Below are 63,728 nucleotides of genomic sequence, written 5' to 3' on the forward strand. Positions count from 1 at the left end.
TACTTATCTTTAATCAGAACGTCTGGTCGACGACATATGACGTTATCTGGTTGGCATCGATGAAATTGTGCAGCCCTCGAGCTTTCTGGCCTGTCGTCATGGCAGCGGTCACGATCATCGTTGCGTCATTGTTCGCAGTGATCATCAATGCGACACGGCAGAAATTTCTTCAAAGCTTGGAAGGCTTCTTCACAAGCCGGGCTCCAAACAAACTTAGCATCTTTCTGGAGCAGCTTGGTCATCGACTAAGCTATTTTGGAGAAGTCAGGAATGAAGCGCCGATAGTATCCAGCAAGACCAAGGAACTGACAAATCTGATGCACTAACTTGGGAGGTTTTCAATTTAGCACATCTTGCATCTTGCTTGGGTCTACAGAGATACCGTTAGGTGTCAGAACATGTCCCAAAAACTATACTCGATCTAACCAAAACTCACACTTGCTGAATTTGGCATACAGCTTGTGTTCCCCTAATTGAGTCAGTACTACTATAGGGTCCAGATGGCGACTAGAGGGGGGTGAATAGTTGTTTCTAAAACTTAATCGCATCGGCTAACCGAAACAAGTGCGGAATTAAAACTATCAGTCTAGCCAAGACTACACCCATCTGTCTATATTCTCTAGCACCTTGCAAAGATCCTAATTAAGCAACAAAGGTGCTGGGCTAACTAGAGCTCACCTAACCAATTCTAGGAGCAAGGTCACACAAACCAAATTAGCCACGCAAATGAGCTACTTCTATGCTACACAAGCAAGAAGGTAACTAGTGAGCTACACAAGCCAACTAATTATAAGAGCAACTACACAAGCACAATGTATATAAAAGTAATCATAAGCTTGTGTAAGGAGATTACAAACCAACAGGAAGAACAAGGTTGACACGGTGATTTTCTCCCGAGGTTCACGTGCTTGCCAACACTCTATGTCCCTGTTGTGTCTACCGCTCACTTGGTGGTTTGGCGGCTAATTGGCATCACCTGCCAAGCCCGCACGTTGGGCACCGCAAGAACCTACCCTGAAAGTGAGGGTAGCTCAATGACATGCTTTACTAGAGTTGCTCTTCGCGGCTCCCACGGGGCGAGCACAATGCCCCTCACAAAGCTCTTCTCCAGAGCACCGCACAAGCTTCTTGCGAGCTTCGACGGAGACCACCACCAAGCCATCTAGGAGGTGGCAACCTCCAAGAGTAACAAGCACCACTGGCTTGCAACTCGATCACCTAGTGCCATTCGATGCAACCTCATGATACAATCGCACTAGAATTGCTTTCTCACACAATCGAATGATCACTATCAAGCATATGTGAGATGGAAGGCTCCCAAGCACTCTCAAGCATGGACACAAAGTCCCTCAAGGTGGTCAGCACCAGCCATGGATGAGACCATCTTGTATTTATATCCCCATGGGCTAAACTAGCTGTTACCCCTTCACTAGGCAAGTTTCGAGACGACCGGATGCTCCGATCAGATCGACCGGATGTAGGACCTCAGCGTCCGGTCGCCCGATGCTTGCCACGTGTCATCAGCTTCAAACACTATTCACCTGATCTCAATGGTCAAGTGATGACTGGACGCAGCTGCTCAAGTGACCGGATGCACCAACACCAGCGTCCGGTCGTTTCCAGTAAGCATCCAGTCACGACCGGACACGTCCGGTCGGTCACGATCAGATGCAGCATCAGTGTCCGGTCCTTCTCCAACTTCTCTGCATCGCCTACTTCATCGTACGTCAGCCTGATCAAACGCACCCTGCCAGCGTTTGGTCACTTTCAGCGCTAGCGTCCGGTCAAAGACCGATGCCCACGCGCTCTCTGCTGCCACTGACCGAACGTAGGACCCCAGTGTCCGGTCACCACGTGACCAGCGTCCGGTCCACTCTATGAGACCCTATCTTTTTTGCATAGGGCGCCGATGACACCGTCAGAATGTCCGCACTCTATGGGTGGACACTTCGTCGGTGGAGTTTCAAACCCTTCTCGCCTCTGTTCCATCGCCGAGTTGATCCATATCAACTCCAACTTCATCTCCTTTATAAATGTGCCAACACCATCAAGTGTACACCACCATGTGTGTGTGTGTTAGCATTTTTACAATCATTTTTCAAAGGATTAGCCACTCAACTTGCCACGCCACTCAATCCTAGCAATGATGCAAAGTTAGATCACTCGAGTGGCACTAGATGACCGATATGCAAACAAGTTTGCCCCTCTTGATAGTACGGCCATCTATCCTAAACCCGGTCATAAACTTATCTACACACCTATGACCGATGAAATGAAATGCCCTAGGTTATACCTTTGCCTTGTGCATTCTATTTCATCTCCTCAATGTCGATGCAACACATGCACCAATACAATCAACAATGATATGATCCACTTCATATCATCACGTGATCATATTGGTTCATTGATCTTGACTTCACTTGCTTTTCACCATTGCCTTCGTCCATCGGCACCAAGTCTTGCTTAAGCTTCACTGCCACATGGTCCATCGCTCCAAAGCCTCCAACTTGCCCTTCACGCTTGCAACCGGTCCATCAAGCCAAGTCTTGTCTTGATCTTCTTCACCTTGATCACATGACTCAATGTCTTGTCTCATGTGCAATAAGATCCTTCATCATCACATGTGTGAGCTTTGCAACATATCCAAGCCATTTTCACCTTCATGGCATATGTTGCTCATATATATGTACCTATAGACTAATCACCTGTGTATCTCACATAAACATAATTAGTCCACCTAGGTTGTCACTCAATTACTAAAACCACACAAGGACCTTTCAACTACTCAAAGATGTTGGGCATGCTCTTTCTTGTTCTTGCAATATATCAAGATATCATCAATGAATACCACTATAAACTTGTCCAACTCCGGCATAAAGACTGAATTCATGATATACATGAAGAATGTAGGAGCATTGGTGAGACCAAAAACATGACTAGGTATTCATACAACCCATACCTAGTAGAAAAAGCTATCTTTGGTATATCTTATGGTCTAATCTTGATTTGATGATAGCCTGAATGGAGATCAATCTTGGAGAACACATTGGCATCGGCTAGTTGATCAAATAAAGTATCAATACGAGGTAAAGGATACTTGTCTTAATGGTTACCGCATTGAGAGGGCGGTAATCCACACATATCTGAAGAGTACCATCCTTCTTCTTCACAAAAATGGCTGAACAACCCCATGGTGAGAGGTAGGATAGATAAATCCCTTTTCCAACAACTCTTCTAACTGCTTCTTCATTTCAGCCAATTCCTTTAGGGCCATGCAGAACAGGCACCGGGAGATAGGAGCAGTGCTAGGTTCTAACTCAATGGAGAACTCTACATCTCTTTTCGGTGGCAACCTAGGTAGATCTTCAGGAAAGACATCTGGGAACTCATATACCACAGAAATAGAGACAAGATTAGGAGAAGCTTTAGCATGAGCAGCAACAGGTAAGGCTAGATCTAAGGGCATAAGAAGAGACATCCTATCCTTAGAAGAAGGAAGTCGTAACTCAACAACTCTTTGCTTCAGATCCAAGACTACCCATATACATGCAACTAGTTCATTCCCAAAATTGCATCAATGCCTTGCCCAAGTAGCACCATGAACTGGAGGCGGTAAGTGTGAGTGGCTAGCACTAATCCAACTATGTCCGTCCGAGTATTAATGCACAATTGCACACCTAAAGTACTGATTCTATAGGCAATAGATATAGCCATAAGAGGTATATTGTGCCTTTGTATGAACCCTATGCTCATGAATGAATGTGATGCACCAGAATCAAACAACACATAGGCTGGATAGGAATCAATGGTAAACATACCAGCCATCATCGGTTCATTCTGTAAGATTTCCTCAGCCTCTGTGAAATTAACTTGGCAAGAATGGCTTACTGGCACCTTCTTCTTGATAATTATCCGCTTGATCAGACAAGAGTTAGCTGAGGGTTGAGCAAACTGTGTAGGCTAGTTCTACAAACACTCCCGAGCATAGTGGTCTTCCTTGCCACACTTGAAACAAGCACTAGGCTTATTCCCCTATCCTTGACGAGGTAGGACCTATTGTCCCTAGGGCTGCTGTTGTTGCACCTACTGAGTAGGTGCACGGTACTGGGTGGATGGTGCTTGGTAGGTTTGCTGAGACTGACAGAACAAATGCCCACCCAAAGACTGATAGGGTACTCGCCTGACAACCTGTACCTTCTAAGCCTAGGGGTGACTAGAAGACCCAGTAGCCACCCACTTGCGGTTCCACTTAGCCTAAGAGTCACACTATAGTCCCTCTATGGCAATAGCAGCATTCATCATAGCACCAAACATCTGGTAGTTCCCTGTGTATAACTCCTTCTGCAGACTACAAGAGAGGCCACGATAGAAACAGACCCTCTTCTTCTCATCAATATCGATGTGAGTACCAGCTTACTGTGACAGATGGTTGAACTTGTTGATATAGCCCATCACAGACATGCTCCCTTGCCTTAGGTCTAGGAACTCTGTCAACTTCCTATTTAGAACACCAGTAGGAATGTAATACTCTTTGAAGGCCACAGTAAACTCCTACCAGGTCACACGGTGATCCACCAGCTGCATGGCATTAAATGTGTCCCACCATGCACTAGCAAAACCCAACAGTTGTTGCGCTGCAAAGCGCACCTTCTGCTCTTGAGTTACGGTGAGTAGCAGAAACTTCTGCTCCAAAATACGAAGCCAATGCTCCGCATCCAGAGGCTCAATAGTCGGTGTGAATGTGGGTGGGTGTGTCTTCAAGAAATCTTGGTATGAATAGGGTCCCTTAGGACCACGAGCACCACCCCTATTCCCACCATTGCCCCCATGGCCTCCACGGGCGAAGCCACTGATAGCCTATGCTAACAGCTCCATGGCACGGGCTGACTCACAATGAGCAACTAACATCTCCGCCATCATCTCTATATGAGTCATCGGAGGTGGTGGTGGCAGAGCAGGAGGAGCCAGAAGTAGGGTGTAACACCATAGGTGTTTGGCTCCCACAAAATTGCATTTCATTTCATAAACATGTGCATCATCTATCTCATCATGCCATTATTACTGAGACATGTATATGCAACATTCTTAATTATGTTTGTTTCATACTTGATTGCTTGTGAATGGTAGTTAGTGAAACATGTGAATGCAACATGAGTTTCTCATACCTTGAAACATGGCAACATGGTAGTGTGATATGACAAGTTTAAAAATGCAACAAAGTCATGAAACATGTGAAACATGGATTTGCAACATTAGGGTAATTTGAGTGTTTTGTTGTTTTATCACATGTGATACTTAGAAGTTGGTGTAGCACTTGTGTAGAGTGGTTAATTATGGTCTAATACACCTTAACTACACTTAGGGTAATTGATGGGACATTGTTCATGTGGGCCAAAATGACTAAATTGCCCTCTAGGTGGAGGTTTGACTTTAGGATGACCTATAGAGTGACTCTGTTTGACTGATTAAAAAGTCCAACCTAGAGACCTTGCATGGATGTGCACCCCTTACGAAAGTTGTAGCCAATTTATCAATGAACAAAAGTCTCAATATGACCATCTCATGAAAATGGCTAGAACATGCTCAAACAGGGCCCACAGGTCAGGTTTCCCTGCTGATTTCAGACTTAGAAAAAAAAATTCAGTCAAGTCCTGACTTACAGTTTCATGAGCCCCTCTTTGCGACCTTGTATCTCCTAATCCAGACCGAATTAGTCCAAGCCCCAATTGACAATGTTGTAGTACTACTGTAGCTCTACAAATTTGCTGTTACTACCTACCGCTAACTCGGGCTAGATTACGAGCTATGAGGCGATGAAATGGCGCTGTCAGTCGTGCCATCGGACCCTAATTTAGTCGTTTCAGACAACGTTCAGTGAATGTCATGGCCGACCGGTTCAGAGGCTGGCCACCGCATGGCATGCATGCCCAGCTAGCACCTCCACGTCGCACGCCCGTGCTCCTAGGTGAAAGCCAAGCCAACGCCTCACTCACTCCCTCTTCCTCTCGCCATTTCCCTCTCTGCCATCCTCTTCCACGCGAGCGCGGTGACCGGGAAGACCGTGGCTGCCGCTGAGCCAAATCACCCTCACCGAGCACCATTGTTCGATTCCCCTGAACCATAGCACCACCGTGAGCCTCTCCACGTCCTCGACCTCACCAAAACCTTGTCCTCACCTCAGGTAGGGCTCACCATGAAGGCGGCTCCACTAGGTCGCCATGTCCGCCGCCGGCCGAGCTCGCATGTGGCTGTGCCGCTCGAGCCTCTTACTACCCCCTCTTTCCCTTGCTTTAGGTCCAGTTAGTGATGCTGATGCTCGTAGGGTAGACCATTAGGGCCGTGATGCCGTCGGCTCGCCGCAACTAGCCAACTCGCAGCCATGTGCCGCCATGGCCGTCGCCATTCCCCCTAGCCATCACAATTGCTGCAATTAATGGTACCCCTAGGTGTGCACAGGTGAGGTGAACATGCTGGTACCTATGGCCTCGCCGGAGCTGCCACCGGCGGTGAGCTACCGCCATCGCTCTTCTTCCCTCCCCTATTTTCTCTGACTAGCGGGGCCCGCTTGTCAGCAGCCGCGTGTGGGCAGGAGCCAATCATGGGCCGCACCGTGTTTGGGCCGCACTGGCATGTGCGGGCGCACGCGTCGCGGGCCGTAGTGGTTTTCTGGGCCGGCCGAGTAGTTGGTTAGGGTTTCCAATTTGTTTTGTTTTATTCTTTTTCACAGATTTGGGTACAGATTCAAAAATGTATATCTCTTGGTTGGTAGATCCAAATGATGTGGTTCTAATTTTGTTGAGTTCCTAGTAATGTCTAGTTTATATTAAAAATATAATTTATGCCTTGTTCTGTTATGAAAAAAGGAGTTGCTAATTATCTCTTTTAATCATATGGGAAATAGGGGTAATTATATCTTTTTCTGTGTAGCTCCAAATGGCATGAAATTTTTATGGTGTACTACCCATATCATGAATAGCTTGTAGTTAAATTTTCATACACTTTGGATACTATATGTAGGAGTTAGGTAATTCTCTTATTTGCATGGATGGATCTTGTGTGAATTTTCATAATTTTTTTATAGATCCAGTAAAGGTAAAATTTGGTGAGTGCTATTCTTATGCTAGAATGATACTAGGAAAAATGTGAAATATGTTGCTTGACACTTTTCAATAGGATTTCCTAATTATGCTAGAAATAGACCTACCATCTGTTATTTTTGATACAGCAAGTTCTACTTGTCCAATTTATTTGAAATTTTTATGGTAGTCTATGTGAAGCATGAGGTATCTACTATAATTTTTGTAGATTTTTCTGTATAGTTTTACTATATGTTGCGTTAATCACCTAATTAACTAAATAAATTAGAAAAGGACATTAAATAATTTATTTAGAAGTTGGCACTATACTTTCTGATGTTCCTCTGGTATGCACAACAACTTGATACACTTGGTTTGGTCCAATTATGCTTTTGCATCATCACTAAATATTTAATTTAGTAAACCTGTCATTTCTGGATAGATTCTATGTTTACTTTAATTCGATTTGGTTAACATAAGAATCATGCTTTGATGTTTACAAATGATTTGTAGAGAATTTCATAAGCTTTCTAGAATGTCCTCTTGCAAGTCATTTGAATTTGTAGAACTCTTGTTGTGATTGAATTAAGGAACTGCTCGTTTGCATATGAAACCCTAACTGTTGATTTAAGTATGCCTTTACTATTCCTAAGCTTGTGGTAATGTTCCTAGGTGTTAGGCCTTTAACTAAAGATGAGCATCTTTATATCAGGTTATGCAAGTTAGGTAAGTTGATCTTGTTCTTCGAGTAAGTTAGATACATGTTTTAAAATGATTTGAATAGAGCTATTCTTAATCGGTAAACGAGTGTCCAGTGATGTTTTCGTTAAATACTTACTGTTATCCATTCATCATGAGCATCATGTCATTCCTTATGCATCCATGATATTTATCTTGTGCATCTGCATGCAATAGGTGTATCGGAAGGAGTGACACTGCTAGAATTCGAGAAACCAAGCGGGGAGCAGCAGCAGCCAACACCGGAGGTTCAGGAGGTGTAGCCCTCGGGAGAAGTGCCAGACGAGGTCACCATTGAGTGCTCGGATCACCGTCCGTGCAACTTTGTGAAAGGCAAGCCCCAGAGCATATTAAGCCTCTTAACTTCTGAAATGCAATTAAAGTATTATTGTTACATATATATTGTTGCATTAAGTTTAGGTGTTGGATGCAAATACGTGCTGCATTGGTTATCCAATCCTTGTCCAAATATTGATACCCTAAATCCTATGTAGCTTAGGCTCATGTAGTGCTTAGCCCTGCTTAAACGCGGTAGAAGTCAGGTGATTTCCTATCACCTGTGAGCTATAGGGATATACATATGGCACGGTTGGCTATATTTGCTATCGTGGAAAAGAACCTGTCTTAATTTGAATTGAAGACCGAGCGGAGGCTTGCCGGTTTGTAGTGACTCCGTCCGTGTCGCTTAAGGACCGAATCTTGGAGCCTTTCCTGTTCATGTTGAACGCATGCCTCTCTCTTAGTTGGCTGGGTCTAAAGACCGACCATGAAGCCGAGTAGCTCAACTCAGGCCAGGAGTCGATAAGTATAAAGTACACCTCGGAATGGAGCCATAGGCGTGAGTCTAAGGGTAGGTGATTTAAAAGTCCTGATCGTCCTGGCAGAAGGGTAATCCCTGAGAGTGCTGGCGCTGATTGAACTCGCGAATTTGGTTCCTGAGTTGTACCAAAGGTGACCCATGGCTACCCTTGCAAAGTATGCCAGGGTGAGAGTTAGGAATACCCCCTCAGCTGAGTTGTAATTCGATTCGAGTCGCCGTCTCTCACCAGTTAGTGCAAACTTGACGGGCTTATCTCCAAAGTAGATACACTAAATAACATAATGGTTCAGGAATGATGGTATGATGATGACAGCCTTATTATACCTGCTATGGTTAATATTGTTTGCTCCTAATAAGTGAGTGCTCTAGTACAGGTGCTAATCTAGTGGACAGGTAAATGATGATAAATTTGATGCAAATTTTAAATTGGTCACTATATTCATAAGCTCTTTTATGCAACTGTGTCAAGCTAGCCCACCTCATAAGCCTTGCATGACCCTTGGTGTCCTTTATTTCTGGTTTTGACGGGTAAGTCTAGCTGAGTACCTTCTCGTACTTAAGGTTTATCTCCCACCTGTTGCAGATGGCCAGTTCTACTTTGGTTGCTTCAAGTATTGCCTTCTCCCGGCTAGGGATGAAGACTAGACCGTTGGGCGTGGTCTCTCCTAGTTCTCATACCTGAAGATGCTTTTGGTGGGACATGACTAAGATCTGGCAATGTATTTAAAACTATGAAGTTATGTACTAAACTATGTTGCTTCTGCAAATTTAAACTTGGTTTGTAATATTTTATTTGAACTCTAATGGATGTAATCCGGATGCCACTTGTGAAATGTTGTAACGAATGATGTGTTGTGTTGAATCACTACGGTCTTGGTTTGTATGTCGGGAGTTGTTTGAAGTCCTTCATGATTTCCGGACTACCAGGATTATGGGAGCTTAAGTACAGGAATTTAATCACTTCGGTGATTGTTTTTGTACTTATGTTCTTATAATTTGGTCGGTTCTATTACAGTTGGCATCAGAGCAAGATTCGACACTAAACATGTCATTTGTGTATTTAAAACAAAAGTATTTATGAAAATTCTAAATTAAATACTAAGTGTTGCTAGTGGTCATATCCTTTATGCCCAAATAAGGACTCTTAGGTGGCTTATTAAAGTACTAACTTGGGGGTTCCTACTTGTTTCTATTTCATTGTCCATACGGCGTGCTATTGTATGGATGCCATCTACTTGGGTGGTAATGTATGGATCAAAATACCTCTATGCTCTGGTAAGTGGGAGTTGTGAGAGCATGACCGTCCAACCGTCGGTCTAGGGGAGAGTAGTTGTGGTTGCTCGCATACTTACATGTTCGATCATGTATCTATGAGAGTACTTAAGTGTGGGTATCTCTGTCGGGTAGCTGTGATACTAGAGTATATACATCGGGGGATGTATGTACGAAAGTATTTAGTTTACTACTTACTTTATATACCTTTTTGGGAAATTATTGGGCTAAAATGAAATTTGCTGTAGGTACACTAACAACGTATCGTTGTAGATCGACTAGCTACCGTATACGAGAGAACGTATGTATGCCATCGTATATTTTGCTAGCCTTTAAATTTTTCTAGGTTTGTGAGGACGTACGGATCATGCATGCATCATGTTCAAGCATACATGGCATTTCTTGCATTACTCCCTCCTTTAAAAATTTGATGATCTCAACTAATTAAATTTTGTATCCCTTAAATGATTCTCCCCTTAAGTTGCAACTTTTTGCTACAGATGGCGCGCATGAAATGCACTGCTCACAAGTCCACCGGAGGCAGGGTGCCTTGTCACCAGTTAGCTCCTCGTGAGCCCCGTCCTGAGCCTACTAAGGAGGAAAGGCTGAGGGCAGAGCTGGTCTAGGTGACTGCTGAGAGGAGTGCGGCTCAGCAGCATTTGGAGCAAGTAACGCAGGAACGGGATCAAGAGACCCTGAAGGTTCAGAAGTTGATAGTTGCTCACCGCAACTATGAACGTATGTTGATTCACGTGCTAAACCAGTGGAATGAAGCCTGGAATGAAGAGAATGCGTTGAGAGCGCGACAGGTTGAGCTGGAGTAGCAGTTGGCAGCTGCAGAAGAGTACAATGACCATCTCCATGAGGAGGTTCACCTATTACACAATCAGCTTCACCCTCTCCTGTCCCCTGATGATGAGGATGAGATGGGCTCTGGTGTCATCATGGCTGAAGATGATGATGACATTGAGGTTAATGGACCTGAGGACATTCCACCTGAAGAGGAGGAAGATGGGGAGCTAGAACCTGCTAGTGATGAAGATGGAGGAGAGATCTTCGACACTGACTCTGAGGATGATGCGTAGTTTAGCTTACTACTTAGCTAATGCACTAGAGCTAGTCTTTTGTTGATCCTCATGCATGAACGAGTAGCTTTGTAATAAGTTAATCTTTGGGATGTAATATTGAACCCTATGTTATCTTTGATGTATGTTTGGAACCTTTATGGCTTGGATGTAACCTATCAAACATGTTATGCTCCAAGCCTTTGATAAATTCCGTCTATGCGGTCTATAGATCTCGTTGTTGGTTAAGTTCATCGCATTAATATGTCAATTGATGCGCTTGATGAGTTATGTGATTGTGATGGATGATTGTGCCTCTGTTGATTGTATAAATTCATTCTCTCCAATGGAATCAGTTTGGCATAATTATACAATTCATCTACAAAATTTTCCACATCGTCAGTGCTCATTGGCTATACATTTTGTAGATGGCTTATAATCTTCGTCGTGGTCGTAGCCTTAGAGATGAGGAACAACCACCTCCTCCACCACCGCCCACACCAGCTGAGCTAATGCAGACAGTTGTCGAAAGTCAGCACATGCTAGCTGAGGCTATGTGCCAACTGGCTAACCGCGATGATCGACATGTCTGCTAGGGACCCGAGCCAAACCAGTATAGCAGCTTTAAGGACTTCATGGACACAAAGCCTCCTATCTTTAGAGAGGCAAAAGAACCATTACAAGTTGATGAATGGTTGAGTACGATAGAGCAAAGGTTTGGATTGCTCAGATTGACAGAAGGTATGAAGGCCTCATATGCAGGACACCAGCTCCAAGGCCCTATAGGCATCTGGTGGAACCATCATAGGACCACCTTCCCTACAAATGTCGAGGTAGTTTGGGACCAGTTCTAGGAAGCTTTCAAGGGACATTTTATCCCTCTTGGTCTCATGGCAATCAAGCACACCGAGTTCATGAAGCTAACTCAAGGCAATAAGAGTCTTAATGAATACCTCCAGGCATTTGACAACCTGGTGAGGTATGCTCCTAAGTTTGTTGATACTGATGCCAAAAAGATAGCTAGTTTCAAGAGGGGACTTTCCCCTAAACTGATGAAGTCTATGGGCAACTGTAAGTGTGTCACCTTCAATGAGTTTGTCAGTGACACCCTGACTCAGGAGAATAATAATAAGGTATATGCTGCTTCCAAGACCCGTAAAAGAAACTTTGAGGTAGGTACTTCTCAGTCTAAGGCACCAGTGGTATCCAAAACCCAATATCGTCCACCTAATGCTAATGTTCAGTATCGCCCACCTCAGAAGAAGAATCAAGCTAAAACTGGTTTCCGCAAGGGGTACACAGTTTCCTTGGCAAAGAATACCTCTGGGCAGGGCAGCTCCAATGTCCCACCATCTAACAGGCCATGCTGGAACTATAACAAGCCTGGTCACTAGGCTAATAATTGTCCCTATCCTCCTAAGCAGAATGCTCAGGGAAACATCCGTTAGGGGCGTGTTCACTACACTACTATGGAGGAAATTCCTGCTGGTAAAGTGGTCACCACTGGTAAGTTTCTTGTTAATGATTGCCTTGCAGTTGTGCTCTTTGATTCAGGTGCTTCACATTCCTTTATGAGTTCTACTTTTGTATCTGAGCATAATATGAATGTGATTACAATTGTCAAGGGTGGTTATTGTATTAGTGCTGCTGGAAATAATATCATGACAAACCAAGTAGTTAAAGATGTAAAGATTGAGATTGGAGATCGAGAGTTCCTTGCGGATCTTGTAGTTCTACTAGGGGTAGGAATCGATGTAATCCTAGGGATGAAGTGGATGAGCGGGAATGGAGTGTTGATCGATACATCAACCCGTGTGGTAATGTTGAGAGATCCTATGGATAAGAAGGGTTTTCTAGTGCAGTTGCCTCGTGATATCGCTATCCACAATATAGCCAATGCTACCCTAGCCAAAGCCATTGAGGATATACTGGTTGTCTATGAGTTTCTAGATGTCTTCTTTGATGACTTGTCTGGATTACCTCTGGATCGTGAAGTAGAATTCAAGATAGAACTCATTCTAGGTACGGCTCCTATTTCTCGAATGCCCTATAGAATGCCGCCCAATGAGTTGGCTGAGCTAAAGATTTAGTTGAATGAGCTATTAAAGAAAGGTTTGATTTGACCTAGTTCTTCTCCTTGGGGCTGTCCGGCTATCTTTGTGAAGAAGAAGGATGAGTCTCTGCGCATGTGCGTGGATTATCACCCCCTTAATGTTGTTACTATCAAGAACAAATACTCTCTTCCTCGCATCAATATTCTGTTTGATCAACTCTCCAAAGCTAAGGTATTCTCCAAGGTTGATTTAAGGTCTGGCTACCATCAGATCAAAATTTGTCCTGAAGATATACCTAAGACAGCTTTCTCTACTCGTTATGGCTTGTTCGAATATCTTGTCATGTCCTTTGGGTTGACAAATGCTTCGGCACACTTTATGTACCTAATGAATTCAGTATTTATGCCAAAATTGGACAAGTTCGTCATCGTGTTCATTGATGATATCCTTGTATATTCTTAGAATGAAGAAGAGCATGCTGATCATCTGAGAATTGTTTTAACTCGATTACGTGACAACCAGCTTTATGCTAAGTTCAGCAAGTGTGAATTCTGGTTGAACAAGGTACCTTTTCTAGGTCATGTGTTATCTAGAGATGGAATTTCGATTGACCCTACTAAGGTACAAGAAGTCCTAGATTGGAAGGCACCTACTACGGTCATAGAAGTCTGAAGTTTCCTAGGTTTGGCTGGCTATTATCGTCGCTTCATCCTAGATTTCTCTAAAATCGCCAAGCCCATGACTCGACTACTTCAAAATGATGAGAAGTTTGTGTGGACTCCGAAGTGTGAAGAGGCTTTCCACACTTTGTGGACCTTACTAACTTCTGCTCCTGTATTGGCACAGCCTGACATCGAGAAGCCTTTTGATGTCTATTGTGATGCATGTGGCACTAGTTTGGGGTGTGTTCTTATGCAGGAGGGCTGAGTCATTGCTTATGCTTCGCGCCAGCTTCGAAAGCATGAAGTCAATTATCCTACCCATGACTTAGAGCTAGCCGTGATTGTTCATGCCCTGAAGATTTGGAGACATTACTTGCTAGGTAATGTGTGCAACATCTATACTGACCATAAAAGTCTCAAGTACATCTTTACTCAACCCAAGAACCCAAGTTGAACATGCGTCAACGACGATGGTTAGAATTAATCAAAGACTACAACCTTCAAGTGCACTACCATCCTGGCAAGGCAAATGTGGTTGCTGATGCCTTAAGCAGAAAGGCCCATTGCAATTCCTTAGTTAGTGAAGACTTTCATCTGGCACACATCCTTCATCCTATAGTACTCCACAATATCACTATGGATTGCTCTCTTAGAAGTCGAATTATCGAATTCTAGAAGACTGATGTGGGTGTGTTTCACATCAAGCGAAAGATGAAAGAGTAAGAGACCAAGCACTTTAGGGTCGATGACAAAGAAATTCTCTAGTTTAATAATAGGCTTGTAGTACCCAAAGACAAAGAACTTAGAAATCAAATTATGGCTGAAGCCCATTCTTCTAGATTGTCCATCCATCCTGGTAGCAGTAAAATGTATCAAAGATCTCAAGCCATATTATTGGTGGACCAAGATAAAGAAAGAAATCACAGCCTACGTGGCAAGGTGTGATAACTATTGTAGAGTCAAGGCTATTCACATGAAGCCTAGGTTATTGCAGCCACTCTCTATTCCTGGCTGGAAGTGGGAAGAAATTGTTATGGATTTCATTGTTGGGTTACCCACTACCAAAAAGGGTTTTGATTCCATCTGGGTTATCGTAGATTGTCTAACCAAATCTACTCACTTTATTCCGGTCAAGTCTACCTATCACCCTCACAATTATGCTGATATTTATTTTCAACAAGTGGTATGTCTCCATGGTGTACCCAAATCCATTGTTTCAGATAGAGGACCGCAATTCACGGCTCGCTTTTGGGAATGCTTACATCAGAATCTTGGCACTCATCTAATCTGCAGTTCTGCCTATCATCCGCAAACATCGGGACAGACTGAGCATGTTAATCAAATTCTTGAAGACATGCTTAGAGCTTGTCTTATCTCTTGTAAAGGCTCTTGGGAGGAATGGTTGCCTCTCACTAAATTCTCTTATAACAATGGTTATCAAGAGAGTATCAAGATGGCTCCTTTTGAAGCGCTATATGGCCGCAAGTGTAGGACTCCTTTAAACTAGGTGGAACCCGGAGAAAGAAGATTCTATGGTATTGATTTTGTAAAAGAAGCCAAAGAGCAAGTCCGAACTATATAGAAGAATATGACTGCCGCTCAGGCTAGACAAAAGAGCTATGCTGATAAGAGAAGAAAACCTATTGAGTTTGAAGTAGGTGACCATGTTTATCTGAAGGTATCCCCTATGAGGGGAGTAAAACATTTTGGAATCAAAAGGAAGCTTGAGCCTCGATATGTTGGACCTTACCAAATTATCGAGAAAAGTGGAAGAGTAGCCTATAAACTCAATCTACCACGTGAAATGGGAGCTATATTCCTGGTATTCCATGTGTCTTAGCTGAAGAAGTGTCTCTATATTCCCGAGGAAAGAGTAGCAACGAGGAGAATCAAATTGAAATCTATTTTTTCTTATGAAGAGAAGCCCGTCCAGGTTTTGGATACTCAAGAAAGGGTGACTCATAGGCGAGTAGTTAAGTTATACAAGGTAGTTTGGAGTAATCATAGTGATCGGGATGCAACATGGGAGCAGGAAGATTATCTAAAGGAAAATCATCCGACTTTCTATACTAAATGGTACGCTTTCCAAATCTCAGGACGAGATTTTTCTAAGGAGGGAGGGCTGTAACACCCTAGGTGTTTGACTCCCACAAAATTGTATTTCATTTCATAAACATGTGCATTATCTATCTCATCATGCCATTGTTACTAAGACATGTATATGCAACATTCTCAATTATGTTTGTTTCATACTTGATTGCTTGTGAATGGTAGTTAGTGAAACATGTGAATGCAACATGAGTTTCTCATACCTTGAAACATGGCAACATGGTAGTGTGATATGACAAGTTTAAAATTGCAACAAAGTCATGAAACATGTGAAACATGGATTTGCAACATTAGGGTAATTTGAGTGTTTTGTTGTTTTATCACATGTGATACTTAGAAGTTGGTGTAGCACTTGTGTAGAGTGGTTAATTATGGTCTAATACACCTTAACTACACTTAGGGTAATTGATGGGACATTGTTCATGTGGGCCAAAATGACTAAATTGCCCTCTAGGTGGAGGTTTGACTTTAGGATGACCTACAGAGTGACTCTATTTGACTGATTAAAAAGTCCAACCTAGAGACCTTGCATGGATGTGCACACCTTACGAAAGTTGTAGCCAATTTATCAATGAACAAAAGTCTCAATATGACCATCTCATGAAAATGGCTAGAACATGCTCAAACAGGGCCCACAGGTCAGGTTTCCCTGCTGATTTCAGACTTAGAAAAAAAAATTCAGTCAAGTCCTGACTTACAGTTTCATGAGCCCCTCTTTGCGACCTTGTATCTCCTAATCTAGACCAAATTAGTCCAAGCCCCAATTGACAATGTTGTAGTACTATTGTAGCTCTACAAATTTGCTGTTACTACCTACCGCTAACTCGGGCTAGATTACGAGCTATGAGGCGATGAAATGGCGCTGTCAGTCGTGCCACCGGACCCTGATTTAGTCGTTTCAGACAACGTTCAGTGAATGTCATGGCTGACCGTTCAGAGGCTGGCCACCGCATGGCGTGCATGCCCAGCTAGCACCTCCACGTCGCACACCCGTGCTCCTAGGTGAAAGCCAAGCCAACGCCTCACTCACTCCCTCTTCCTCTCGCCATTTCCCTCTCTGCCATCCTCTTCCACGCGAGCGCGGTGACCGGGAAGACCGTGGCTGCCGCTGAGCCAAATCACCCTCACCGAGCACCATTGTTCGATTCCCCTGAACCACAGCACCACCGTGAGCCTCTCCACGTCCTCGACCTCACCAAAACCTCGTCCTCACCTTAGGTAGGGCTCACCATAAAGGCGGCTCCACTAGGTCGCCATGTCCGCCGCCGGCCGAGCTCGCATGTGGCTGTGCCGCTCGAGCCTCTTACTGCCCCCTCTTTCCCTTGCTTTAGGTCTAGTTAGTGATGCTGATGCTCATAGGGTAGACCATTAGGGCCGTGATGCCGTCGGCTCGCCGCAACTAGCCAACTCGCGGCCATGTGCCGCCATGGCCGTCGCCATTCCCCCTAGCCATCACAATTGCTGCAATTAATGGTACCCCTAGGTGCGCACAGGTGAGGTGAACATGCTGGTACCTATGGCCTCGCCGGAGCTGCCATCGGCGGTGAGCTACCGCCGTCGCTCTTCTTCCCTCCCCTGTTTTCTCTGACTAGCGGGGCCCGCTTGTCAGCAGCCACGTGTGGGCGGGAGCCGATCGTGGGCCGCACCGTGTTCTGGGCCGCACTGGCATGTGCGGGCGCACGCATCGCGGGCCGCAGTGGTTTTCTGGGCCGACCGAGTAGTTGGTTAGGGTTTCCAATTTGTTTTGTTTTATTCTTTTTCACAGATTTGGGTACAGATTCAAAAATGTATATCTCTTGGTTGGTAGATCCAAATGATGTGGTTCTAATTTTGTTGAGTTCCTAGTAATGTCTAGTTTATATTAAAAATATAATTTATGCCTTGTTCTGTTATGAAAAAAGGAGTTGCTAATTATCTCTTTTAATCATATGGGAAATAGGGGTAATTATATCTTTTTCTGTGTAGCTCCAAATGGCATGAAATTTTTATGGTGTACTACCCATATCATGAATAGCTTGTAGTTAAATTTTCATACACTTTGGACACTGTATGTAGGAGTTAGGTAATTCTCTTATTTGCATGGATGGATCTTATGTGATTTTTCATAATTTTTCTATAGATCCAGTAAAGGTAAAATTTGGTGAGTGCTATTCTTATGCTAGAATGATACTAGAAAAAATGTGAAATCTATTGCTTGACACTTTTCAATAGAGTTTCCTAATTATGCTAGAAATAGACCTGCCATCTGTTATTTTTGATACAGCAAGTTCTGCTTGTCCAATTGCTTTGAAATTTTTATCGTAGTCTATGTGAAGCATGAGATATCTACTGTAATTTTTGTAGATTTTTATGTACAGTTTTACTATATGTTGCTTTAATCACCTAATTAACTAAATAAATTAGAAAAGGACATTAAATAATTTATTTAGAAGTTGGCACTATACTTTCTGATGTTCCTCTAGTATGCACAACAAGTTAGTAAACTTGGTTTGGTCCAATTATACTTTTGCATCATCACTAAATATTTAATTTAGTAAACCTGCCATTTCTGGATAGATTCTATGTTTACTTTAATTCAATTTGGTTAACGTAAGAATCATGCTTTGATGTTTACAAATGATTTGTAGAGAATTTCATAAGCTTTCCAGAATGTCCTCTTGCAAGTCATTTGAATTTGTAGAACTCTTGTTGTGATTGAATTAAGAAACTGCTTGTTTGCATATGAAACCCTAACTGTTGATTTAAGTATGCCTTTACTATTCCTAAGCTTGTGGTAATGTTCCCAGGTGTTAGGCCTTTAACTGAAGATGAGCATCTTTATCTCAGGTTATGCAAGTTAGGTAAGTTGATCTTGTTCTTCGAGTAAGATAGATACATGTTTTAAAGTGATTTGAATAGAGCTATTCTTAATCGGTAAACGAGTGTCCAGTGATGTTTTCGTTAAATACTTACTGTTATCCATTCATCATGAGCATCATGTCATTCCTTATGCATCCATGATATTTATCTTGTGCATCTACATGCAATAGGTGTATTGGAAGGAGTGACACTGCTGGAATTCGAGGAACCGAGCGGGGAGCAGCAGCAGCCAACACTAGAGGTTCAGGAGGTGCAGCCCTCGGGAGAAGTGCCAGACGAGGTCACCGTTGAGTGCCCGGATCACCGTCCGTGCAACTTTGTGAAAGGCAAGCCTCGGAGCATATTAAGCCTCTTAACTTCTAAAATGCAATTAAAGTATTATTGTTACATATAATTGTTGGATTAAGTTTAGGTGTTGGATGCAAATACTTGCTGCACTGGTTATCCAATCCTTGTCCAGATATTGATACCCTGAATCCTATGTAGCTCAGGCTCGTGTAGTGCTTAGCCCTGCTTAAATGCGGTAGAAGTCAGGTGATTTCCTATCACCTGTGAGCTATAGGGATATACATATGGCACGGTTGGCTATATTTGCTATCGTGGAAAAGAACCTGTCTTAATTTGAATTGAAGACCGAGCAGAGGCTTGCCGGTTTGTAGTGACTCTGTCTGTGTTGCTTAAGGACCGAATCTTGGAACCTTTCTTGTTCATGTTGAACGCATGCCTCTCTCTTAGTTGGCCGGGTCTGGTGACCGACTACGAAGCCGAGTAGCACAACTCAGGCCAGGAGTCGATAAGTATAAAGTATGCCTCGAAAGGGAGCCGTATGCGTGAGTCCAAGGGCAGGTGATTTAAAAGTCCTGATCGTCCTGGCAGAAGGGTAATCCCTGAGAGTGCTGGCGCTAATCGAACCCGTGAATTTGGTTCCTGAGTTGTACCAAAGGTGACCCACGGCTATCCTTGCAAAGTATGCCAGGGTGAGAGTTAGGAATACCCCCTCAGCTGAGTTGTAATTCGATTCGAGTCACCGTCTCTCACCGGTTAGTGAGAACTTGACGGGCTTATCTCCAAAGTAGATACACTAAATAACATAATAGTTCAGGAATGATGGTATGATGATGACAGCCTTATTATACCTGCTATGGTTAATATTGTTTGCTCCTAATAAGTGAGTGCTCTAGTACAGGTGCTAATCTAGTGGACAAGTAAATGATGATAAACTTGATGCTAAGTTTAAATTGGTCACTATATTCATAAGCTCTTTTATGCAACTGTGTCAAGCTAGCCCACCTCATAAGCCTTACATGACCCTTGGTATCCTTTATTTCTGGTTTTGATGGGTAAGTCTAGCTAAGTACCTTCTCGTACTCAGGGTTTATCTCCCACCTATTGCAGATGACCAGTTCTACTTTGGTTGCTGTAAGTATTGCCTTCTCCCGGCTGGGGATGAAGACTAGACCGTTAGGCGCGGTCTCTTCTAGTTCTCATACCTGAAGATGCTTTTGGTGGGACATGACTAAGATCTGGCAATGTATTTGAAACTATGAAGTTATGTACTAAACTATGTTGCTTCCACAAATTTGAACTTGGTTTGTAATATTTTATTTGAACTCTGATGGATGTAATCCGGATGCCACTTGTGAAATGTTGTAATGAATGATGTGTTGTGTTGAATCACTACGGTCTTGGTTTGTATGTCGGGAGTTGTTTGAAGTCCTTCGTGATTTCTGGACTACCGGGATTTTGGGAGCTTAAGTATAGGAATTTAATCACTTCGGTGATTATTTTTGTACTTACGTTCTTATAATTTGGTTGGTTCTGTTACATAGGGCCTCATGGCTCTCCCCTTTGCCATTCTCATTGCGTCGCCACTATCACCTTGGCCTTCTCCAAGACCATGGCCCACTCTGGCACTGGTGCTCCTGTGACTAGACCTTAGGTTCATCTATAAACAGATAGGAACCAACCATTAAGGACAACCCTCTAGATTAGGAACAAGGGATTAGAGAAATGATAAGACATTTATTAAAATATTTTTTTGGTCATCCTATTAGTTCACTAATCCAATTATAGTGTAGGGGGAAGGTTAATTTAAACAAGATTCTCTTATCATGATGCATGCATCGACCTGTACGTTCACTCAAGCCAGAATATAGCGGCATTCGTAAAATTTTTGGCACATCACACACTCACTTTCCGCTTTGCTAAACACTTCTTACACAACGTAAGTCAGTGTACTTGCAGAAAATTGATTAGATAAAACCAGTGCCGCTATTCTAGATAGACCATATTGCTAGGGCTTATACTTATTTACATAATTTTATCGTATCTTAGTTTTCGTAGAACTTTTGTTGGTCAAATTTTAGGTGTGTTGAAAAAGGGTTAGGAAACTTGTAGACTCACTATTGGCTCTAATACCACCTATGGCAGAAGCACCCAAAATAACACACCTTTAGAGGCGCTCGTCTACCACCAGACACTAAGCACCCTGAAAGCAAGCTACGTCAGGCGGATTCCGTCGAGCACACCCCAAGGAAGAACTCAAATAATCCACATTTTTCTTCTAGGATCCAATCATGAGAACGACTCTAGAGTTCTTAGAAATACATTATTATGTTACCAAGTTCAGAGTGCGAAAATTAAACAGCGAAATGAAAATAAACATCTATCGATAATATACAAGGATCTGTCTGTGCCCACTAGAAGAATCCTTCACACAACGGCTACTCCTCAAGCTACACCTATAACAGGGGTAAATAAACCCTGAGTATACAATATACTCACAAGACTTATCAGACTAGTAGGAATAATTTCCTGACTCCAAGGGATATGATAATCTTTATAGTTTGTTGAGTTTCCTTTTTATAGAAAGCAATACTAATAGTGAATCCTTATGTATGTTTATTATTAGCAGTCATGATTAGTTCATTATCGAACCATTCTATGTAAGCACATATTCTACTTTCAAGCAAGAGTTGAGCAAATAGTTCCATTTCACCACCTTTCATCTTCTAGTTCTTACTATGGTGCTAGACTGTAGACAAGCCATACCAGATCGCCCGACGATTCGTGAATCAATATTTCCAGCTAGATACCCTAAAACACATGCCCCGCTTATACCCCAGGCACAAATAGGACCAACCCACCACTCTCCTGTCATGGGGTCTAGGTCCCCATCCAAACTTGGACTCCAAGCCCCCGCTCCAAAGTCCTGGACTTAGTGCGGTGCTTAGACATCCACTATCCCCGCCTCTAATCAGTCAGTCCAAAAAGAGTCGGAACCCATGACAAGAGACTAACAAGCCTTCCCTGCGCCCATACACAAGTATGTGTTCAGAATAATAAGTCTATGACTTGCCTAGAACCCAATGCAACGGCCGGCCCTTAACCGACACAGACAGGGAAAATAGTGTAACCAAGCTATGCCCCGTTGGCCGCAAGACATAACTTCTTACACCCACCAATACCCATACCACATCCCTGCCTGGTCTCCATTTTCCTTTCAACATTTTTATCATGAGTGATAATAATAATCACCTATTGTGAGTAACGACAGGTTACTCACGCTACCAAAATCCTGAGCATAGCAGCTACTCGACCTATGCTAGTAGGACTCATAGGTAGATATATCTATGCATGTAGTTTACATAAAATACCTATAACATAAATGCACATCACACACACACACACACACACACACACACACACACACACACACACACACATATATATATATATATATATATATATATATATATATATATATATATATATATCCAGTGATCATTCAAAATAAGGGGTATACACTGGGGCTTGCCTTGGATAGGCGAGGTGTCAGCAAAGTCAGCAACTGATGGCTCTAGGGCTCCCTCCTGCACGAGAATCTCCTCACCGTACTCTTCAATTACCTCCTCGTACTCTTGCTCGCCTGCAGGCATGAACTCTACTAACTCGTTATCTACATGCATAAAATGATGATGCAACACTTAGTAATACGGTAGCAGCAACTCTTAATATAAGAATACATCTATCAAGCGACTAAGCTAGCTCTACCAACTAAGACGCTAAGTTACCTATTATTACCACTAAATAGGTATGAAACATTGCATGTATTTTCTTAGCAACTAAAGGCATCCTTATTCTTAATATCGATTTATTATATATATGATAAAACAAGGAGTACTAGCTACCATAATTATCAAACTATTCTACGGCTACAAAAATTACAGTGAGTACATAATAATCTAATGAACCTACTATAAAAATTTCATGGCTAAAGTTATTACCAATTTGCCATAAAAATTCCTACACATATTAATCTAAATAATGCTAAGCTTTCCTAAATGAATTAATGAATCTAACATTCTTACAGATAACTATAAACAACTACACCAATGGATAGATCACATTTTTGTGAACCTAACAAATTTATTTCACATTTTTTTGGATACTTATATGAATTGATATTAATTTCCAAAGTTCAACTTAGGATGTAAAATACAAAGCTATTTCTATCTTCTATAAATTAAAAAGCGAATTCAACCCACGCGGCCCACGAGCGAGCGATGCGGCCCACTCCCGCACAGTGCGCATGCACGCATGACCCGCGGGCATAGCCCCTGCAGGATGTGGCCCATCTGCACGGAGACAGCCCACGACGAGGAGCCCCGTGCGTGCCATCATCTTTTGTGAAAATGCCCTTGAGCTACCAGTGATTCACCCCGAGGTCCGCAACACTATTCCTATAGTCTGCGCCTATACAGATAAGCCCCTCCCCATTCGCTTCTTTACCATAGGCGGGTCCTCCGACCAACCTTGCGCGCACTGGTGTGGCGGCGATGGCACTGGACCATCACGCCGGCCATCCTGGCCCCTCCCCGCCCCTCTAAGGGGCCGATGCTCACCTAGATGTAGACACGAAGCGGTGGGTGGTGAAGAGATGAGCAGGGACACGGTCAAGAGCTCCCTCCACGGCAGTGCACACCCTACGGTGGTGGCAGCCATGTTCCCGTGAGCCAAGGCACAACTGAGGTGAAAGAAACAAAGGATGGGCATCAACAACTCACCCTGAAGCTACCTATGGTGGTGGCTTGATCAGGGATGGACCGGGTGTGTCGAGCCACACGCACACGACAAGCACAACGATGGACTGCGGTGGCACGACCGCGTCAGTGGCGTTGGGAAGCAGGGGCACGCGGGCGGACAGGACGGTATCTGGACTCATCAGACTTCAACTAGGGCATGTCTTGGCAAGGTGCGGGTGCCATGGCCGAGGGACCCTCACCCCAAACGCAGTGGACAAGCGAGTGCATCAACGATAGGCTATGGCCCATGCGCTGCGGCGCCATTAATGGTGTTGCGACGGCGTGCACGGCCACGTGTGGAAGGCATCTGCCTGGTCAGAGAGGAACAATGTAGTGCAACGCAGATGTGATGTGACACAGCGCAAAGACAGCGACACAACGAGGCAGAATGACCAAGCGATAGTAGACCGGCCAGGGCATCGGGCCGCGACGGCAATGGCAGCGACACGGCGGAGCAGAGCGGCCAGGCCAACCGGCCCTAGTGTCCCGCCGAGTGTGGCGGTGCACGTGTGTGCATGTGTCGGATGGCCGATGCTACGATGCCGAGTGACCGAGGCACGGTGATCGTGCCCACGCGATGAAACTGGCCGAGAGCATGCTGCGCATGATTTTTAAAGCATTCTAAAAACCTAAACCTTTGATCCAATCACCAAACCACCTTTTCTATACTCAAGAGGGCATATTAGGCTACTAAAACAAGCCATAAAACCACACCACTTCTTAACCCAATTACTCTACAAAAATTGCCAAACATAGCTTTGTCAAACCATTTTTCAACCTTAGAAATTTGACTAAGTCCTGACCGGATTCACGTCAAATTCAATTTCCAAGCTATTAAACCAGTTAGCTAGTGATACCATTTTTCGACCGCAGGTATTTCATCATCATCTACAAAGTTTGTACTTCAAACTTTATTCAAGTATCCCATATATGTTCTATAGCATTTTTGCTTAATAAAAATTGGTTTAAAACCCTAAGTGATATAACATGACTATGAAATTAACTTTGGTTTTGTATTTCTATCGATCGTTTCAAGTTACGGAATTTGATCTACACACTATATCACATGCATTAACACATAACCATGATGCTCATGACATGTTTTAGCAAAAGATTTTTAGTGTAACACCGAGGGTGTTACATTTCAAAACAAGGCTAATGGTGAAGGCTAGGGTGGTTGACCTTGAATCAATCCCCCATTTCATTGTCTTCTCAGAAACATAAGGAATGGATAGTGAATCATGGACTATCTAGTGTGAATTAGTGTAGCAAGAGATGCTTGGTGTGGGGCCACTAGATGAAGAGTAGGTACCAGTTGAAGCCTAGAATTTTGATCAGGTGCCTTTTGCTTTTTTGGTCTTGGGCAATAGGGACTGGGTCTAGTAATCTAGCAACAGAATCAGAACCCCCTAGGACAGTAGAATTCACCTGGTCAGCAATTGAATGATCAGGCAATTAACTAGGACTTTTGGCCAGAGGAACTCCTAGTAATGGGTCAGCAAGGTGTGTAAGTTCAGGTGTTGGATCAGGAAGTCTCTCTTAATTAGCAGGCTGTGCCTTTCCTACAAGTCCTCAATGAAGAGCCTTTTCTTGAGGACCCTATGAGGTTTTGATCCACCCACCACCAGCTCTATTTCAAGGACAGCATGATCTTGACTAGGAACATATGAATGAAGAGGTTGAAATGGAGATAGCTTAGCCTGAGCCACCTGCCTAGCCCATCTTGGATGTCAATGAGTAGCAACCAGCCCCTACTCCTCCTACTCCAATTCAGCAGAACCTTACTTTCTTACATAATGAAATTCCTAAGGATATGCTAATAATTGATGCTGAATTAGCAAATCAGGACATGTTGGAGCAGCAAGAAGAAAACCAGATTGAGCCATGGAAAACAACTTGTGGGACTTATAACAATTTTGGATGGGCCTCCACCATCCATTCCTCCCAAGAATTTTAATTAGTAGTAGGCCCATTCTGTTCCCCTAGGAGAAAAACATCCCCAAGAGGGAAGGTGCCCTCACTATGGACATCCCCATGGATTGGGCTCCTTTTTTTGTTTCCCTACTGTAAAGCCAAACTCATTTTTCCTAGGCCAAAGAATTTGTCAAGGCAAGGGTCTCAGCATTCCTAACCAATTCAGGGCAGTCCACTACTGTTTTCGTGCCAAAAATGGTCCCTCACTCATAGGAAAAGGCTGCTCAGAACTGGTAGAATAGTACCCTCTGACTATTAGTCCCTTGGCTGTCTAGCACCGGTAAATAGCTAGCTTACCAACCGACACACTTCACTCACTATGGCTAGAGGTAGAAGAAGATAGATGAGGACAACGCACACACACACTGCACAAGCACCAGCGTTGGCCAGAGCTTTCCACTGTAGCTCTGAACCAAAGCTCTATAGTCTGAGTGTGGCAACTAAACTTAGTATTTCATTGTCCTTTGGATGGAATATATACAACTCTAGTTGTATCTCTACTAGGTACATAGTTGTTGGCCAACTACCTACTCCTGAGTACAAGAGTACACCAACTACCTACTCCTAAGATATAGGGTACACCAACTACCTACTTCTAAGGCATAGAGTACACCAACTACTCCTAGCAGTATAATGCTTACCTCAGCCCACTACCAAGACATGGCTGATGTAATAGCTACCAACTATAGGAACTGGTCGGTAGAGCCGATCAATCCCCAACTCCCAATAGGGAGTGGTTGGCCGAGCCGAATAGTCTCCAACCAGGGAGAAATGGGGAGCAGCAGATTATGTCTAACAATTCTTCCCCTAATCCTGCTGCTAGTCTGATGCCTTGACCTCATCCATCCCAATCATCTTCTTTAGCTCCATGAACCACAGGCGTCCGAGTGACTTGGTGTCGATGTCAGCGAGTTGTCTATCGGTCTCGACAAACTCGATGATGATCTGCCCTCCATCAATGTAGTCCTAGAGGAAGTGGAACTTAAAGTCGATGTGCTTGCTCCAATCATAGAGGATAGGGTTCTTGGCGAGGGTGATGGTGGGCTGGTTGTCCACCATCAGAGCTGGTGGGTGAGCTTCCTTACTAGTAAGCTTGCCCAGCAGTCGATGTAGCCAGATAGCCTGGCACGTTGCTGTGGCCACTGCGACGTACTCTGCCTCACATGTTGGCAGCGCCACTATCTTCTGCTTCAATGACTGCCAAGCAATGGGGGCTGCTCCAAGGAAGATGAGCACGCCGGAGGTGCTCCATCGCCCATCAATGTTGCCCGCCATGTCTGCACTGCTGAAGATAGTGAGCTTTGGCTCACCTTCCTTTGCCTTGGGGAGTGCCTCACTAAACATCATGAGCCACAACCCTCCCTTGCCACCACTCTTGGGGAAGATGATCGCTTGATCGAGCATCCCCTTGACGTAGCGTAGTAGTCTCTTAACCACCGACCAGTGATCCTGATGTGGGTCCTCCATGAACCATCTGATGTACCCGACCATGAACATGATGTCTGACCGAGTATGCGTGAGGTAGTGTAACCCACCAACGATGCTCTAGTAGTGCGTCGCATCTACCTTCACCGAAGTGCTATGCTTGGATAGCTTCAGCTGCTCTTCCATCAGAGTTGCACATGGTTTGCACTCTACCATGCCACTCTACTCCAGTAGCTTTTCCGCATAGGCGTGCTAGCCTAGGGAGATGTGCTCCTTCCCTAGCCTCACCTCAATGCCAAGGTAGTAGGAGAGCGTGATGAGATCGCTCATTTTGAAATGAGCAGCCATCTCACGCTTGAAGCCATTGATGTCCTTTGCTTGTGCTCCGATGATGATTAAGTCATCCACGTAAATGCCAACGATGAGCTCCTCCTTCCCCATCACCACGTGTAGAGCGCGTGCTCTATAGCTCAGCGAGTGAACCCAAGCTCACCTAAGGCGGCGGCGAGCTTGGTGTTCCATGCTCGAGGGGCCTACCATAGCCCATAGAGTGCCTTACATAGCTTGAGCACCTTGTGCTTAGCGCCCTTGATGGCGAAGCCCAGAGCTTGCTTGACGAAGACCGTCTCCACGAGCTCGCCATTGAGGAATGTAGACTTGATGTTGAGGTGGTGGATGCACCAATCCTTCACTGCTGCCATGGCCAATAGCAAGCGAATAGACTCCATTCACGCCACTAGAGCAAAGACTTCCTTGAAGTCGATGCCCTCACGCTGCACAAAGTCGCGAGCGATGAGCCAAGCCTTGTACTTGACAATGGTGTCGTGCTCATCCCGCTTCACCTTGTAGACCCACTTCAAGCCGATCAGCCTATAGCCCACCTATGGATCTACTAGCTCCCATGTGCCATTGTCCTCGATGGCCTTCATCTCTTCCAACATCGCCCATCGCCAATTGGCGTCGCGTTCAGCCACTACGAATGTCGGTGGCTCCTCAGCACTAACAAGGAGCAGCTCTGGATCATCGAGCAGCTGACTTGCTAGGCCTATGGCCTCTGCATTATTGACGATGTTGTCTAGCCTATAGAACCAGACCTCCTCATCATCGTGGAAGGCATCCACAAACTCATTGATGTCGCTTAGAGGGGAGGTAAACTCGATCGGTGGTCACCGGCCTTCCTGTTCTACCGGAGTGGTCGACATCACTACTGGATAGCTCGGCACCACTATTGGAGTGGTCGGATCCACTGCTGGAGTGGTCGACTCCACTGTTGGAGCACTCGGCATTGTTGCTGAAGTGCTCGGCACCCCTCCTGGAGTGCTTAGCTCTGTTGCTAGAGTGGTTGGCACCTCCTCTCTAGTGTCTCCACCACTATGGATGACCATGCGCTCGACAACGAAGGTGCTGGTGAAGCTGCCAGCTTCCCCCATGCCCGGACTGTCCCAGTCCTAGGCTGTCATCTCATCAAACACCACATCCTTAGAGATCACCACCTTGCCTCTCTTAGGATCATAAAGCCGATAGGCCTTGCTACCCTCCTCGTAGCCTAGGAGCACCATCGGCGTGCTCCTATCTTCCAGCTTGCTGAGGTGAGGCTTGATGTTCTTCACATGGCCAATGTAGCCAAATGTCTCGAGGAAGGACACATTCGACTTGTGTACATGCCAAGCCTCGAACGGTGTCTTGCCCTTCAGGGCCTTGGTGGGCGCGCGGTTGAGGATAAACACCGCTGTGGTCACCGCCTCTCCCTAGAACTCTACAGGCATCTTCTTAGCCTTCATCATGGATCGAGCCATGCCAACCACCATCTAGTTCTGCTGCTCCACCAAGCCATTCTGTTGTGGCGAGTATAGAGCAGTGTGGTGTTGCACCACGCCCTGATCTGCATAGTACACAACAAATTCCACCAAAGTGAATTCATCGCCGCGATTAGTCCATAGCACGAGCAGCTTCTTGCCGCTCTGCCTCTACGCGTGCCTTAAACTTCTTGACCGCTTTCACCGCCTAGGTCTTGCTAGTTAGAAGCTACAGCCACATGTACCAGCTGTAGTCATCCACCAGCAAGATGAAGTACTTGCGCCCACCGGCGTCACCGGCGTGATCAGCCCATAGAGGTCACCATGGACCAGCTTGAGGGCCTTTATCATGTGATACTTCACCATCTTCGGGAATGGTAGCCTTCTTTACTTCCTGGTTAGGCAGCTATCACATAGCTCGCCTACGTGCTTGATGTGAGGTAGCCTAGTAACCATCTTCTCCAGCCGACCAAGAGCGTCAAAGCTGAGATGTCCATACCGAGCATGCCACAGCCATGGCTCCTTTGTGTGCCGTGTAGCCAAGTAGATGGGCTGCTCCACCTTCAGGTTGAGCAGGTATAGCCGGTTCTAGAACCTCTTCACCTTGGCAAGAAGCTGCTGCTCTTGGTCCCTAATCCTAAGGACATTGTCCTTGATCAGTACCTCGCTACCGTGCTTATCCAGCTGGCCAATGCTAATGATGCTTGAACATAGTTGTGGGATGTAATATACATCTGTTAGCACGTGGTGCTTGCTGTTTTGGCACCTAAAGATGATGGTGCTGTGCCCTCAGATCACCACCCTTGAGCTGTCATTGAACTTCACCGTGCCAGTCATGTCGTCATCAAGCTTGAAGAAGGCTGCCTTGGAGCCCATCATATGGTTGCTGGCTCTGGAGTCCAGGTACCACCACTGCTCCTGCTTGCCACCCACACATCCGAGGTTGACTTGGGTGCATGGTTCGTCGAGGTTGACAACCTTTAGAGCCTTCCTAGGCCCTTCCACCACCATCATCTCTCCCTTCTCCTCGGCCTCAATATCGTGTAGTGCATAGAATGTCACCATCAGGAGAGTGGCCTCATCATCATCATCAGCCTATGCTAAATGAGCCTCAACCTTCTTCTCCTACTTACGATTTGGGCACTCCTTTTCCCAATGGCCCATCTTCCTGCAACACCGGTAGGCATTGGGGTTGACCTTCTTCTTCTTCTTCTTCTCTGAAGAAGCCTTGCCATGGTGCTTGCCATCACTGTTGTAGCTAGAGGAGGCTTCCTTGGACTTCCTCTCCATTATTCGAGCAGCCCACTACTCTATCAGCAGCAGCTTACTGTTGTCCGTCGTTGCTATCACCTACTCTAGGCACTCATCCACCACCCACAACCGACCAGTCACATCCTCAATGGTGAGGGTAGATAGGTCCAGCATCGTCTCTATGGAGAGAGCGGTCTAGATGTACTTTGCCGGCACAGAGTGGAGGTACTTGGAGATCGCCTCTTCTTGCTGATGAGCATCTACAGGCAGAGGGAGAAGTCCTCCACCAATTCACCATCCGTGAACTTGAGGTTGGTGTACTCCTGCTTTAGCAGCTAGGTCATCGCCTTCTTTGCACGGTCAGAACCGACGCGCATCGACGCAATGGCCTCCCACGCCTCCTTAGCAGAGCTCTTCGCCCCCAATGGCTCCCTATACTCCACTGGCACAGCAGCGAGGATAGCCTCCAACGCTGAGATGTCATCTTCTTCATTGTTGGTGCCCTTGTCAACAGCATTCTATAGCCGTCAGGCTCTGAGCTTGACCTTCATGGTCACCGCCACTCGTCATAGTTGGTGCGAGTCAGCGTCGGCCAACTGGTGCCGCTAACCTCCCACACCGTGTGCACGATGACCTCCTATCATAGCTAGGCCACCACAATAGCACCACTACTATCGCCTATCTCCAAATCATCCACCATCACCAGTAGTTAGTCCAGCGACGATGCTTGTATGACTCCGATACCACTTGTTAGTCCCTCGACTGCCCAGCACTAGTAAACAGCTAGCTTATCGACTGGCACACTTCACTCATTATGGCTAGAGGTAGAAGAAAATAGATGAGGACAACGTGCACACACACACTCTACACAAGCACTAGCGTTGGCCAGAGCTTTCTGTTGTAGCTCTGTAGTCTGAGTGTGGCAACTGAACTTAGTATTCCACTGCCCTTTGGATGGAATATATACAACTCTAGTTGTACCTCTACTAGGTATATAGTTGTTGGCCAACTACCTACTCCTGAGTACAAGAGTACACCAACTACCTACTCCTAAGGTATAGGGTACACCAACTACCTACTCTTAAGGTACAGAGTACACCAACTACTCCTAGCAGTATAAAGTTTACCTTAGTCCACTACCAAGACATGGCTAATGTAATAGCTACCAACTATAGGAACTGGTCGGTAGAGTCGATCAGTCCCCAACTCCCAACAGGGAGTGGTCAGCCAAGCCGACCAATCTCCAACCAGGGAGAAATGGGGAGCAGTAGATTATGTCTAACACCAACAACTAAAGAAGAGGACATAGAAGATGAAAATGAGGAAGACATGGAAGAGGATCCTAACCTAGCTGAAATTTTCCCTGACAAGAAACTATCGAGCCTGCTAAAATGATCCCTAAACAGAATGTTAGTTCCAAGAATGCAAAGGTTTGTCTGGTTGAGATTGAAGTCAGGAGGAGCAACAGGTTGAAGGTCATGAACCAAGGCTGCAAGACCAGCAGCTATAGCAAGGTTAACTGTCTTGGCTGCTCCAACAAGCCTCCACCAATCATCCCTGCCTCAATCATCAGAATCTTGGGTGCAGAGCTTTGCCAGATTGATCCCAAGCTACTAACAGATGAGAACTTGTCCAAGAAAAGAGTTGTTGGGCCTATTGGTTCTAAGAAGAAAGAAACCAAAGAAAAAAGAAACAAGAAGAAGGATGATGATAGGAAGAAGTAATCTATTGATGGAGGCCCTAGAAGTTTGGCTAGAAGCTTGGCATCTATCTCTTGAAGCTTCTATGTTTTCTTCTAGTTTTATTTCTTTTTCCCCTTCTAGGATTTGTTTTACTTTTGCTTCTAGTTGTATGAAACTTTGCTGGCACCTTTTGCTTCCCTATGATGTGTTAATTAAGTTTATTTACCTTTCATGCTCCTCTTTAGCTTATGTGTTTTCTCTAAGTGAGGCTAGTACCCTCACTATCTTTCTTCTATTATTCCTCTTGTGTCCCAATGAATTGTAATAGATCATGGAAATTTTTATGTTGGAATGTTAGAGAAATCAACTTCAATAAGAAATAGAATTCCATCAGAGATAAAGTTTTGGAAAGTAGATGTAATATCTTCTGGCTGCAAGAGACCAAAAGACAGGACTTCAGCTAAGCTTTGATGAATTTCACTACCTACCTTCAACTGTCACCTCAGGGGGAATTCTAGTTGCTTAGCAGGGTGCTATATTTAATGGAGAGGTGATATTTCAAAATGAATATGCTATATCCATCAGTCTCTCATCTCATCTAAATGAAGATACTTGGATCTTAACTACAGTTTATGCACCATGTACCTATGAAGGCAAGAGACAGTTTTTAAACTGGTTTCAAGTAATTCAAATACCAGAGGAAGTAAGTTGGCTATAGTGGGTGATTTTAATCTCATTAGAAGGCCAGAGGACAGAAATAGGGAAGGTGGTGATGTCCAAGAAATGCTCTTATTCAATGAAGCCATCAGTAGTTTGGGCCTAGTGAAAATTCCACTACATGGGAGAAAGTCACATGGACCAACAAACAATCAGAACCCCTGCTCGAAAGATTAGATTGGTTCTTTTCTTCAGCTAGTTAGACCTTGAGATACCCAAACACAATAGCAAAATCTCTTATCATGGAAACTTCATACCACTGGCCTTGTGTCATTGAAGTCAGCACTCTCATTCCAAGTGCTAGAACTTTCAGATTTGAAAATTGTTGGCTGCAACATGATGATTTCCTTCCTTTTGTACAGAAAGTTTGGTCAGCTCCCTCCACCTTCACAGACCCAGCAAAAAAGCTAACAGCAAAGTACAAAAATCTAAGAAGGATCTTAAGAACCTGGAAGACAAGCATTTCATCTCTCAATTTACTCATCCAAAGGGTGAAATCTCTGGTGTACCTCTTGGAAAATATAGAGCTCCTTAAAGACCTAAGTATCTAGGACAGGAACTTTAGGAATATCTTGTGTGACAAGCTAGTGTCCCTTCTTAGAATGCAAAAAGCATATTGGAAACAAAGTGGGAAGATAAAGTGGGTAAAATAAAATGATGCAAGCACAAAATTCTTCCATGCTCATGCTACAGTAAGACATAGAAGAAACTCAACCCCTCTCTTATAAATGATCAAGATTCAGTAGTTTTCGATCATAACCAAAAGGGAGATTTAATCTAGGATTCTTTCAAACAGAGGATTAGAATCACTGAATTTGAAGGAATGTTGTTTAACTTATCTAAGCTTATAGTTGCCAACACTGATCTATCTACTATAGAGGAAAACTTCACAAAAGATGAGATCGATGCAGTGATTTCCCAACTCCCTAGAGGCAAATCCCCTAGTCCAGATGGATTTAACGAGTTTATCAAAAGTTGTTGGTCAATTATTGCCATTGACTTCTATGATCTTATTAGAAATTTCCAACAAGAAAGGCTATGCATAAGAAGTATCAATGCCTCAAACATCACCCTGATCCCTAAGTCTGAAGGAGCCAACAAAGTGAATGACTTTAGGCCAATATCCCTCCTCAACACTTCCATGAAGGTTATCACCAAACTCTTAGAACATAGGCTATAGGGGATTATTCCTAAGCTCATGCACAAAAATCAATATGGTTTTATTAAGAAAAGAACCATTCAAGATTGCCTGACACGGGCCTTATAATACTTACATATCTGCCATAAGTCCAAAAAGGAATTGATCATCCTTAAACTAGACTTTGAGAAAATATTTAATAAGATAGAGCATGAAGCACTTTTACAAATCATGTCAAGGTAAGGATTTGGAAATAAATGGATGGAATGGATCAAATCTATTTTGAGCTCTAGAAACTCTTCAGTCCTTCTTAATGGATTGCCAGGAAAAATAGTCCACTACAGAAGAGGAGTTAGACAAGGGGTCCCCCTCTCTCCCCTTCTCTTTGTTCTAGTTGCTAATATGCTCCAGTCTATTCTCAACCAAGCTAGAGATAGAGGAATTATCAACCTACCAATTGAGTTCAACCACACCTCTAACTTCCCAATAGTCTAGTATGCAAATGACACCTTGATCATCATGTAAGCATCTATCTTCCAACTCCTTGCACTCAAAGGTATTCTTCAAGCATTTGGGACCTCAACTGGGTTGAAGGTGAATTATAATAAATCAATGATGATCCCCATCAATATCTCTAAGGAAAAGCTAAAGCATCAAGCTAGAACTTTCAACTGTTAGAAAGGAAGTCTCCCCTTCACTTATTTGGGACTGCCCCTGGGATTGCATAAGCCAAAAGTGGTAGACTTCTCTCCACTAGTTAGTAAATATGAAAGAAGATTGGTCATGGCTTCCTCATTCTTAAATCAAGCTGGCAGGCTTCAACTGACCAACTCTGTGTTATCTGCTCTTCCAACATTCACCCTCTGCACATCCAAGCTTCAAGATATAGTAATTGAGCAAATTGATAAATACAGAAGACACTGTCTATGGAGAGGCTCTGATCTTCAATCCAAAAAGGCAGCAAGTGCTGCTTGGCCCATGGTTTGTACCTCTAAGACAGAGGGAAGACTGAGAGTTATCAACCTAAAAACCCATAATGAGGCCCTACTCATGAAACACTTGCACAAGTTCTTCAATAGGAAAGACATCCCATGGGTTGGCCTTGTATGGGAATCCTACTATGAAAATGGAAGATTACTAGGAGGTACTAATAGGGGATCATTTTGGTGGAGGGATATTACTAAGCTCATTAATAAATTCAAAGGCTTAGCAAAGGTCAACTAGCAGGATGGAAGGACCTATCTCTTATGGTCTGATATTTGGCTTGACACAATTCCTAAGCTCAACTTTTCAAAGCTTTGCTCCTATGCTAAGGACAAAAAATCACAACCATGGCAGCCAAGAACCTAGATAGTCTATAGAACCATTTTCATCTGCCCCTATCTGAAGAAGCCTATGCTCAAATTCTACAGCTACAGAACATGTTGGGCAACCTTCAAATCTCATATTCCAAAGATACTTGGACATTCATATGGGGATCAGATCTCTTCTCCTTATCTAGAATCTATAAGCAGCTCAGTGGTCACAGTAATGCTAATGCAGCATACCTTTAGCTTTGGAGGAGCTCCTGCCAAAACAAGCATGGTGTATTCTTCTAGCTGATTCTCAAAAATAGGCTCAACACTAGAGGTGTCTTAGAAGAAGAAATATGAATCTAGAGTGTTATGATTGTGTCCTCTGTAATCAACACACTAAAGAATCAATTGAGCATCTCTTCATTAGCTATCCATTTGTAGTGGAAGCATGGCATTCCATCAACCTAGATGTCAATACTGAGCAACATCCCTTACAAAACTTAGAGCTACTTAGAAATCAAATCAATTAGAGTTTTTATGAAGATTATTATACTTTTCAGCTGGGCAATCTAGATGAGCAAAAACAACTTCATCTTTAGACAAATGCCACCCTCAACCTAGAATTGCAAACTCATCTTCAGAATAGAATTCCATTAGCTACTATGCAGAGCAAGAAAGAAGTATTTCCCCAAGATTCAAGAATGGATAGACAACCTAAATTAACTTGGCGACCCTTAGTCTAGGAACTGCTCCTGTTCAATTTTTCCTAGTTCCCTAGCTCTAGTTTTTCTTTGGCCCTAGATTATAGCCCGCACTTTAGTTTTCCTTGTTCTTGTTTTTATACTTGACTGTCCTTTTATTTAATTTATCCAGTAGGGGCTCCTTGCCCCTCCTTTTTCATAAAAAAACCATGTGAGGCAAGGTTTGAGGTAACAACAAGAGGACCTAGACTACCACCACTCTACCAAACCCATTGGCCATGTGCGGCACCCAAGCTAATGTAGTCGCCACCACTGTCATGTTCCTACATTGCTCGCCATGCTACGTCTGTGCCCAAGCTGTCATGCAATCTAGCCATCGACACCAATAGGGTCACCATGCCACATAGCATATTGTGATTGAGGAGGATAGTGCCTACCAATCTGCTCCAAAGAAGCATGACCATGCCCCAAGACGCTAGATCAGCAAGGGTGAGGAGCTAGATTTGTTGCCACTAGCTATCAACATAGAAGAGAGCAAAGGGATGAATAAGGAGCTAGAGTAGCCAAAGGGGCTTGTCGTCACCATCACCATGGTCGCTTGGGCATCTATACAGCGCACTCTGGCAGTGGCAAGGAAGTTGATTAGACAAGAGAGTGTGATGACATGGTGATTTTAGTCCACCCATGCCACCCAGTCGGGCGACAATGGGCATGAGACTCAGAATTTGGGGGTCAAAATTAGACTACATGCATGTGAAATACAAAACCATGCCATTCTTTTTCAATCTTTATGGTATCATCATGTCATGCATAACATGAAACATGCATATCAATGGTCTCAAGTGTGAAAAGCATGTCTATATGATAGTGGGCCAATCAAATGTTGTTGATCATCAAATATGAAAGTTACATGATCAAGAAAGTGTGCATCTTTGGAGATCAATTCAAGAGAAGGAAATTTGGCAAAATGTATTGATTCAAAGATGGCATTCAAATTGACCATCAACGAGCATGAATATTAAAGAGTAAAAGAGACATGGGTAATTGAACTTTAGTTGTCTCACATGAAGAACCTTGTCAACAAAACAAATAATAAATATTGATAATTGTATTTAGTTTGATCATGTGAAGAAATGGATCTCAAATGTATGATTATTGTTGATAGAAGGCAAAGCTTAACTTGAGGATGACAAGATTGTGTGAAGATTTAAGCAAGGAAATGGTTACAGGGTACTAAGTGAAGGTGAAGGGCAAGCAACGGCTTAGGGATAGTGAAACCAAGGCAAAGGTGAAGGGGCAAGTACTTGTGTTGACACCGAAGGACTAATCAAGCCATGAGTTATGAATGCCAAAATATCAAATTATTCTTGGATTAGAAATTGAAGTGATTTAAAGATATGAAATCATATGCCCGAGGGTATGTTTGATATCTAAAGTGATGATAGCCCTCAAGGTTTGAATGAACAAGTAATGGTAAGACTTTGATAATACAAGGCTCAAGATGAAGAAAAAATTTGTTATAATTTATTATTGAGTTTAGGTATGCTATACCATCAGGAGAGATGCATCATTGGATGACCAAGTTAAAGTGCTCAAGTAAACGCATGTGAGAAACTATGTGTGAGAAACCATAGACTAACAAGTTTGGACTGTGGCTGTCCTCCGGAGGGGTGCTCCAAGCAAGGGTTATCTGTCTCTTTGTTTCATAATTGCAAAAGATGTTTTGGATATCTGATTAATGTTTGTTATTGGTCCAAGAGCTAGAGCTTAGCCAATTTTTATTGAGTTGGCCTCAAATGGCTAGTTTTTGTTGGAGAGTTATACATAACCTTCTCTCATCCCTTTTGGTCGATGGCTAGTGCTAGTCAACTTCCATACACATCCAAAGGTCTTTAGAGCTCCCCCCAACCTCCATTTGTGGGACTTGAGTGTTCTAAGTTAAATTCTTTGAGTCTGGTTGAGAAATTTGAATTGAAAGCCTTGGTGAGCTTGTGTGAGCAGTCCATAGCCTTGAGTGTGCTTGAGAAAGTCAAAGATTTTGGTTGTGCATTTGTTAGTCTTGGAGGTAAAGTGGTGAAGCTCCCGGGCTAGTGGTGAAGCTCTAGGTCATTTTACACCAAGGAAAAAGATCAACTAGTGTAATTAAGGAAAATGGTTGAAAGAGACCGACCTAGAGGTTGACCTTCACCAGTCACTCATGGACTCCTTAACAAAGACATAGGATTCAAGTGGTGAACCTCAACTTTAGGAAATAGATCTTTGTGTGTCTTCATTTTAGTTCGCCTCACTTTTACATTTCTATCTCATACTTGTGTTTTTGCTTCGATCTACTTTAGTGTGCTTGTTTGTGGGTGCGGGTACTGCATCAATAAGTTGTTGGGCACCCTAAGACCACAACAACAAAGTTTAGTTTAAGATATAACTCATTAGGGTTTAGTTTCAGATAGAACTCATTAGGGGCAGTGTTCATTTTGAATTGATTTTGTTCTGGCAAAACTATAGAACCCGGCTTAGCCGGATTTGTTGTGACAAGCATGCAAAAAATTGTTTTAACTTGTAGGTTTTTCCTATTCACCTCCTCTATGCGACATCAAGATCCTTTCAAAAATGCAAACATTATGGGAAGTGGGTGTTGGTAAACAAGAAACTACTACCTTTTGCTAGTACAATGGCACCAAGGTCGGCATCATGGGCATCTTTTTTGTGAAGGAAAGGGGGACTTATATTAAATCTTGGCACAGTATATCCTAGGCATCGATGATGGGAGGTCTAGCAAGTAGAGGAGGAATCGATTTTTTTTCCAAGAGGTTTTTCAGGGATGCATCCTTGGATTGGAGGACCTTGAGGACATATCACAAACTTCAATGGAGCACAAGGAGAGCCCTGACATGTAGAGGATAGGAACCGGTTTTTGTGGTACTAAAATTTATTGATAGTGCATGGTTCATTATTCAACATATTAATATGGGATGGGATCTGAATCCAAAGTTAAAACATCTGGGGCTCTATAAAATCAAATTCATCCATGGTAGTCTTACCATGTAATCTATTGGTTCGCAAAAAAGAGAGTAAATAAACGATGTCCTAATCATCAAACGAGGAATTAATGACCATACCTGTTCTGTCTGGGACCATGATGAGGAATCATCTCCCGTAGTCTCTACCTCATTCAGTTTACAAATAATCTCCTTCATCGTAGGTCTTTGGTATCGATCCGTCTCCATGCAGACTACCGAGATATCAATACAAGTCTGCACCTATTTGCAATTTGCCTCAAGTGATGCATCACTCGATATCTCCCGCAACCTTTTCTTCCAGGAGTCCTATACCTGAAAAATCGAAGACAGTACAAGCGTGTTGTGTACATAGTCAAATAGTGTTCAGTTTTCTAGATGTTTACGTTAAAAAAGAAAGAGTTAAATGCACTAGAGATCCATTAACTTGTGAGGAGGTTTCAGTTAGGTCCATCAACTTTCAAAGTGGCTTTTTGGGTCTATAAACTTAGTATGGTGTATCACTTAGGTCCATAGCTGTCCACATTGGTTTCTCGTGCTGACATGGCCTGCTGACTTCCTTCTAAAGCAATTATTGACGCTTCATTTCATCAAACATCCTGCGGTCGCACGAGCAGGCACCATCGTGTGGTCCACGGGCACCGTGGGGCGGTCCGTGGCCACGATGGTTGTCGCCCGCGATGGCAACCTGGTGCTCCTCAACGGGCAGTCGCTGCGCCAGGGCGTGCGCCTCGTCGCCAACTCCTCCGCCCCTTGAGGTAGAGCGCCACAATGAGCGTGCCCCGGATCTGCATCCCCAGCTTCTGGCAGTGGAAGCTGTACTGGTGGCTGCACAGCGCCTCCACGCACTTGGCCACCACCAGCGTCGCCACCAGCCGCGCGCCCTCCCCGAGCGGCCGCTGCCCGGCGCCCGCCGACGTGAAGTCCACGAAGCTCTAGATCAGCGTTGGCCCAACGTACATGACGGTGAGGTGGAGCAGCACCAGCGATGCGTTCAATGGGAACTGCGCCCAGAAGGTGCGGAACAGCGGGCCTTGAGGTCTGGGTCCATGGCCACTATGTCGATCATGGTCGGGTGGGTGAAGGGCGCGGACGTCCACCGTGGCGCACAATCACCGGCGGTGTTGGCGTAGAGCCGCAGCTCGCGGCGGCGCGCCTCCATCTCGTTGGCGACGGACTCGAGGTGCTACAAGTAGGGCCGCAGCACGCGTGTGCGTTCGTGGCGGCGCACGCACAGCACGAGGCGGCCGTCCCCGGCGTTGGTCCACACGAAGCGCGCCCCCAGGAAGGCGTCCCGCGCGGTGTGGCTCGGCCCCAGCTGTAGCGTGAAGTCGTTGCTCTTGGCCGCCGACGACAGCATGCAGGCAGCGTACCACTGACGACGCTCGACTCGTAGAGGTGCGCCTCGGACGACATGCTGCCCGATGGCACGCACGTCGGCAAGCAGGTGGAACGAGTAGCAGCAGTGGCGCATGGCAAGCCATGGTAGGTCTAGGGCGGGGCTCACCACGCCGAGGTTGGTGGCTCTTGGGGCCAGCAAGCCACGGCGGATCCACGGCGGGGCTTGCCACGCCGAGGTTGGCGGCGATGCTTCTCATGCCGATGCAACACAGGTCCGTGCGCGACGAACCCCTGCCTCGTCTCCGTCGCCGAGCGTCCTAACGATGTCGTAGGCGCGTCAGCTCGACGTCCCGGGCCCCGCGCAGCGCCGCTCGCCAATCACGTCAGCTCGACGTCCCCGAACACCGCCGAGTCGACGCCGCGACCGGAGGAATGCCACGGACTGGGCGGCGTGGCAGTCGCGACGGATTTCGAAGTCCACCTCCTAGGCGCGGTGGCGAGGACTGCGCGTGTGCTCAACTTCATGGACGGGCTCTCCTCGTGCTGCGGCTAGGAGCGCGTGATGGTGTTCACCATGAGCGGAGGCAAGGACGCCGCGTACGAACCCGAAGCAGGGGCTCGAGTGCATGGGGGCTCGACGGACGCCGCGCCAGAGCCGGACTCGAGCGCGCGGGGATGCCCAGGAGGAGGATGGCAGCGCCCGTGCGTGATGCCGGTTGCCGGACTGGGTTGTTGTCCTTGGACGCCCACGACGATGGGCAGTGCAGGGTGAAGAGCTCGTGCATGCGCTCGGGCCAGTAGGATGGCGCCAGCGTCGGCACGTCCGACAGCTCCAGCGTCGACCGGTACCAGCGCTGCACCAGCGGGTTCATCCACGCCCACGTCGGGCGCAATGCCCACGACGCCGTCGCGTACGGGGTCACGTTCGCCTTGCTGTTGCTGTCGGTGGTGGTGGTGGTGGTCTCCTTGTCCGCCGCCGTGGCCCCGGTGGCGTGGTCGTTGACCGCCGCCACAACTACGATGCCCGTGGACCCGAGGATGGAGAGGAGCGGGAGGGGAAGGCACAGGACCAGTGCCACGACGGCGAGCGCGTCATCCGAGAGCCTAGCCGCGCCCGACGCGAGGCGCGCCACGGAGGTGCCGGCGAGGAGCGCCGTCAGCACGGGCGCCGCCAGCCAGTAGAGGCGTAGGGTCAGCGGGTGCGCCGCCGCGCGGAACCGCCATGTCCAAGGGAGCACTCTAGTGCATTCTGGAGTCCTAAGTCAAGATAATAATGCGATGAGAGGCAGAGGAAGATTGAAATTGACATAGAAATATGCAATAAAATTGATATTTAAAAGGTTTTGATAGGAATGTTTCGAAAGCAGCTATTGACATGTCTGAACCGTGAGTAGGGGCTCGTGTTGGGTTTTTAACTCTAACCTACTTTGGGACTGGAAGTCTTCGTCGTTGTTGTTGTATGGAAAAACAACTAAATGCGGACATGGACAGGATGGAACCAGAACCGAACTGAAAAATCTATGCGGGACGAAGGACAACAAAGAAACCACTCTTGATTTAATATTAGGATAAAACAAAGAAACATATTCTTACATGCTCAATAAATGCCTGATCCTCCATGTCTGGGATGTTCACATAGTCCATTACACCAGAAAGCACTATCCTTTTTATTATAACACCCAAGCTGAATATATCAATCTTTTTTGAGATTATTTGCTTGTAACTAGATTCTGCTTGCGAGAATTCCCTGTATAACAAATGCAAAAGATAAGAAAGAGTAATGAAAACAAGCTTATTAGATGACTAAAAAAAGATGTTCAAATGGGAATTAATCTTACAGCTGGCTCCCCATCTGAGATTGTGCCATTATGGTGTTTTCTTCGCCCAGTAGCCTTGGTAAACCAAAGTCTAATATTTTCGGTACCATTTTGTTATCCAGAAAAATATTATATAGGTTTATATCAGAATGTTCAATGGAAGCATCGTGAAGGTAGCTTAGACCCTCACAAACTCCCTTTATCAATTTAAAGGGTATGCGCCAGTTATGTCCAAAATTTTTTTCTGCAAGAACAAAGAGAACTACTCCATATGTTAAGTATCATGCATTTTTATTACATTCTTGATAACATATTCGTGAAGACCACTAGCAGTCTCTCATACCAGAAAGAAGCTTTCCAAGGGTTCCTTTGGGCGCGAAGTCAAGGCAGATCTTTGGTTTTTGAAGCAAACTCGGTCCCAGCGAGATGGGGTTGACTTCTTTACCGGCCTGAGTCTTGTCAACCACCAAGGGAAGCAAAACGGCCAAAAAAAAAACGAAAAAGTGGCGTCGCCCGGGTTCGAACCGGAGACCTTCAGTGTGTTAGACTGACGTGATAACCAACTACACCACGACACCATTGCGTGATTTCGTCTCACGCGTATTTACTAAATATAATATTTAATAAGATCTTCGTTTTCCAGTGATGCCAGCGTCATTATAACCGTGATGGACCACAAATTTCTACTCCTATCATGTATACCTGTATAGTTTGTGTATATACTGTACACTGTAGACGTGGTGCGAGTGATATACACTGTACAGTATGCCCCCTTCATTCAGTGATTTCAGTCTGATATACGTACTGTCCAAGTTGTAAAATTTCCTGAAACTACATGCAACGGCCAAGCTAGCTACAATTGCATGCACGTGCCCACACACAAACAGCGGAACACGTAAGTAGGATCGGGCTGCTACCTTGACAAGATGCAAACATAGAATCTGGAAATCACAGTCAATCTAAAAACAAGCCAAATGCAAACCATAGCTGATACATCCAGGTAATAATACAATGTCATTGTCATGACTATTGTTCCTAGAAACATCTATATTTCTAGAAATTGTAACTTTAACTTATTGCGTATTATAGAAAGACTGCCCTGCAGATATCAGGCCACGCACTACAGCACCATGCACAAACTGAAGATTACTGCTTCTCAGGAGCATGCATGCTTCTCAATCTCAGGTCACCTTCAGCAACCAATTTATATACCTGCACAACAGCATGCCTTTTATTTATATACCTGCAGTTGAGCGACTAAACGAAGGCTGCCTACTTCATCAGAAGGTCCGACGCGCATCCTGGTTAATCAGAAGTGGCAGACGAAGTCGTGGAGATCGCAATGCACGTCCTCGTCATCCCTGAGCTTTGCCATGGCCGGCTTCTCGATCTTCCTGATCCACTCCTTGGAGACGCGGTAGATGCCGCCGATCTCCTCCAGCGACCTGCACCGGCCGTCCGTCCTCCAGCCTGTGCCGCAGCCTCAGCACTTGGCCTTCCCGCGCGGGCAGCCTACCCAGCACCAGCAACAGTCTCTCCCTCAGCTGGCCCCGGAACAGCGCGGCCTCGTTCGGAGCCTCCGGAGACGCGGCCTCGTCTGGGATCACCTCCTGAACAAAACAAGACACAAATCACTCATTGTCAAACGTGTACTGCGAAGCATGATGCAGTGATGGTAGAGGTTGATACCGCGAACTTTGTGTGCTGTCTGGTCCCGATCTCCGAGTAGGGCGAGACGGCCCTGCAAGAGCACTTGCGCGCCAGCCTGACGTTGGAAACATGCATTGTGATCAGTCCAGTGGCAAAAGGTTTCCTAGCAGATGGTTGCAGAGAGAGACAGAGAGAGGCTTACAGGCAGCAGGGTGACTCCTGAGTTTTCAGCCAGGAGAGCGAGCATCCCTTTCCTGATCCAGTACTTGACGTACGTGTAGACCCTGCACCCCTTCCGGCTGTCAAACTTCTCGGCGCCATCAAGCACACCCATCTTCCCAGTCTGCAGCAGTCGATGCCATTTCCACAACAATAACCGAGCAAATCCATCAGTCGCTTGCACATAATCTAATTAATGATCGGACAAGTGTCGATGCATATGCATATATATGTATTCATTTACTATGTTAAATAAGAGACAATCATCAGAATTAATGGTGACTGATGAAGATGCAATGTAATATATGAACCTGAAGCAGATCGTCCAAGGCCATCCCCATCCCGATGTATGTTCTCGCAATGTACCTGACGAGCCACTCGGTGGTCACCACCAGCCTCTCTCGGCAGCAGTATCCTGCCTGCAGCCTGCTCATCAGCTCTGCCTCGTCCACAGTCCACACCAGCTCCCTCTGCCCACCTGTGGCAGCTTACCTCCTGCCCCTCCTTCACCATCTTCTCCCTCATCTTCTCAAGGCTTGCACATTCCTGAATGCAGGTCAACAAACATACAGTATATATAGAAACATCAGTTATCTTGCATGATAAAATCCTAACGGCTGATAATCTTCAAAAAAGGGGATGGCCGCACCAAGACCATTGTGTCTTGTGTAATGGTCCTTTGGAGACAGGACTACACCTCTCTTTGTCATGCCCCTTTGCAAGAGCCGTATGGGCTCAGGTGCTATCTTGGGAAAATTTTGCTTTACAGCTGCCACAACAAGAACCTTCCCCAATCGCCGCTTGGTGGGAACATACGGCTAGCAAGATGCCAAGGCAAGAACTTAGGCGCTTCAATGGAGTTATTATTTACATTGCATGGAACTTGTGGAAGGAGAGGAATAGGAGGATCTTCGAAAATGTACACAAGACGGCACAACAGGTGGCCTCCATGACCAAAGAGGACATAGTGCAGAGACATAGGGCATTGGCCATGGCTGGGCGGTGAACTAGCAGTGACAGGCGTGTAACTCTTTGGTCCTAGGACCAGTTTGTTTGGCACAGTGGGTGTCATGTGTACATAAACCTCTTTTCCTTACTTAATTGAGCGGCAGAGCTCCTGCCTTTTACTTAAAAAAAAAAAGAAACATCAGTTAAACTGAACCAAGAGCCTGAAGAATATTATTCTCTATTAATGCATGCCCAGCAAAATTCTTGCTGGTGGCTTTAAAAAAAAATAAAAGAGCCTGAAGAATATGACATGCATTCTCTGCTGTAATGTAATTCTAATTCACTGGTAAAGATAAGAATTCTGCTTCACATAATATAGTACCTTGATGGTCTCTAGCAGTGCTGATTGCTCATGCACAATGCTCCTTCTTCGTCTTGGGTGACTTTTCCACTCGGATATAAACTGGCTGCTACTCGCCTTCCATGATTTTCTGAGTCTTGGTGGATTCACTTTTACCGAGACCCTGGATCCTTTCTCTGGCGCTCTCATTCTTCTCAGCTTCCTCTCTTGACTCTTGCCCCTCCGGACGACGACCACTTTGGTATTTACTTGCTCCTCATCCAGAGGAGTCTCTAGATCAAACTTGATGATTTGGTCAAGCAGAGAGCTGTCTGATTGATCATGTGATGATGAGACATGTGTTAGGGTGTCTAGCAGGGTGGCGCCCCTGGTCATAGAAGCAGTAAACGATCTTAGAGCTCCAAGTTGCTAAATGTGCACAAGGATATCCCTCTCCAGCATCTTCAAGTCTATACCAGCCAAACTCGTCTCCAACTCTTGAAGGTTCTGCATTAGCAGGCGTACTGCAAACTGCTGTTCATGTGATTCCTGTCCATCCAGAACAATGTCTCTTCATCCATCCAGCTGTCGTACTGTACACTAGTTCTGTCAAGAGCGTCATCAAGGAGCTTCCTTTCTGCACGCACCTGCAAGTCTTAGTGTAAAAATACTTTTTTGTGGCAATACCAAGAACAGATAGAAATGATTTCTTCTCTGGAGTTTAGATTCAATCCAACTTATGAAAGGTTGCAAGAGGTGGCACCTTGCAAATATAACATTTACAGGACAAGAGACCATGTACTCTCAGTTAACAATCTGTAGTGTCTAGCTAGCACAGTAAAACCCGGAAAATGTCTTAATCATCCGTAGGTTCCATGAAAGAATGATATTTTTCAGGAAGAAACTTCACTTCTGTCTGATACTTCCCCTCTGAAATAATAGAAATCAGCAAAGCAGCAGTGGAAGCTTCAAGGGGGAAGTTCTTCTCATCAATTTTGGTAAGGTAGGTCCCAGCCCTTCTCACATCTCCTTTTTCAAGTAGTCTTCTAACTATGGCATTTAGCATACGTGAGTCGGCAGCACAACCATTCTTCTCCATAGATAGAAAAAGCTCATCAGACTCCTCCAACAAACCTTCTTCTATATGACTTTGTATCATTAAGCTGTAGGCTATTCTATCAGGCAATGGACCACTGATCACGATAGCCGAAAACAGGCCCTTTGCTTCATCAATCCTACCAACTTTCAGCAAGGCATTAATCATTATATTGAAAGTCCAAACCTCAAGCTGAAATTCTTTTGAACGCAAGCCCTGAAACATTCTCAACGCCTCATCAACACAACTATTTTCACACAGTCCTCCAAGAACTATGTTGTATGTGTCGATTCCCAACTATGTTCCGCTGTCAACGATTTTCATGTAGAAATCCTTTGCAGCAACAGTCCTACCAACGTGAAATAACCCGTGCAATATTATATTATATGTAATAGCATTAGGTTTAACATCATTGCTCAACATTTCTCTGTAAATAGCCAGTGCATCATCAATCCTTCCGTTCTTACAGTAGCCATTAAGCAAAGCATTGTAAGTAAAATGGTCAGGTCGCAAGCCAATGGAGACCATACGATGAAGTTGCTTAACTGCTTCATTCATCTTTCCATCTAAGCAATATCCATCTATCAGTATAGTATATGAAACAACATCTGGTTTCACACCAATGTGTTTCATCCGATCAAAGAAATCATGTGCTTCCACAACCCTTCCTTCCTTGCATAGGCTGTCCATTATTGTGCTCAGGTATATGGTATTGGGATCGATGCCCCTATTGATCATTTCAAAGACAGATCCTCAACCTTCTTCCATTCACCAATGGTACAGAGACCATGTATTAGTGAGGTAAAACTTATGATATCAGGAGACAGCCGAGACTGACCATCTCATTGAAATGGGACACAGCATCCTCCACTCTGCCTTTCTTGCAAAGAATGTCAATGACCGTGCTGTAGGTGACTACATTAAACCTTTCTGTCGCATTTCTATAAATGCAGTCAATGCCTTATCCACCGTTTCATGATTAGCGTATGCACGTATCAGGATGTTGAAGGCATGATGTTCAAGCGGGATACCGTCTCGAATCATCAAATCAAGGAGATCATGCATATCAACAAGAGCTCCTTTGGTGGCGTACCCATGAAGCAGACTGCAGTAGGTGGTAACATTGGGTTTTTGACCCCTCCGGACCATTGAATCAAAGATATTCCTAGCTTCTGTGCATCTTCCAATCTTGTAATAATAGTCTATCAGGATACTGTAAGTGACAACATCCGGCTGAAGACCACCTCCAGACATCTTTTTGAGCAGTCTCACTGCCTCTTCCAACAGTCCTAAAGAGCAATATCCACAGATCAGGTTGTTATATGACCAACCATCCGGCATAACACCTTTATCAAACATCTGTTGTAGGACTGCTTCAGCCTTGTCCATTGCTTGAGCCTTGCACATGCCGTCAATGACTGAGTTGTATGTCACAACATCAGGTGGGAACCCCCGACCCAGCACTTCATGAAACAGGGTGTAAGCTTTGTCGACCTCACCTTCTTTAAAGAAGCCATCGATGACCGTGTTATATGACATCACATTGGGAGGGCGGTTGAATCCGTCATCAGCCGTCCATGTGAAGCAGCAGTTCGAGAGCCTCTTGACTCCTCTTCACGGCACAGAGCCCCTTGATGAGAGTGTTGTAGGAGAAAACATTAGGTGTGCAGCCAAGCTCCATCATCCATTGCATCGCTCATCCTCTTGCCATCACAGAGACCCTTGACGAGAGTGTTGTAGGAGACAACATCAGGTGTGCAGCCAAGCTCCGGCATTCGTCTGAACACTATATCCATTGCATCGCTCGTCATCTTGCCATCACAGAGACCCTTGATGAGAATGTTGTAGGAGAAAATATCAGGTGTACAACCAAGCTGTGGCATTCGTCTGAACACTATATCCATTGCGTCGCCTGTCCTCTTGCCATCACAGAGACCCTTGATTAGCTGGTTGAGGGCCATGGCCTGCACCCTCCATCCTGTCTTGAGGAGCTGGCCAAAGGCAGCAAAGGCAAGGTCCAAGCGGCCTACAGTGCAGAAGCAACGGATGAGGATGCCAAAGGTGAAAGCATTGGCGGCCATCTTATTGACGCCAGCCTGGGCCACGGTATTGAAAAGGGACACGGCGAGCGCAGCGCTGTGGCGCAGTGACGACGAGGAGTCCGCGCGAGCGACGACGGTGAGGACACGAGTGAAGGCATACACCGAGGCCGGCCTGGCCTGAGGAAGCAATTCATCGAACAGGTTGAGCGCGTCCTCTAGGCCGAGGCTTCCGGAGCGGTGCCGCTCTACGATGGTTCGCTCCAGCTCCATGCGCGTGCGGTGGACTGGTTTGACCCCTCGCGACATGCGGCGTGCCCTTGTGTGGTGGGAGGAGTGGTGCCTGGTGGAGTGGATGGGCCAACAGCGTTGGCGCCGGCGGCGCAAGGCACGTGCGCGCCGCCCAGCGAGAGGAGCAGGGGCACATGGCGCAAGCAAGATGTGAACTCGCTCGCCTTTTTTTTTTAATAATAGGCTTGTCTGGGTAATGGAACAGGAGGAACACCAAACTCGATTTTAAATCATACAGCCATGACACTTGGCGAAATTTAAAAAATTTGTCACCGTTTGAAAGTGCTGCGTATGAGTGTAGGTTTGTTATTTTGTTCCCCAGTCATCTAGGTTTTTTTTTTGCACAAAAAAAACGAAAAATAAAAGAAATGGATTACAAAATAAAGCGGCGTCGCCCGGACTCAAACCGGATATAACCAACTACACCACGACACCGTTAGATGACTATTAATATAAACGCGAATCGGTCGTAGATGAGTTGGTTAGGTTCTTCGTGGGGTTTAAGTAACGGATGCTTGTATTTTTTTTTATTTATTTTAGGATTTAACGACGCTATGTTTTCAATGTTAGGTGATGTCTCCGTTGACAGCGAGGCGCCAGTGGTGACTTCGTGAATCTCGAAATCTGGTAGCTTAGTCCTTCGATGTACTCATAAGGGTATGGTTTATGTATGTGTGTTCACAGGAGTGAGTGTGCGTACGTGTTATGGACGTCTACGTTATACTGTGTAATTCTAAAAAAAAACTACTAATATAAACAGAAAAAGTCTACTTAACCCCCATCAACTATTGGTGGTTATCTACTTCACCTATTCTCTATAAAACTCGGTATTCTACCCCTTAAATTATTGAAAACCGTCTAAATAACCTCCTGAGACGGTTTTGAAGGTGGTTTTGCTGATATAGCATATTAAAAAGTCTATATAACCCTCTAACATATCAAAGGTTAACTACATGACCCCTCAACTATAAACACATGATATTATAACCCGTAAAGCATCAAATAATGTTCAAATGATTCACCAGATGATCTTTAGGGTTATGTGAACACCGTATCCCACCACGCTGGCCTAAACACACATACTTGCATGCAGGCCATTTGTTACCTCCACTCCCTACTCTTTCTAGACTGACACACCGCCCAACGAGTAGCATGTGATATCTTATCTCCTGCTCCACCTTCCAACACTCGTCGATGGATTAAGTTCAAGCATGCCACGCCTACATCATCGTCATTCAACCCTCCCACATCCTCCATCCGATCGTCATTCAATTTTTTAGATAGCCATAAGAGGAGAAAACGAGAGGGGCGAGGAGCCAAATGACAAGGGCGCAAGCGTAGTGCATGTGCTTAATGTCGTCGAGGAGTGCTTGAGGTGAAGTAGGAAATAAGTTGGTGCTCATCGGGCAGTAGCACAAGCCTGAAAAGAGTTCAAAGAGGGAGGCAGCCGATGGGTCTGTGTGCAATCATGTGTGCTTATGCCAGTGTGGTGATACATGACCATTATTTGAATATTATTAGATGCTTTAAAAGCTACAATATCATATTTTATAGTTGAGGGGGTCATGCAGCCAACCCTAAATCTGTTAGGGGGTTATATAGACTTTTTAATATGCCACTTTAGCAAAATCACCTTTAAAACCTCCTCGGGAGTTATTTAGATGGTTTTTAATAGCTTGAGGGGTAGAATACCTGGTTTTATAGGTGAGAGGGTGAAGTAGACTGTCACCAATAGTTGAGGGGTTAAGTAGATTTTTTTTCTAATATAAACCCCCTATCTACAATGTCAGGACCATCATCAGCTCAATTAATTTAATTTACTGCCCAGAATAAGGTTTTCTTCGTTTTCAAACATTCCCAGCGTGACGGATCACAAATTTCTATCATGTAAAAAAATTTCTATCATGTATGTATGTATACCTGTATAATTTGTGTCTGTATTGTACTATACTGCACAGCTTCAGTTTCAGCCTGATGCCCTGATACTGCCGCAAGTCGTACATCATTATTCCCTGAAACTACAATTGCAGTGCATTAATCAGAAGCGGCAGACGAAGTCGTGGAGGTCGCGACGCACGTCGTCGTCGTCCCTGAGCCTGGCCATGGCGGACTTCTCGATCTTTCTGATCCACTCCTTGGACACGCGGTACATGCCGCCGATCTCCTCCAGCGACCTGCACCGGCCGTCCTCCAGCCCGTGGCGCAGCCTCAGCACGTGTCCCTCCCGCGCGGGCAGCCTACCCAGCACCAGCAGCAGCCGCTCCCTCAGCTGGCCCCGGAACAGCGCCGCCTCGTCGGGCGCCTCCGCGGACGCCGCCGCCTCGTCCGGGATCACCTCCGCGAACTTGGCGTGCTGCCCGATCCCGATCTCCGAGTAGAGCGAGACGGGCCTGCGGGAGCACTTGCGCGCCAGCCTCACGTTGACCACCGACACGCCGACGGCCGCGGCGATCTCGGAGTCCGACGGGTTCCTGCCCTGGCTGTACCGGATCCCGCGCCGCGCCTCCTTCACCTTGCGCATGATGCTCTCCATTCTTGCCTGCACTTGCATTGTGAATCTGTGATCAGTTCAGTGGCAAAATTAAATTGCTGACAGGAAGCAAACTGAAAACATGTCGGCGTACAGGCAGCAGGGTGACTCCTGAATTTTCAGCGAGGAGAGCGAGCATCCCTTTCCTGATCCAGTACTTGACGTACGTGGAGAACCTGCACCCCTTTCGGGTGTCGAACTTCTCCGCGCCGTCAAGAACGCCCATCTTCCCAGCCTGCAGAGATCGATGCCATTTCAAGCCAACAATAACCAAGATCTTCAGTCACACATAATCAGAATGGTGACTGATGAAGATGCAGTAGTGCTGTGTTTCGATATATGAACCTGAAGCAGATCGTCCAATGCCGTCCCCATGCCGGTGTATGATCTTGCGATGCACCTGACCAGCCACTCGGTGGTCACCAGCAGCCTCTCCCGGCAGCAGTAGCCTGCCTGCAGTCTGTTCATCAGCTCTGCCTCGTCCACACCAGCAGCCTCTGCCCACCTGTGGTAGCTCACCTCCTGCCCTTCCTTCACCATCTTCTCCCTTATCTTCTCAAGGCTTGCACATTCCTGCATGCATGCAGATCAACAAACATATTGTATGTATATATAAAAACAGTACTCAAATAAACCAAACCAAAAGCCTGAACAATTTAATTTGACATTCAATTCTCTGCTGTAACGTATGTAATTCTAATTCACCAGTAATAAAGATATATATAAAAATGCTGCTTGACATGACATGTACTACATAGTAGTAGTACCTTGATGGTCGCTAGCAGTGCTGATTGCTCACGCACAATTATCCTTCTTCGTCCTGGGTGACTTTTCCACTCGGATATAAACTGGCTGCTACTCGCCTTCCGGGATGATTTCTTGGGTCTTCGCGGATTCACTTTCACTGAGATCCTGGTTCCTTTCTCTGACGCTCTGATTCTTCTCAGCTTCCTCTCTTGACTCTTGCCACTCCGGACGACGACTACTTCGCTACCTTCTTGCTCCTCATCCAGTGGAGTCTCTGGATCAAACTTGATGATTTGGTGGTCAAGCAGAGAGCTGTCTGGTTGATCATGTGTTAGGTTGTCTAGCAGGGTGGCCCTGTTCATAGACGCGTTAAACGATCTCAGAGCTCCAAGCTGCTCAATGTGTGCAAGGATGTCATTCTCCAGCGTCTTCAAGTCTTTACCATCCAAACTCGTCTCCAACTCCTGAAGGTTCTGCATTAACAAACCGTACTGCAAATTGCTGTTCGTGTTATCCCTGTCCATCCAGAATGATGTCTCTTCATCTATCCAGCTGTCATACTGTACACTAGTTCTGTCAAGAGCGTCATCAAGGAGCTTCCTTTCTGCACTCATCACCTGCAATTCTGACTGTAAAAATACTTTTTTTTGTGGCAGTACCAAGAACAAACAGAAAGGGAAATAAAGCCCTTTCTGATCGTAGAGTGATGAAGATGGAGGACCTTGTGTTTTGTTAAGTTGGCCGCAGCTGATTTGTTCTCTGTGATTTGGAGCACGCTGGCTGAAGACGCAATGTCCCTGCTGCTACGGTCTCTGCGACGCTTTAGCAGGAGATGCATGGCCAGTGCTGCAAGGGATTCAGAGAAAATTGGCTTCCCTCCATTCACTGTAAACAACGCAGAAATGGCAAGAACACGCTATCGATTCAGTCGATCATGACCATGACCTTCGTTTTGTTTGGAATGAAAAAAAAGAGAGAAACAGAGTCAATCACGAGTTCATGCATGCATGTCCTTGGTTAGTTCGTTTTGGAACAACAGCAAAGGAAGGTGTTACTGTTACATTACCTACCTACCGTCAGTCCGTCACAACAGTAATCTTCTAGTATGTCATCAATCGATAGAGAATTACATACAGCACAGGATGACGGCAGGAAATGCAGGTGTAATTAGAGTTGAGGAGCAGATGAGCACTGACATGGATGGTGAGACTGTTTTGGGGGCAGGGCCTGCATCATCCACGAGGAGGAGGACGACGAGGAGGACGACGGGCAGCAATAGGCGCATGGCCTGCCATGGATCATCTGCAAACCCATGCGTACAGGTACAGCCTCTTTATTTCTCCTCCTGTGCTGTACGTGTTGCAGCAGCAATGGCAGCTGAGCTGGGACTGGGAGTGAAGGAACGGACAGGGAGAGGGAGGGATAGAAAAGCCGGGAGCCCTATCCAAGCCTCCTGTTTGGTTGGACCTTGGCAGCAGGGGAAAAGACGATCTTGGCTGAAAGCGAGTTGGGATCTTTTCTACGACGAGTAGGAGAGTATTTCTCTTCTTGTCAGATATTTATTTTCGTCCTCTTTCAGCACTCACTCAGATTCTTTCCTCCTCGTCTCTCTCCGCACAAAAAAAAGGAAAAGTGCAAGGGAATCGGAGAACGAGCAGTACGTGCCCGCAATTCGCAATTTCTTATCGGCATTTTAGTTGTGCCTACCATATATGTAAAAAAGTTACGTAATTAAATTATTCGAAAGAGGGGGCACGTAAGTTGCTGTGGTGTAGTGGTTATCACGTCAGTCTTACACACTGAAGGTCTCCAGTTCGATCCTGGGCAGTAACATATTTTGTTATTTTTTATTCTTTCTTTCTTTCTTTTTTGCAGCATGGCCCCTGTAGTTGTAGTACGTTGTAACTTCCTGCAAACACACGACTACACGAGAACGCAAGATACTAATAATCAAACGGATTTACGCTCTACACAAAGGCGTCGTTAGATGTTGAAGAAACAGTGAACAGAACAACAGAGGCTGGCACTGCCAAGTGCCAACCACGCAACACATGTACTTCTCTGCAGGCAGGGGCTTCGTTCGCTTGACCTTATAATCCATACTATTCAGTGTTTTCTCTCTCATAACGATTCAGCAGAAATAATGTTTTTGTTTGTTTTTTCAGCCAAACGAACGGGCCAGGGTCGTTCGTGAGCGCCACCTGCTGCATCTAGAGTTTACAAGCATAGTACATTAACCTTCTTGCCATGATAAGCACCCGCACACAACAACTCTTAGGTGTAGACGTGTAGTCATCGTGCAAATTACTACTTGCGTCATTGCATTGCATTGCATTAGTTATAACACACGCAGCTGCATCTTTCGATGAAAAGCAGCGTCTTGACTGCTTCATCTTGGGCGGCGATGACCAAGACAAAAATAACTAGTGCGCAGGCAGGGGCTGCGAGAGCGCGCTGCTTGACTTGATGTTCAGTCTCATTGCCTCATTGGTTAGGGATAGAAATGCCCCAAGCGACACGACAGGACCCGCCACTCACAGAGCCTGTGCTGCTCTAAATCAAAGCCCTACGATGCTTGTCAATTGCTTCAATAGCCCAGGATCATGAGAGGCATACCGCGATGGACAAGTGCACCGACCGGGATTGCATTGCATACAGGGTTGTCCTAACGGGGATTCTAGCGCCTGTACGTCCAGACGTCGGTCCGCTTCCAAATCCCGTCCGTCCCCCGCACGAAATAGAACGGAACCTTGCCCGCCCCCGCGTATAGAACGAAACCCGCCCCTGTCCTCCACTCCCCACCGCGCCTCTATCCCCCGTTCCCCCACCGCGCCCTTGTCCCAAGAGAGCACGAAACACTTCAATTGCAACATTGCAAACATATGGAAAAACTATGTAGTGCAACATCAGGATATAAATACTGCAATATCGCAAAGATATATAGTGCAACATTGAAAAACATGCATTGCAACAACGAAAAATATGTAATGCAACAACGAAAAATATGCACCGCAACATCGAAAAAATATGTACTGCAACGTCGAAAAACATGACATCGAAAAATATGTAATGCAACAACGAAAAATATGCACCGCAACATCGAAAAAATATGTACTGCAACGTCGAAAAACATGTACTGCAACATCGAAAAACATGTACCGCAACATCGAAAAACATGTACTGCAACATCGAAAACACATGTACTGCAACATCGATAAAATATGTACTGCAACATCGAAAATTATGTACTGAAACATTTCAAACAGTATTACTATAATATCGCAAAAACATCTATTGCAACGACCCAAAAATCCCATTGCAACATTCAAAAATCATATGTTACAACATCTCAAAAAACCCATTGCAACACTGGAGAAACAGCAAAAAAAGCGTATAAAAACAGCCATGCCCCATCACCTTCGAGCTCGCCGGAGAGAGGAGGGAATAGGACCCCCAAAGCTCCAGACAAGGAGGAGAAGGAAGGCTCAGATCCAGAGGAGGAGCACTCAGATCCAGAGGAGGAGGAGGATGTCTCAGATCCAAAGAAGGACAGATCTTCCTCGTCGGAGCCACCGCCATCGTCCTCGTCTCCGATAAGGGTCGCATGGAAGTCACGGAGGGAGGAGGGAGGGGGAGAGTGGCGGCAGCGACCTAATGCGTGGGCGCGGCATCCGTCGTGGAGAACGGCGTCGTAGCGAGTGGGTGCGGACAAGCGGGGGTGGGGGGTGGAGCAGGCGAGCTGGCGCGGGGAAAGACGGGATGGGATAAGGAATTGGTGGGCGTGCTCAGTGAGTCAAGTTCCGTGTGAGTCCAGACGGGACGGGCGCATCATTGTCGTTGTCCTAACCAGGTCACCAGGGTGGGTTGTCCTGCATGCCCGCGAGGTTTAGCAGGTTCCCTTTCCAACTCGGTATCTAGCTCGCCACGACATAAATCAGGAAGTGCTCATCCCCTGCGGTGCAATTCGAGTACTGATGAGAACGGAACGCCCAGGGAAAATCTCCAATCCTGCAGTACAGGACTTGCTGAACCAGAGTAGTAAAGCTCCTGCCCCCGAGCAGTTGAGTGGCGTAGCCACACATTTATCCAAATTATTAGTGAACAGACCTGATGCTTGCTGCACCAAAAGTGTCCAAGCATATCTTCAAAACCGTGAGATCCTGCATGCATCCTAGGGGCAACAAAGAGCACCAGGTTGTCTACGTAGAGAGAGGCCCAGAATCGCATGGCATTGCAGCCCAAGTCGGTTAGGGAACCTTGATAATCAGTCCACGAGATAATCCTGTTGAGCACGTCCACGCCCAGCACGAATAACATTGGCGACAAGGGATCTGCAAAAAACCAAGGAAAAACATGGATTAAAAAAAATGGAAATATCACTGCAACAGCTCAAAGGGCTGATCTTAAGACCTTCGATGGAATGGAAAAACAAAAAAGAAATGATGGAAGGGTAGCCGTATCATTTCACCACACTATTGGACCATACAACATAGATTCTCTTTTCATACAAATTTCAGAGCTGCAAATACTAAATAAACTACATGTGTTTTAACAGAGACAATGCTTTTGACGGTTGATACACTTCCAAATTTCTCCATTACTACTTTTATCATGTACTGAACAACTGGATGTTATGGCACACTGACGCAACCATTTCTTCTCTCTAATGAATATGAGTTAAATAGTGCCAAGTATAAGCACAAGCCTTTCTTCTAAAACAAAAAAGCATTCAAGGCACTTGATTTTTGTTTCAAAGGAAAAGAAATATCACAGATGCAGCAGCATTGAGCGAAATCCTACTAGAATCACAAAAGAACAGAGTACTAAGCGGAAAAGAACTGCTATCAAACAGAATTCAGAACAATTCTATGCATGAGATAGTAAGTGCCTCTTTGGAGTATCGCATGGAAAATATTGACATACTGCTCCTCTATACTGCAATATGCAATGTTGTTTGGTTACATGTTCAATGTCAACAAGAGAAAATTCGCAAGACCAATGTTACCACTCACAAACAAATGATCAGCACGCTAATAATAGACAATGCCCACACTGTATAAATAGGAAACGTCTATTGTGAAAGATCACAAACACCCTTTTGAGTTTACAACATACCTCGAAAGCACCGGTGAAACTCCACAAATTCACAGAGGAATGATAACAGAAGGAACTGGCATGTTGGGCCTGTACTAGGCGATGAGCGTGCAGATCATGTAGATATACATGAAATTGCCATGTACAAACAATATTCATTTCTATCTACCTTGCAGCCCGTCCAGAAGTGGTGAATATAGAAACAAAAACCTTTAAAAAGATCAAAAGTATTATATGAAACAACAGAAGCGTGATTGTTAGAGCTTGTTCTTATTCTCTTAATCCATATAATTACAAACAATAACCACGGCCAACAGTTAGACACTGCTATGTTTAGCAATTTATTGTGAGAGATTGGGTTAAGGAGTGGTGTAGTGTTATAGCTTGATTTGGTAGTCTCATGTGCCATCTTGAGCATGGTGAAGATGGTTTAGGTCCTAAAGCAATCGTTTGGTCGTGTTGAACGCTTTAAAATTCGTGCATGTCACTGTCTCGGGTTGGTTGGCGCTGGGTGCACGGTCATCGCGTGGCCTTCTCACGCCGCACACATGGTCGCGACCCGCGCGGTCAACCATGCCGCCGCGCTTGGCCGGTCGAGCCGCCTGGGCTTGGCCGAGGCCGGCCGCAGCGAGCCGCTGGCCTTGCGCCCTGCTGCCCTGCCTCGCGCTGTCGTTTTGGGTGCCGCCGTGGCCGCGTTGCGCTGCCATCGCGTCCGCACTATCGACGCTCCTCGCGTCGCGACGCTGCCACTGCCGTCACATCATCATCGCATCTGCACCGGTCTACTGCATCTCTGCGCTGTTGCCGGCCCAGTGCGTGTCGCCTCTGCCACACGCACGTGGGCAAGCCACTGTCGCCATACCATTTATGGCACTACGGCGTGCAGGCCACGCCAGTCGGACACGCACACACGTTGTCCGTAGCCCCAGCGCGTGGGCCTTCCGAGCTCGCCGCTCGCGTCCCGCCAAGGCAAGGACGAGCCGAGCCCACTGCCGCGCTCTAATTCTCTCTTTCTCTCTTCTCTCTTTGCTTTCCGCCGCCGTCGAGTTGTGTCACGGTGAGTCAGAGAGCGAGCACCTCTTATCAATTCCTCGTGCTCGCGTCTCCGCCTTCACGCCCCCTCTCTAGCCAACACCACCCCGCTTTGATTGCGGCTCAGCCGAGCTCCAATTTTTGGAGCTTTGCCCGCCACCGCGTCGTTCTGTACCACATCACCCGCGTCGTGGCTAAGGCTGGACAAAAAACTCAAAGCTCGTTAGCTTGCTCGGCTCGTGGCTGGCTCGACTCGGCTCGTTATGATAACAAGCCGAGCCGAGCCGAGCCAAGATTTTAGCTCGTTAGCTATAATGAGCTAACTCGAGCCAGCTCATGAGCCGCTTGCGAGCTAAACGAGCCAAGCTTTCAGGAAAAAAAAGTATCAAAACTTATATTAGTTTTTGTATTACTTCATGTCTTGCACTTTACAATTGACTGGTAACTAGTCAAGACCCTATAAATTAACTGATAACTGGTCTAGATGCATTTCTTTTATATTATTATTATTCTCAAACTTTAGATAAATGCAAATATTATATTTTGTGTATTTTTTATACCTGACTCGCGAGCTTAACGAGCCAGCTCGAGCTTTTAATGAGCCGAGCCGAGCTAGCTCGTTATCTTAACGAGCCAGAATGAGCCGAGCCGAGCCAAGCCGAGCCAGCTCATTATCCAGCCTTAGTCGTGGCCAACCTCCACCACTTCACCCCTGAAAGGTCCTAATGGCTAGAGGGGGTGAATAGCCTATTAAAAAAATTCTACAACAACACTTAGCAAACCGGTTAGATAAATATGAGGCGAAGCGAGTATTGCGCTAGCTTACTAAAAATACAAGCCACCTACCATAATTCTAGTTTCTATAGTCTATATCCACACAATGGCTATGTCACTACACTAAGTTAGTGTGCTTTCAAAGGCTAACTAAAGGGACACACTAACCAAACTAACAAGCTCTCACGACTAGCTACACTAAAAAGCTTGACAACTAGTTTGTGATAATGTAAAGAGAGAGAGCAAAATGGTTATATCGCTGAGTTGAGGAATGAACCAATTAATCATAAGAATGAATACCAATGAAGACCAATCACCTCGGAATCAAATGATGACACAATGATGTTTTACCGAGGTTCACTTGCTTGCCGTCAAGCTAGTCCTCGTTGTGATGATTCACTCACTTGGAGGTTCACGAGCTAATTGGCATCACACGCCAAACCCTCAATTGGGTGCCGCACCACCAACACAAGAAGAGGATCACACAAGCCACGAGCAATCCACTAGAGTATCTTTTGGCTCTCCGTCGGGAAAAGGTCAAGAACCACTCACAATCACCACAATCAGAGCCGGAGACAATCACCAACCTCTGCTCGGCGATCCTCGCTGCTCCAAGCCGTCTAGGTGGCGGCAACCACCAACAGTAACAAGAGAATCCCGTAGTGAAACATGAATTCTAAGTGCCTCTAGATACAAACACTCAAGCAATGCACTTGGATTCACTCCCAATCTCACAAAGATGATGAATCAATGATGAAGATGAGTGGGAGGACTTTGGCTAAGCTCATAAGGTTGCTATGTCAATGCAAATAACCAAGAGGGAGAGCTTGAGCCGCCCATGGGGTTTAAATAGAGAGCCCCCATGAATAGAGCTGTTGGCTCCTTTGTCCAGTAAAACATGGGCTGACCAGAAGTGTCGGTCAGGTTGACCGGACGTAGGACCCTAGCGTCCGGTCGCCCAATGCTCGCCACGTGTCATCAGCCATAAATGTTGAATGCTTGATCTTAATGGCTAGTCTGCTTCATGCCACGTGTTAAGTTGCGACCGGACACACTGAAGTGTAGGACCAGACACACTGTCGTCTGGCGTCCGGTCACTTCCAGTAAGGTTCTAGAGAGGCAAAATCATGACCGGACGCGCTGGTGCGTTCGCTCCTCCTCCTCTTCTCTGCGTGTCACCATGTCAGCAGGACTGGATGCTAAACAATGTTCAGCTAGAGTCTAGTCACTTTTCTTCATCGAGTCTGGTCACAGGGCAAGTCGAGTCCAAGAGCACCACCTTCTTTTTAATTGACTAGACGCTGGAACCCTGAGTCCGATCACATTGAACTGAGCTTCCGGTCACTGTTTAACAGTGAAAAACACCTCCTTCAATTCACCAACTCCACCCTTGCTCAAATGTGCCAACTACCAAGTGTATCACCTTGTGCACGTATGTTAGCATATTTTCACAAACATTTTCAAGGGTGTTAGCTTTCCACTAGATCCTAAATGCATATGCAATGAGTTAGAGCATCTAGTGGCACTTTGATAACTGTATTTCGATACGAGTTTCACCCCTCTTAATAGTACGACTATCGATTCTAAATGTGATCACACTCGCTAAGTGTCTCGATCACTAAACCAAAAAGCTCCTATCAATTTCATCTTTGCCTTGAGCTTTTTGTTTTTCTCTTTCTTCTTTTTCCAAGTCCTAGCACTTGATCATCACCATGGCATCAGCATCATCATGATCTTCACTATTGCTTCATCGCTTGGAATAGTGCTACCTATCTCATAATCACTTTGATAAACTAGGTTAGCACTTAGGGTTTTATCAATTTACCAAAACCAAACTAGAGCTTTCAACCCCATGCAAATTTCTTTGCACCACTAGCTCGCCTTGGCTCCCTATCCACCGTGTGCACGCTCGTGGGAGCACTACCGCCTCCCCACTGCCGCTGACACAGCCATGTCCGCCATGACTCATCGCCGTGCTCGTCGTGCGCACGTGGCCAGCACTGCTCAGGTAGTCGCCGGCTGAACCACCACTTCGGCCGAGTTCGCGGTGTGTCCCTGGTGCTTATCCCCTATCTCTACCGTCCTATTAGCGCTATGGTTCACCGAAACATGGTTGCCGTCGTTGCAGGTCACCCACCGTCAGGGAGAGCCTGCTCTACTTCACCCCTGTTCATGCCACCACCGCCCATCGCTTCGCGTCAAACCCTAGGTGAGCGTTGGCATCGTAGATAGGTTAGCGTAGGTCCCGTGTGGCCGGCACAAGCGCCAGTGCCACCGCTCGCCACGCGCGGAGCATGTGGGAGAGGCCAGGGACCTTGTCGTTGTAAAGAGGAGAAAGATTTGAGGTTTTCGTTGCAAAGTCATTGTCTATAGAAATAGTACGTGTAGTGTTCGCGCTATTTTCTGATAACGCGAGGGTGTTTTTGCTAATGTGCCAGCGCGCGCGGGCTTTATCGCCGCGGGCCGCCTCGCGTGCGTGGGCTGATGCCGCATGGGCCGCACCATAGGCCGCCGGGCTCTCGCGCGCACGCGCTATGTCGCGTGTGGGCCACGTTGGGCTGAAATTAGTTTAGCTTTTTCGTGGAGAATAGAAATAGCTTTTCGTTTTAATTCTGGGTTGAACTTTAGTAATTAATATAAAATCATGTTGGTATCCAAAAATTATGAAACTAATTTTGTTAAGTTCCTAAAATTGTGCTCTATTTGTTAGTGTATTTAGTTCATATATATACTTGTTGATACCAGGAGCTATTAAATCATTTGAGAGTGCTTAATATTATTAGGTTAAATATTGTAGGATTTTTTGTGGCAAAATAGTGATAGTTTTAGCTTTAAAATTTTTACAATAGCTTCATAGTATTATTATGTGCTCACTGTAATTTTTTGTAGCTTTAGAATAGACTTAACATAAGGGTAGTTAAATGCTCTTTGTTTCAAATATATATTAAATCATTAGTAGAAATAGAGATATATCCTTCATTTGTAAAGCTAGGTGTTTGTTAGTTGAACCCAACACTTTACTTGATAGACATGATAGTTATCTTAGTATCTTAGTCATTAGAGCTAGCTTAGTAGTTACCAAGTGTATTCTCATTGTAAGAGTTACTGTTGCTGAAATGCTAAGTGTTGCATCATCATCGCATGCATGTAGAGAGCGAGTTGGCGGAGATCATGACCATCGGAGATCACGAGTTTAAGGAGGTGATCGAGAAGTATGAGGAGGAGATCCTTGTGTAGGAGGAGGTCCTGGAGATGCCACTAACTGACTGAGCTGACACCCCGCCTGCCCAAGGCAAGCCCCGGTGCATAACCCTTATTTTGAATAATCACTGGATATATATATGTGATGTGCAATTACGTTATAGGCTTATTGTTGAAACTACATGTATAGATATACCTACCTATGAGTCCTACTAGCTTAGGCCACGTAGCTGCTATGCTTAGGTTTTTTTCGGTAGCATGAGTAACCTACCATTACTCGCAATAGGTGATTATTAATATTACTCTCATGATAAAATGGTGAAAGAAAATGGAGACTGGATAGGGATATGGTACAGGTATTGGTGGGTGTAAGAGGTTGTGTCCCGCGGTCAACGGGGCATAGCTTGGTTACACTATTTTCCCTATCCGTGTCGGTTAAGGACCGGCCGTTGCATTGGATTCTAGTCAGATCACAGACTTATTATCCTGAGCACATACTTACTTATGGGGGCAGCAAGGCTCGTTGCTCTCTTGTCGTGGGTTCTAGCTTTTTTTGGACTGACTGATTGGAGGCGGGATGAGGGAGGTCTAAGCACTACACTGAGTCTAGGACTCAGGTGTGGGGGCTTGGAGTCCAAGTTTGGACGGGGACCTAGACCCCTTGATAGAAGAGTGGTGGGTTGGTCCTGCTTGTGCCTAGGGTGCAAGTGGGACATATGTTTCAGGGTACCTAGCTGGGCTACATTGATTCACGAATCGTCGTGTGATACGGTACGACTTGTCTATGATCTAGCACCATAGTAATAACTAAAAGATAAAAGATGGTGAAATAGATCTGATTGCTCAACTCTTGCTTGAAAGTAGAACAGTGCTTACATAGAATTGTTAGCTAATGAACTAATCATGACTTCTAATAAATATCTACATATGGATTCACTACTAGTAAGGCTTTTCGCAAAAAGGAAACCCGGCAAACCATAAAGCTTATAATATCCTTTGGAGTTAGAAAATTATTCCCACTAGTTGGGTAAGTCTTGCGAGTACATTGTGTACTTAGGGTTTATTTACCCCTGTTGCAGGTGTAGCTTGAGGAATGGCTGTTGTGTGGAGGATTCTTTTGGTGGGCACAGACAGATCCTTGTATCTTAGCGTTAGATGTTTATTTCAATTCCGCAGTTTAAATTCTACACTCTGAACTTGGTATTATAATAATGTATTTTTGAGAACTCTTGTTGTATAAAATGGACTAAGTATTGTAAACTCATACACGTTATTGGATCTTAGATGAAAAATGTGGATTGTTCAAGTTCTCCCTTGGGGTGTGCTCGATGGAACCATTTGATGTAGCTAGCTTTTGGGGTACTTTGTGTCTGGTGGAAGACGAGCGCCTCTAAAAGTGTGCTATTTCTGGCGGCGGCATCACGATGGTGGGTGTTGTGCCTAGAGAGGAGCACGAGGGCGAGGGCGAGGTCCTCGAGCACGGAGACGGCGGTGGCGAGGAGCGCATTAGGGATAGGGGAGCGGGACACGCATCCTAGAGCGAGGGTGTGAGGACATGAAGCGCGGCCGCGTCGGGCTAGGCTCGTCTGGCTCATCCAGCATAGCCCCTTCGGTTCGTGCAGTGGTCGAGGCATTCGTCCACGCGATAGTTGCTACACAATCGTTGGGTCCTTCTAGGTCCTGCTTGGGGAAGCGGAGAGCTGCCTACATGCGGGTGTGCCTTGTTTCTCATGCCTAGCATGTGTAGTGGTGGGCCATGCCCATGCCACATCCTATTTGACCAGGTGTTGTCTCGTTGAGCAGGGCATGTCCCGTCAATCCAGATGCGTCCCCTCGAATTTCCATTAGCATCGAATTCCCATCTGCATTAAATAGGGG

General features: G+C 45.4%; 2 protein-coding genes, 2 non-coding genes and 2 pseudogenes across 6 annotated transcripts; 1 reads left to right on the plus strand and 5 right to left on the minus strand.

The window, feature by feature from the left end:
• Nucleotides 1-42,393: 42,393 nt before the first annotated feature.
• On the minus strand, nt 42,394-42,467 carry TRNAV-AAC (transfer RNA valine (anticodon AAC)). Its single transcript has one exon. It is a non-coding gene; the product is annotated as a tRNA-Val (tRNA).
• Nucleotides 42,468-42,857: 390 nt separating this feature from the next.
• LOC136511374 (RNA polymerase sigma factor sigC-like) lies at nt 42,858-45,844 on the minus strand (annotated as a pseudogene).
• On the minus strand, nt 45,443-47,756 carry LOC136511375 (protein Rf1, mitochondrial-like; annotated as a pseudogene).
• On the minus strand, nt 47,741-48,605 carry LOC136514000 (protein Rf1, mitochondrial-like). The gene has a single exon (XM_066507979.1). The coding sequence runs from the start codon at nt 48,488-48,490 to the stop codon at nt 47,801-47,803; it is 690 nt and encodes a 229-aa protein (XP_066364076.1). The 5' UTR covers nt 48,491-48,605; the 3' UTR covers nt 47,741-47,800.
• Nucleotides 48,606-50,312: 1,707 nt separating this feature from the next.
• LOC136513757 (uncharacterized) lies at nt 50,313-53,125 on the minus strand. 3 transcript variants are annotated; one of them, XM_066507727.1, is made up of 6 exons: nt 52,946-53,125; nt 52,471-52,595; nt 51,770-52,378; nt 51,348-51,575; nt 51,097-51,237; nt 50,313-51,011 (listed from the first exon to the last, which is right to left on the minus strand). In XM_066507727.1, the coding sequence occupies exons 1-6, from the start codon at nt 53,061-53,063 to the stop codon at nt 50,511-50,513; spliced, it is 1,722 nt and encodes a 573-aa protein (XP_066363824.1). In that variant the 5' UTR covers nt 53,064-53,125; the 3' UTR covers nt 50,313-50,510. The 3 variants fall into 3 exon arrangements, with proteins under 3 accessions (XP_066363824.1, XP_066363822.1, XP_066363821.1); XM_066507725.1 differs by having other exon boundaries at nt 51,770-52,366; nt 52,471-52,634; XM_066507724.1 differs by having other exon boundaries at nt 52,471-52,634.
• Nucleotides 53,126-53,509: 384 nt separating this feature from the next.
• TRNAV-UAC (transfer RNA valine (anticodon UAC)) lies at nt 53,510-53,582 on the plus strand. The gene has a single exon. It is a non-coding gene; the product is annotated as a tRNA-Val (tRNA).
• The last annotated feature ends 10,146 nt before the right edge of the window (nt 53,583-63,728 follow it).

The sequence above is a fragment of the Miscanthus floridulus genome, chromosome 16, assembly GCF_019320115.1.
Source record: "Miscanthus floridulus cultivar M001 chromosome 16, ASM1932011v1, whole genome shotgun sequence".
Taxonomy (NCBI): Eukaryota; Viridiplantae; Streptophyta; class Magnoliopsida; order Poales; family Poaceae; genus Miscanthus; species Miscanthus floridulus.

Excerpts from the sequence above, each read along its gene's own strand:
- LOC136514000 (XM_066507979.1), bottom strand. The coding sequence starts at position 48,490 with ATGTCGCGAGGGGTCAAACCAGTCCACCGCACGCGCATGGAGCTGGAG.
- LOC136513757 (XM_066507724.1), bottom strand. The coding sequence starts at position 53,063 with ATGGGTTTGCAGATGATCCATGGCAGGCCATGCGCCTATTGCTGCCCG. Across the intron at positions 51,576-51,769 it reads CACTGCTAGCGACCATCAAG|GAATGTGCAAGCCTTGAGAA; the intron begins GTACTACTACTA and ends GCATGCATGCAG. Across the intron at positions 51,238-51,347 it reads CATTGGACGATCTGCTTCAG|GCTGGGAAGATGGGCGTTCT; the intron begins GTTCATATATCG and ends CGATCTCTGCAG.